At 22.4% G+C, this 66,948-nt stretch overlaps 2 protein-coding genes across 3 annotated transcripts; one reads left to right on the forward strand and one right to left on the reverse strand.

Moving 5' to 3' along the window:
* Nucleotides 1–33,274: 33,274 nt before the first annotated feature.
* Nucleotides 33,275–50,096, reverse strand: LOC114132581 (myosin-VIIa). Of its 2 annotated transcripts, none has more exons than XM_027998080.2 (38): nt 49,579–50,096; nt 47,806–47,877; nt 47,625–47,738; nt 45,747–45,893; nt 45,482–45,666; nt 45,288–45,409; nt 44,971–45,227; nt 44,739–44,904; nt 44,544–44,674; nt 44,281–44,465; nt 44,010–44,220; nt 43,695–43,830; nt 43,388–43,632; nt 43,167–43,322; nt 42,916–43,106; nt 42,558–42,849; nt 42,380–42,490; nt 42,104–42,313; nt 41,315–41,515; nt 41,072–41,248; nt 40,787–41,007; nt 40,482–40,728; nt 40,235–40,408; nt 39,941–40,168; nt 39,702–39,875; nt 37,899–38,016; nt 36,809–36,935; nt 36,581–36,750; nt 36,332–36,522; nt 36,105–36,223; nt 35,787–36,042; nt 35,547–35,684; nt 35,089–35,473; nt 34,869–34,997; nt 34,663–34,759; nt 34,292–34,389; nt 34,058–34,227; nt 33,275–33,980 (listed from the first exon to the last, which is right to left on the reverse strand). In XM_027998080.2, the coding sequence occupies exons 2-38, from the start codon at nt 47,821–47,823 to the stop codon at nt 33,780–33,782; spliced, it is 6,498 nt and encodes a 2,165-aa protein (XP_027853881.2). In that variant the 5' UTR covers nt 47,824–47,877; nt 49,579–50,096; the 3' UTR covers nt 33,275–33,779. The 2 variants fall into 2 exon arrangements, with proteins under 2 accessions (XP_027853881.2, XP_027853882.2); XM_027998081.2 differs by having other exon boundaries at nt 40,787–41,004; nt 49,579–50,095.
* A 225-nt stretch (nt 50,097–50,321) lies between these two features.
* LOC114132582 (protein CDV3 homolog) lies at nt 50,322–58,134 on the forward strand. Its single transcript, XM_027998083.2, has 5 exons — nt 50,322–50,641; nt 50,880–51,094; nt 51,541–51,766; nt 57,341–57,412; nt 57,476–58,134. The coding sequence occupies exons 2-5, from the start codon at nt 50,888–50,890 to the stop codon at nt 57,628–57,630; spliced, it is 660 nt and encodes a 219-aa protein (XP_027853884.1). The 5' UTR covers nt 50,322–50,641; nt 50,880–50,887; the 3' UTR covers nt 57,631–58,134.
* The last annotated feature ends 8,814 nt before the right edge of the window (nt 58,135–66,948 follow it).

Here is a 66,948-nt window from a genome sequence, read left to right on the forward strand (position 1 = left end):
TAAAAAAGAAAATTTAATTTGGTATAAGCAAATATAAAGTGAATTTGGTACTGTTACATCCATATTAATAAGAAGTTTTTCTATTTTTTACATTTAATGATATAATAATGTTGAAATAGTTATAAAATAATTAAACTACATTGAACAATGATCAATTGGGTATAAATTCAACTATTAATAATAAAATTTAATTTGGTATAAACAAATATAAGGTGAATTTTGTACTGTTACATCCATATTAATAAGAAAATTTTACTAATTTTACATTTCATGATATAATAATGCTGAAAAAGTAATATTATAATCAAACTACATTTAAGAATGATTATTTGGTTATAGTTTCATCTGTTAATAATAAACATTTAATTTGGTATTAGCAAATATAAAGTGAATTTGGAACTTTTACATCCATATTAGTTAAAATTTTTTACTATATTTTACATTGAATGATATAATAATGTTAAAAAAGTTATATTATAATCAAACTACATTTAACAATGATCAATTGGGTATATATTCAACTGTTAAAAATGATAACATAACTTAATATGAACAAATTCACAGTGAACTTGGTACTCTTACATCCATATTAATAAGAAGATTTTACTATTTTTTACATTGAATGATCTTATAATGTTGAAAAAGTTATATTATAAATAAACTACATTTAACAATGATCAATTGGTTATATATTCAACATGATAAAAATGATAACATAACTTATTATTAACAAATTCAAAGTGAACTTGGTACTTTGTACATCCATATTAATAAGAAGATTTTACTATTTTTACATTTCATGATATAATAATGTTGAAAAAGTTATATAATAATTAAACTACATTTAACAATCATCAATTGGTTATAATATCAACCGTTATAATGATAATATAACTTATTATATAACAATTCAAAGTGAACTTGTTACTGTTACATCCATATTAATAAGAAGATTTTACTAATTTTACATTTCATGATATAATAATGTTAAAAAAGTTTTATTATAATCAAACTACATTTAACAATGATTATTTGGTTATAGTTTCATCTGTTAATAATAAAAATTTAATTTTTTATAAGCAAATATAAAGTGAATTTAGAACATTTAAATTCACATTAGTTATATATTATTACTATTTTTTACATTGAATGATATAATATAGTTGAAAAAGTTATATTATAATCAAACTACATTTAACAATGATTATTTGGTTATAGTTTCACCTGTTAAAAAAGAAAATTTAATTTGGTATAAGCAAATATAAAGTGAATTTGGTACTGTTACATCCATATTAATAAGAAGATTTTACTATTTTTTACATTTAATGATATAATAATGTTGAAATAGTTATATAATAATTAAACTACATTTAACAATGATCAATTGGGTATAATTTCAACTATTAATAATAAAATTTAATTTGGTATAAACAAATATAAGGTGAATTTTGTACTGTTACATCCATATTAATAAGAAAATTTTACTAATTTTACATTTCATGATATAATAATGCTGAAAAAGTAATATTATATTAAACTACATTTAACAATGGTCAATTGGTTATAATTTCATGTTAAAAATGGTAACATAACTTATTCTTAACAAATTCAAGTGAACTTGTACTGTTACACGTTAAACACATATTATTAATAAGAAGATTTCCTAATTTTACATTTCAATGATATAATAATGTTAAAAAAGTTTTATTATAATCAAACTACATTTAAGAATTATTATTTGGTTATAGTTTCATCTGTTAAAAAAGAAAATTTAATTTGGTATAAGCAAATATAAAGTGAATTTGGTACTGTTACATCCATATTAATAAGAAGATTTTACTATTTTTTACATTTAATGATATAATAATGTTGAAATAGTTATAAAATAATTAAACTACATTGAACAATGATCAATTGGGTATAAATTCAACTATTAATAATAAAATTTAATTTGGTATAAACAAATATAAAGTGAATTTTGTACTGTTATATCCATAATAATAAGAAAATTTTACTAATTTTACATTTCATGATATAATAATGCTGAAAAAGTAATATTATAATTAAACTACATTAACAATGGTCAATTGGTTATAATTTCAACTGTTAAAATGGTAGCATTACTTATTCTTAACAAATTCAAAGTGAACTTGTTACTGTTACATCCATATTAATAAGAAGATTTTACTAATTTTACATTTCATGATATAATAATGTTAAAAAAGTTATATTATAATCAAACTACATTTAACAATGATTATTTGGTTATAGTTTCATCTGTTAATAATAAACATTTAATTTGGTATTAGCAAATATAAAGTGAATTTGGAACTTTTACATCCATATAAGTTAAATTTTTTTACTATATTTTACATTGAATGATATAATAATGTTAAAAAAGTTATATTATAATCAAACTACATTTAACAATGATTATTTGGTTATAGTTTCATCTGTTAAAAAAGAAAATTTAATTTGGTATAAGCAAATATAAAGTGAATTTGGTACTGTTACATCCATATTAATAAGAAGATTTTACTATTTTTTACATTTAATGATATAATAATGTTGAAATAGTTATAAAATAATTAAACTACATTGAACAATGATCAATTGGGTATAAATTCAACTATTAATAATAAAATTTAATTTGGTATAAACAAATATAAGGTGAATTTTGTACTGTTACATCCATATTAATAAGAAAATTTTACTAATTTTACATTTCATGATATAATAATGCTGAAAAAGTAATATTATAATTAAACTACATTAACAATGGTCAATTGGTTATAATTTCAACTGTTAAAATGGTAACATAACTTATTATTAACAAATTCAAAGTGAACTTGGTACTGTTACATCCATATTAATAAGAAGATTTTACTAATTTTACATTTCATGATATAATAATGTTGAAAAAGTTATATAATAATTAAACTACATTTAACAATGATTATTTGGTTATAGTTTCATCTGTTAATAATAGAAATTTAATTTTTTATAAGCAAACATAAAGTGAATTTAGTACATTTAAATTCACATTAGTTATATACTTTTATTATTTTTTACATTGAATGATATAATAATGTTGAAAAAGTTATATAATAATTAAACTACATTTAACAATCATCAATTGGTTATAATATCAACCGTTATAAATGATAATATAACTTATTATTAACAAATTCAAAGTGAACTTGGTACTGTTACATCCATATTAATAAGAAGATTTTACTAATTTTACATTTCATGATATAATAATGTTGAAAAAGTTATATAATAATTAAACTACATTTAACAATCATCAATTGGTTATAATATCAACCGTTATAAATGATAATATAACTTATTATTAACAAATTCAAAGTGAACTTGTTACTGTTACATCCATATTAATAAGAAGATTTTACTAATTTTACATTTCATGATATAATAATGTTAAAAAAGTTTTATTATAATCAAACTACATTTAACAATGATTATTTGGTTATAGTTTCATCTGTTAATAATAAAAATTTAATTTTTTATAAGCAAATATAAAGTGAATTTAGAACATTTAAATTCACATTAGTTATATATTATTACTATTTTTTACATTGAATGATATAATATAGTTGAAAAAGTTATATAATCAAACTACATTTAACATGATTATTTGGTTATAGTTTCACCTGTTAAAAAAGAAAATTTAATTTGGTATAAGCAATATAAAGTGAATTTGGTACTGTTACATCCATATTAATAAGAAGATTTTACTATTTTTTACATTTAATGATATAATAATGTTAAAAAAGTTTTATTATAATCAAACTACATTAACAATGATTATTTGGTTATAGTTTCATCTGTTAAAATAAAAATTTAATTTTTATAAGCAATATAAGTGAATTTAGAACATTTAAATTCACATTAGTTATATATTATTACTATTTTTTACATTGAATGATATAATATAGTTGAAAAAGTTATATTATAATCAAACTACATTTAACAATGATTATTTGGTTATAGTTTCATCTGTTAAAAAAGAAAATTTAATTTGGTATAAGCAAATATAAAGTGAATTTGGTACTGTTACATCCATATTAATAAGAAGATTTTACTATTTTTTACATTTAATGATATAATAATGTTAAAAAAGCTATATTATAATCAAACTACATTTAACAATGATTTTTTGGTTATAGTTTCATCTGTTAATAATAAAAATTTAATTTGGTATAAGCAAATATAAAGTGAATTTGGACTTTTACATCCATATTAGTTAAAATGTTTTACTATATTTTACATTGAATGATATAATAATGTTGAAAGGTTATATAATAATTAAACTACATTTAACAATGATCAATTGGGTATAATTTCAACTATTAATAATAAAATTTAATTTGGTATAAACAAATATAAGGTGAATTTTGTACTGTTACATCCATATTAATAAGAAAATTTTACTAATTTTACATTTCATGATATAATAATGCTGAAAAAGTAATATTATAATTAAACTACATTAACAATGGTCAATTGGTTATAATTTCAACTGTTAAAATGGTAACATAACTTATTCTTAACAAATTCAAAGTGAACTTGTTACTGTTACATCCATATTAATAAGAAGATTTCACTAATTTTACATTTCATGATATAATAATGTTAAAAAAAGTTTTATTATAATCAAACTACATTTAAGAATTATTATTTGGTTATAGTTTATCTGTTAATAATAAAAATTAAATTTTTATAAGCAAATATAAAGTGAATTTGGAACTTTTACATCCATATTAGTTAAAATTTTTTACTATTTTTACATTGAATGAATATAATGTTAAAAAAGTTATATTATAATCAAACTACATTTAACAATGATCAATTGGGTATATATTCAACTGTTAAAAATGATAACATAACTTAATATGAACAAATTCACAGTGAACTTGGTACTCTTAAATCCATATTAATAAGAAGATTTTACTATTTTTTACATTGAATGATCTTATAAAGTTGAAAAAGTTATATTATAAATAAACTACATTTAACAATGATCAATTGGTTATATATTCAACATGATAAAAATGATAACATAACTTATTATTAACAAATTCAAAGTGAACTTGGTACTGTTACATCCATATTAATAAGAAGATTTTACTAATTTTACATTTCATGATATAATAATGTTAAAAAAGTTTTATTATAATCAAACTACATTTAACAATGATTATTTGGTTATAGTTTCATCTGTTAATAATAGAAATTTAATTTTTTATAAGCAAACATAAAGTGAATTTAGTACATTTAAATTCACATTAGTTATATACTTTTACTATTTTTTACATTGAATGATATAATAATGTTGAAAAAGTTATATAATAATTAAACTACATTTAACAATCATCAATTGGTTATAATATCAACCGTTATAAATGATAATATAACTTATTATTAACAAATTCAAAGTGAACTTGGTACTGTTACATCCATATTAATAAGAAGATTTTACTAATTTTGCATTTCATGATATAATAATGTTGAAAAACTTATATAATAATTAAACTACATTTAACAATCATCAATTGGTTATAATATCAACCGTTATAAATGATAATATAACTTATTATTAACAAATTCAAAGTGAACTTGTTACTGTTACATCCATATTAATAAGAAGATTTTACTAATTTTACATTTCATGATATAATAATGTTAAAAAAGTTTTATTATAATCAAACTACATTTAACAATGATTATTTGGTTATAGTTTCATCTGTTAATAATAAAAATTTAATTTTTTATAAGCAAATATAAAGTGAATTAGAACATTTAAATCACATTAGTTAATATTATTACTATTTTTTACATTGAATGATATAATATAGTTGAAAAAGTTATATTATAATCAAATACATTTAACAATGATTATTGGTTATAGTTTCAACTGTTAAAAAAGAAAATTTAATTTGGTATAAGCAAATATAAAGTGAATTTGGTACTGTACATCCATATTAATAAGAAGATTTTACTATTTTTTACATTAATGAATATAATGTTAAAAAGTTTTATTATAATCAAACTACATTTAACAATGATTATTTGGTTATAGTTTCATCTGTTAATAATAAAAATTTAATTTTTTATAAGCAAATGTAAAATGAATTTGGAACTTTTACATCCATATTAGTTAAATTTTTTTACTATTTTTTACATTGAATGATCTAATAATGTTGAAAAAGTTATATTATAATCAAACTACATTTAACAATGATTATTTGGTTATAGTTTCATCTGTTAAAAAAGAAAATTTAATTTGGTATAAGCAAATATAAAGTGAATTTGGTACTGTTACATCCATATTAATAAGAAGATTTTACTATTTTTTACATTTAATGATATAATAATGTTAAAAAAGCTATATTATAATCAAACTACATTTAACAATGATTTTTTGGTTATAGTTTCATCTGTTAATAATAAAAATTTAATTTGGTATAAGCAAATATAAAGTGAATTTGGAACTTTTACATCCATATTAGTTAAAATGTTTTACTATATTTTACATTGAATGATATAATAATGTTGAAATAGTTATATAATAATTTAACTACATTTAACAATGATCAATTGGGTATAATTTCAACTATTAATAATAAAATTTAATTTGGTATAAACAAATATAAGGTGAATTTTGTACTGTTACATCCATATTAATAAGAAAATTTTACTAATTTTACATTTCATGATATAATAATGCTGAAAAGTTAATATTATAATTAAACTACATTAACAATGGTCAATTGGTTATAATTTCAACTGTTAAAATGGTAACATAACTTATTCTTAACAAATTCAAAGTGAATTGTTACTGTTACATCCATATTAATAAGAAGATTTTACTAATTTACATGAATGATATAATAATGTTAAAAAGTTTTTATAATCAAACTACATTTAACAATGATTATTTGGTTATAGTTTCATCTGTTAATAATAAAAATTTAATTTTTTATAAGCAAATATAAAGTGAATTTGGAACTTTTACATCCATATTAGTTAAAATTTTTTACTATATTTTACATTGAATGATATAATAATGTTGAAAAAGTTATATAATAATTAAACTACATTTAACAATCATCAATTGGTTATAATATCAACCGTTATAAATGATATAACTTTATATGAACAAATCAAGTGAACTTGGTACTTTACATCCATATTAATAAGAAGATTTTACTATTTTTTACATTGAATGATCTAATAATGTTGAAAAAGTTATATTATAATTAAACTACATTTAACAATGATCAATTGTTTATAATTTCAACTGTTAAAAATGATAACATAACTTATTATTAACAAATTCAAAGTGAACTTGGTACTGTTACATCCATATTAATAAGAAGATTTTACTATTTTTTACATTTCATGATATAATAATGTTAAAAAAGTTATATTATAATCAAACTACATTTAACAATGATTATTTGGTTATAGTTTCATCTGTTAATAATAGAAAATTAAATTTTTATAAGCAAACATAAAGTGAATTTAGTACATTTAAATCACATTAGTTATATACTTTTACTATTTTTTACATTGAATGATATAATAATGTTGAAAAAGTTATATAATAATTAAACTACATTTAACAATCATCAATTGGTTATAATATCACCGTTATAAATGAATATAAACTTATTATTAACAAATTCAAAGTGAACTTGGTACTGTTACATCCATATTAATAAGAAGATTTTACTAATTTTACATTTCATGATATAATAATGTTGAAAAAGTTATATAATAATAAACTACATTTAACAATCATCAATTGGTTATAATTTCAACGTTATAAATGATAATATAACTTATTATTAACAAATTCCAAGTGAACTTGTTACTGTTACATCCATATTAATAAGAAGATTTTACTAATTTTACATTTCATGATATAAAATGTTAAAAGTTTATTATAATCAAAACATTTAACAATGATTATTGGTTATAGTTTCATCTGTTATAATAAAAATTTAATTTTTATAAGCAAATATAAAGTGAATTTAGAACATTTAAATTCACATTAGTTATATATTATTACTATTTTTTACATTGAATGATATAATATAGTTGAAAAAGTTATATTATAATCAAACTACATTTAACAATGATTATTTGGTTATAGTTTCATCTGTTAAAAAGGAAAATTTAATTTGGTATAAGCAAATATAAAGTGAATTTGGTACTGTTACATCCATATTAATAAGAAGATTTTACTATTTTTTACATTTAATGATATAATAATGTTAAAAAAGCTATATTATAATCAAACTACATTTAACAATGATTTTTTGGTTATAGTTTCATCTGTTAATAATAAAAATTTAATTTGGTATAAGCAAATATAAAGTGAATTTGGAACTTTTACATCCATATTAGTTAAATTTTTTTACTATTTTTTACATTGAATGATATAATAATGTTGAAAAAGTTATATTATAATTAAACTACATTTAACAATGATCAATTGGGTATAATTTCAACTATTAATAATAAAATTTAATTTGGTATAAACAAATATAAGTTGAATTTGGTACTGTTATATCCATATTTATAAGAAAATTTTACTAATTTTACATTTCATGATATAATAATGCTGAAAAAGTTATATTATAATTAAACTACATTTAACAATCATCAATTGGTTATAATATCAACCGTTATAAATGATAATATAACTTATTATTAACAAATACAAAGTGAACTTTTTAACGTTAAAACCTTATTAATAAGAAGATTTTACTAATTTTACATTTCATGATATAATAATGTTGAAAACTATATAATAATTAAACTACATTTAACAATGATCAATGGTTATAATTTCAACCTGTTATAAATGATAAATAACTTATTATTAACAAATTCAAAGTGAACTTGTTACTGTTACATCCATATTAATAAGAAGATTTTACTAATTTTACATTTCATGATATAATAATGTTGAAAAAGTTATATTATAAATAAACTACATTTAACAATGATTATTTGGTTATAGTTTCATCTGTTAATAATAAAAATTTAATTTTTTATAAGCAAATATAAAGTGAATTTGGAACATTTACATTCACATTAGTTAATATTTTACTATTTTTACATTGAATGATATAATATGTTGAAAAAGTTATATATAATCAAAAACTACATTTAACAATGATTATTTGGTTATAGTTTCACCTGTTAAAAAAGAAAATTTAATTTGGTATAAGCAAATATAAAGTGAATTTGGTACTGTTACATCCATATTAATAAGAAGATTTTACTATTTTTTACATTTAATGATATAATAATGTTAAAAAAGTTTTATTATAATCAAACTACATTTAACAATGATTATTTGGTTATAGTTTCATCTGTTAATAATAAAAATTTAATTTTTTATAAGCAAATATAAAGTGAATTTAGTACATTTAAATTCACATTAGTTATATACTTTTACTATTTTTTACATTGAATGATATAATAATGTTGAAAAAGTTATATAATAATTAAACTACATTAACAATGGTCAATTGGTTATAATTTCAACTGTTAAAATGGTAACATAACTTATTCTTAACAAATTCAAAGTGAACTTGCTACTGTTACATCCATATTAATAAGAAGATTTTACTAATTTTACATTTCATGATATAATAATGTTAAAAAAGTTTTATTATAATCAAACTACATTTAACAATGATTATTTGGTTATAGTTTCATCTGTTAATAATAAAAATTTAATTTTTTATAAGCAAATATAAAGTGAATTTAGAACATTTACATTCACATAGTTATATATTATTACTATTTTTTACATTGAATGATATAATAATGTTGAAAAAGTTATATTATAATCAAACTACATTTAACAATGATTATTTGGTTATAGTTTCATCTGTTAAAAAAGAAAATTTAATTTGGTATAAGCAAATATAAAGTGAATTTGGTACTGTTACATCCATATTAATAAGAAGATTTTACTAATTTTACATTTAATGATATAATAATGTTAAAAAAGTTATATTATAATCAAACTACATTTAACAATGATTATTTGGTTATAGTTTCATCTGTTAATAATAAAAATTTAATTTGGTATAAGCAAATATAAAGTGAATTTGGAACTTTTACATCCATATTAGTTAAAATTTTTTACTATATTTTACATTGAATGATATAATAATGTTGAAAAAGTTATATAATAATTAAACTACATTTAACAATGATCAATTGGGTATAATTTCAACTATTAATAATAAAATTTAATTTGGTATAAACAAATATAAGGTGAATTTTGTACTGTTACATCCATATTAATAAGAAAATTTTACTAATTTTACATTTCATGATATAATAATGTTAAAAAAGTTTTATTATAATCAAACTACATTTAACAATGATTATTTGGTTATAGTTTCACCTGTTAAAAAAGAAAATTTAATTTGGTATAAGCAAATATAAAGTGAATTTGGTACTGTTACATCCATATTAATAAGAAGATTTTACTATTTTTTACATTTAATGATATAATAATGTTAAAAAAGTTATATTATAATCAAACTACATTTAACAATGATTATTTGGTTATAGTTTCATCTGTTAATAATAGAAATTTAATTTTTTATAAGCAAACATAAAGTGAATTTAGAACATTTAAATTCACATTAGTTATATACTTTTACTATTTTTTACATTGAATGATAATATAATGTTGAAAAAGTTATATAATAATTAAACTACATTTAACAATCATCAATTGGTTATAATATCAACCATGATAAATGATAATATAACTTATTATTAACAAATTCAAAGTGAACTTGGTACTGTTACATCCATATTAATAAGAAGATTTTACTAATTTTACATTGAATGATATAATAATGTTGAAAAAGTTATATAATAATTAAACTACATTTAACAATCATCAATTGGTTATAATATCAACCGTTATAAATGATAATATAACTTATTATTAACAAATTCAAAGTGAACTTGTTACTGTTACATCCATATTAATAAGAAGATTTTACTATTTTTTACATTTAATGATATAATAATGTTAAAAAAGTTATATTATAATCAAACTACATTTAACAATGATTATTTGGTTATAGTTTCATCTGTTAAAAAAGAAAATTTAATTTGGTATAAGCAAATATAAAGTGAATTTGGTACTGTTACATCCATATTAATAAGAAGATTTTACTATTTTTTACATTTAATGATATAATAATGTTAAAAAAGCTATATTATAATCAAACTACATTTAACAATGATTTTTTGGTTATAGTTTCATCTGTTAATAATAAAAATTTAATTTGGTATAAGCAAATATAAAGTGAATTTGGAACTTTTACATCCATATTAGTTAAAATGTTTTACTATATTTTACATTGAATGATATAATAATGTTGAAATAGTTATATAATAATTAAACTACATTTAACAATGATCAATTGGGTATAATTTCAACTATTAATAATAAAATTTAATTTGGTATAAACAAATATAAGGTGAATTTTGTACTGTTACATCCATATTAATAAGAAAATTTTACTAATTTTACATTTCATGATATAATAATGCTGAAAAAGTAATATTATAATTAAACTACATTAACAATGGTCAATTGGTTATAATTTCAACTGTTAAAATGGTAACATAACTTATTCTTAACAAATTCAAAGTGAACTTGTTACTGTTACATCCATATTAATAAGAAGATTTCACTAATTTTACATTTCATGATATAATAATGTTAAAAAAGTTTTATTATAATCAAACTACATTTAAGAATGATTATTTGGTTATAGTTTCATCTGTTAATAATAAAAATTTAATTTTTTATAAGCAAATATAAAGTGAATTTGGAACTTTTACATCCATATTAGTTAAAATTTTTTACTATATTTTACATTGAATGATATAATAATGTTAAAAAAGTTATATTATAATCAAACTACATTTAACAATGATCAATTGGGTATATATTCAACTGTTAAAAATGATAACATAACTTAATATGAACAAATTCACAGTGAACTTGGTACTCTTACATCCATATTAATAAGAAGATTTTACTATTTTTTACATTGAATGATATTATGTGTGAAAAAGTTATATTATAAATAACTACATTTAACAATGATCAATTGGTTAATATTCAACATGTTAAAATGATAACATAAATTATTATTAACAAATTCAAAGTGAATTTGGACTGTTACATCCATATTAATAAGAAGATTTTACTAATTTTACATTTCATGATATAATAATGTTAAAAAAGTTTTATTATAATCAAACTACATTTAACAATGATTATTGGTTATAGTTTCATCTGTTAATAATAGAAATTTAATTTTTATAAGCAAATATAAAGTGAATTTAGTACATTAATTCACATTAGTATATACTTTTACTATTTTTACATTGAATGATATAATAAGTTGAAAAAGTTATATAATAATAAACTACATTTAACAATCATCAATTGGTTATAATATCACCGTTATAAATGATAATATACTTATTATTAACAAATCAAAGTGAACTTGGTACTGTTACATCCATATTAATAAGAAGATTTTACTAATTTTACATTTCATGATATAATAATGTTGAAAAAGTTATATAATAATTAAACTACATTTAACAATCATCAATTGGTTATAATATCAACGTTTAAATGATAATATAACTTATTATTAACAATTCAAAGTGAACTTGTTACTGTTACATCCATATAATAAGAAGATTTTACTAATTTTACATTCATGATATAATAATGTAAAAAAGTTTTATTATAATCAAACTACATTTAACAATGATTATTTGGTTATAGTTTCATCTGTTAAAAAAGAAAATTTAATTTGGTATAAGCAAATATAAAGTGAATTTGGTACTGTTACATCCATATTAATAAGAAGATTTTACTATTTTTTACATTTAATGATATAATAATGTTAAAAAAGTTATATTATAATCAAACTACATTTAACAATGATTATTTGGTTATAGTTTCATCTGTTAAAAAAGAAAATTTAATTTGGTATAAGCAAATATAAAGTGAATTTGGTACTGTTACATCCATATTAATAAGAAGATTTTACTATTTTTTACATTTAATGATATAATAATGTTGAAATAGTTATATAATAATTAAACTACATTTAACAATGATCAATTGGGTATAATTTCAACTATTAATAATAAAATTTAATTTGGTATAAACAAATATAAGGTGATTTGTACTGTTACATCCATATTAATAAGAAATTTTACTATTTTTACATTCATGATATAATATGCTGAGTTGAAAAAGTAATATTATAATTAAACTACATTAACAATGGTCAATTGGTTATATTTCAAGTTAAAATGGTAACAATTATTCTTAACAAATCAAAGTGAAGTTGTTACTGTTACATCCATATTAATAAGAAGATTTTACTAATTTTACATTTCATGATATAATAATGTTAAAAAAGTTTTATTATAATCAAACTACATTTAACAATGATCAATTGGGTATATATTCAACTGTTAAAAATAATAACATTACTTAATATGAACAAATTCAAAGTGAACTTGGTACTGTTACATCCATATTAATAAGAAGATTTTACTATTTTTTACATTGAATGATCTTATAATGTTGAAAAAGTTATAATATAAATAAACTACATTTAACAATGATCAATTGGTTATATATTCAACATGATAAAAATGATAACATAACTTATTATTAACAAATTCAAAGTGAACTTGGTACTGTTACATCCATATTAATAAGAAGATTTTACTAATTTTACATTTCATGATATAATAATGTTGAAAAAGTTATATAATAATTAAACTACATTTAACAATCATCAATTGGTTATAATATCAACCGTTATAAATGATAATATAACTTATTATTAACAAATTCAAAGTGAACTTGTTACTGTTACATCCATATTAATAAGAAGATTTTACTAATTTTACATTTCATGATATAATAATGTTAAAAAAGTTTTATTATAATCAAACTACATTTAACAATGATTATTTGGTTATAGTTTCATCTGTTAATAATAAAAATTTAATTTTTTATAAGCAAATATAAAGTGAATTTAGAACATTTAAATTCACATTAGTTATATATTTTTACTATTTTTTACATTGAATGATATAATATAGTTAAAAAAGTTATATTATAATTAAACTAAATTTAACAATGATCAATTGGTTATAATTTCAACTGTTAAAAAAGAAAATTTAATTTGGTATAAGCAAATATAAAGTGAATTTGGTACTTTTACATCCATATTAATAAGAAGATTTTACTATTATTTACATTTAATGATATAATAATGTTAAAAAAGTTATATTATAATCAAACTACATTTAACAATGATTATTTGGTTATAGTTTCATCTGTTAATAATAAAAATTTAATTTGGTATAAGCAAATATAAAGTGAATTTGGAACTTTTACATCCATATTAGTTAAATTTTTTTACTATTTTTTACATTGAATGATATAATAATGTTAAAAAAGTTATATTATAATCAAACTACATTTAACAATGATCAATTGGTTATATATTCAACTGTTAAAAATGATAACATAACTCAATATGAACAAATTCACAGTGAACTTGGTACTCTTACATCCATATTAATAAGAAGATTTTACTATTTTTTACATTGAATGATATAATATAGTTGAAAAAGTTATATTATAATCAAACTACATTTAACAATGATTATTTGGTTATAGTTTCACCTGTTAAAAAAGAAAATTTAATTTGGTATAAGCAAATATAAAGTGAATTTGGTACTGTTACATCCATATTAATAAGAAGATTTTACTAATTTTATATTTCATGATATGATAATGTTAAAAAAGTTATATTATAATCAAACTACATTTAACAATGATTATTTGGTTATAGTTTCATCTGTTAATTATAAAAGTTTAATTTGGTATAAGCAAATATAAAGTGAATTTGGAACTTTTACATCCATATTAGTTAAATTTCTTTACTATTTCTTACATTGAATGATATAATTATGTTGAAAAAGTTATATTATAATTAAACTACATTTAACAATCATCTATTGTTTATAATTTCAACTGTTAAAAATGATAACATAACTTATTATGAACAAATTCACAGTGTATTCGGTACTGTTACATCCATATTAATAAGAAGATTTTACTAATTTTACATTTCATGATATAATAATGTTAAAAAAGTTATATTATAATCAAACTACATTTAACAATGATTATTTGGTTAGAGTTTCATCCGTTAAAAAAAAAAATTTAATTTAGTATAAGCAAATATAAAGTGAATTTGGTACTGTTACATCCATATTAGTTAAAATTTTTTACAATTTTTTAAATTGAATGATATAATAATGTTGAAAAAGTTATATTATAATTAAACTACATTTAACAATCATCAATGGTTATAAGTTAAACTGTTATAAATGATTATATAACTTATTATTAACAAATTCAAAGTGAATTTGTTACTGTTACATCCATATTAATAAGAAGATTTTACTAATTTTGATTTCATGATATAATAATGTTGAAAAGGTTATATTATATTAAACTACATTTAATAATGATCATTGGGTATAATTTCAACTATTAATAATAAAAATTAATTTGGTATAAGCATATATAAAGTGAATTTGGTACTGTTACATCCATATTACTTAAAATTTTTTACAATTTTTTAAACTGAATGATAAAAAATGTTGAAAAAGTTATATTATAATTAAACTACATTTAACAATGATCAATTAGTTATAATTTCAACTGTTAAAAATGATATCATAATTTATTATAAACAAATTCACAGTGAATTTGGTACTGTTACATCCATATTAATAAGATTTTATTTTTTTTATTGAACGATATATAATGTTGAAAAAGTTATATAATAATAAACTACATTTAACAATCATCAATTGTTTATAATTCATTCGTTATAAATGATAATATAACTTATTATTAACAAATTCAAAGTGAATTGGTACTGTTACATCCATATTAATAAGAAGATTTTACTAATTTTACATTTCATGATATAATAATGTTAAAAAAAATATATTATAATCAAACTACATTTAACAATGATTATTTGGTTATAGTTTCATCTGTTAATTATAAAAAATTTAATTTGGTATAAGTAAATATAAAGTGAATTTGGAACTGTTACATCCATATTAGTTAAATTTTTTTACTACTTATTACATTGAATGATATAATAATGTTGAAAGAGTTATATTATAATTAAACTACATTTAACAATGATCCAATGGTTATAATTTCAACTGTTATAAATGATAATATAACTTATTATTAACAAATGCAAAGTGAACTTGGTAATGTTAAAACCATATTAATAAGAAGATTTTACTAATTTTACATTTCATGATATAATAATGTTAAAAAAGTTATATTATAATCAAACTACATTTAACAATGATTATTTGGTTAGAGTTTCATCCGTTAAAAAAAAAAATTTAATTTAGTATAAGCAAATATAAAGTGAATTTGGTACTGTTACATCCATATTAGTTAAAATTTTTTACAATTTTTTAAATTGAATGATATAATAATGTTGAAAAAGTTATATTATAATTAAACTACATTTAACAATCATCAATTGGTTATAAGTTAAACTGTTATAAATGATTATATAACTTATTATTAACAAATTCAAAGTGAATTTGTTACTGTTACATCCATATTAATAAGAAGATTTTACTAATTTTACTTTTCATGATATAATAATGTTGAAAAGGTTATATTATAATTAAACTACATTTAATAATGATCAATTGGGTATAATTTCAACTATTAATAATAAAAATTAATTTGGTATAAGCATATATAAAGTGAATTTGGTACTGTTACATCCATATTACTTAAAATTTTTTACAATTTTTTAAACTGAATGATAAAATAATGTTGAAAAAGTTATATTATAATGAAACTACATTTAACAATGATCAATTAGTTATAATTTCAACTGTTAAAAATGATATCATAATTTATTATAAACAATTCACAGTGAATTTGTACTGTTATCCATATTACACACATAAGTTAATAAGTTTTTTTTTTTTTTTTATTGAACGATATAATAATGTTGAAAAAGTTATATAATAAATAAACTACATTTAACAATCATCAATTGTTTATAATTTCATTCGTTATAAATGATAATATAACTTATTATTAACAAATTCAAAGTGAACTTGTTACTGTTACATCCATATTAATAAGAAGATTTTACTAATTTTACATTTCATGATATAATAATGTTAAAAAAGTTTTATTATATCAAACTACATTTAACAATGATTATTTGGTTATATTTTCATCTGTTAATAATAAAAATTAATTTTTTATAAGCAAATATAAGTGAATTTAGAACATTTAAATTCACATTAGTTAATATTATTTACGTTTTACTTTGAATGATATAATATAGTTGAAAAAGTTATATTATAATCAAACTACATTTAACAATGATTATTTGGTTATAGTTTCACCTGTTAAAAAAGAGAATTTAATTTGGTATAAGCAAATATAAAGTGAATTTGGTACTGTTACATCCATATTAATAAGAAGATTTTACTAATTTTATATTTCATGATATAATAATGTTAAAAAAGTTATATTATAATCAAACTACATTTAACAATGATTATTTGGTTATAGTTTCATCTGTTAATTATAAAAGTTTAATTTGGTATAAGCAAATATAAAGTGAATTTGGTACTGTTACATCCATATTAGTTAAAATTTTTTACAATTTTTTAAATTGAATGATATAATAATGTTGAAAAAGTTATATTATAATTAAACTACATTTAACAATCATCAATTGGTTATAAGTTAAACTGTTATAAATGATTATATAACTTATTATTAACAAATTCAAAGTGAATTTGTTACTGTTACATCCATATTAATAAGAAGATTTTACTAATTTTACTTTTCATGATATAATAATGTTGAAAAGGTTATATTATAATTAAACTACATTTAACAATCATCAATTGGTTTTAATTGCAACTGTTATAAATGATAACATAACTTATTATTAACAAATTCAAAGTGAATTTGGTACTGTTACATCCATATTAATAATAAGATTTTACTAATTTTACATTTCAAGATATAACAATGTTGAAAAAGTTATATTATAATTAAACTACATTTAACAATGATCAATTGGGTATAATTTTAACTGTTAGAAATGATAACATAACTTATTATTAACAAATTCAAAGTGAACTTGGTACCGTTAAAACCATATTAATAAGAAGATTTTATTATTTTTTACATTGAATGATATAAAAATGTTGAAAAAGTTATATTTTAATTAAACTACATTTAACAATGATCAATTGGTAACAGTTTCAACTGTTAAAAATGATAACATAACTTATTATTAACAAATTTAAATATCTTGGTACCACTACATAAAAATTAATAAGAAGATTTTACTAATTTTCCATTTCATGATATAATAATGTTAAAAAAGTTATATTATAATTAAACAACATTGAACAATAAAAATTTGGTTATAGTTTCAACTGTTAATAATAAAAATGTAATTTGGTATAAGCAAATATAAAGTGAATTTGGAACTTTTACATCCATATTAGTTATAATATTTTGCTATTTTTTACATTTTATGATATAATTATGTTAAAAAAGTTATATTATAATTAAACTACATTGAACAATAAAAATTTGGTTATAGTTTCAACTGTTAATAATAAAAATGTATTTGGTATAAGCAAATATAAAGTGAATTTGGAACTTTTACATACACGATATATGATAATATGATATTCCTTTTTTTACTTTTTATATTATACTTATATTGAAAAAGTTATATTATAATTAAACTTTATTTAACAATGATCAATGGGTATAATTTCAACTATTAATAATAAAAATTTAATTAGGTGTAAGTAAATATAAAGTGAATTTGGAACACTTACATCCATAATAGTTATAATATTTCACTATTTTTTACACTAAATGATTTATTAATGATGAAAAAGTAACATTATAATTAAACTACATTTAACAATGGTCAATAGGTTATAATTTCAACTGGTAAAAATGATAACATAACTTATTATTAACACATCAAAGTGAACTTGTTACTGTTACATCCATATTAATAAGAAGATTTTACTAATTTTACATTTCATGATATAATAATGTTGAAAAGGTTATATTATAATTAAACTACATTTAACAATGATCAATTGGGTATAATTTCAACTATTAATAATAAAAATTAATTTGGTATAAGCATATATAAAGTGAATTTGGTACTGTTACATCCATATTACTTAAAATTTTTTACAATTTTTTAAACTGAATGATAAAATAATGTTGAAAAAGTTATATTATAATTAAACTACATTTAACAATGATCAATTAGTTATAATTTCAACTGTTAAAAATGATATCATAATTTATTATAAACAAATTCACAGTGAATTTGGTACTGTTACATCCATATTAATAAGATTTTATTTTTTTTTTATTGAACGATATAAAAATGTTGAAAAAGTTATATAATAAATAAACTACATTTAACAATCATCAATTGTTTATAATTTCAACTGTTATAAATGATATCATAATTTATTATAAACAAATTCACAGTGAATTTGGTACTGTTACATCCATATTAATAAGAAGATTTTACTAATTTTACATTTCATGATAAAATAATGTTGAAAAAGTTATATTATAATTAAACTACATTTAACAATCATCAATTGGTTATAATTGCAACTGTTATAAATGATAACATAACTTATTATTAACAAATTCAAAGTGAATTTGGTACTGTTACATCCATATTAATAATAAGATTTTACTAATTTTACATTTCAAGATATAACAATGTTGAAAAAGTTATATTATAATTAAACTACATTTAACAATGATCAATTGGTTATAGTTTAACTGTTAATAATTAAAATTTAATTTGGTATAATCAAATATAAATTGAATTAGGAATGTTTACATACACGATATATGATATGATATTACTTTTTTTTACATTTTATATTATACTAATATTGAAAAAGTTATATTATAATTAAACTACAATTAACAATGATCAATTGGGTATAATTTTAACTGTTAGAAATGATAACATAACTTATTATTAACAAATTCAAAGTGAACTTGGTACCGTTAAAACCATATTAATAAGAAGATTTTATTATTTTTTACATTGAATGATATAAAAATGTTGAAAAAGTTATATTTTAATTAAACTACATTTAACAATGATCAATTGGTAATAGTTTCAACTGTTAAAAATGATAACATAACTTATTATTAACAAATTTAAATATCTTGGTACCACTACATAAATATTAATAAGAAGATTTTACTAATTTTCCATTTCATGATATAATAATGTTAAAAAAGTTATATTATAATTAAACAACATTGAACAATAAAAATTTGGTTATAGTTTCAACTGTTAATAATAAAAATGTAATTTGTTATAAGCAAATATAAAGTGAATTTGGAACTTTTACATCCATATTAGTTATAATATTTTGCTTTTTTTTACATTTTATGATATAATTATGTTAAAAAAGTTATATTATAATTAAACTACATTGAACAATAAAAGTTTGGTTATAGTTTCAACTGTTAATAATAAAAATGTAATTTGGTATAAGCAAATATAAAGTGAATTTGGAACTTTTACATACACGATATATGATAATATGATATTCCTTTTTTTACTTTTTATATTATACTAATATTGAAAAAGTTATATTATAATTAAACTTTATTTAACAATGATCAATTGGTTATAGTTTCAACTGTTAATAATAAAAATTTAATTAGGTGTAAGTAAATATAAAGTGAATTTGGAACACTTACATCCATAATAGTTATAATATTTCACTATTTTTTTACACTAAATGATTTATTAATGATGAAAAAGTAACATTATAATTAAACTACATTTAACAATGGTCAATAGGTTATAATTTCAACTGGTAAAAATGATAACATAACTTATTATTAACACATCAAAGTGAACTTGGTATTGTTACATTCATAATAGTTATAATATTTTACTAATTTTACATTTCATGATATAATAATGTTAAAAAAGTTATATTATAATTAAACTACATTTAACAATGATCAATTGGTTATAGTTTCAACTGTTAATAATAAAAATTAAATTGGGTATAAGTAAATGTAAAGTGAATTTGGAACACTTAAATCCATAATATTTATAATATTTTGCTATTTTTTACATTTTATGATATAATCATGTTGAAAAAGTTATATTATAATTAAACTACATTGAACAATAAAAATTTGGTTATAGTTTCAACTGTTAATAATAAAAATTTAATTTGGTATAATCAAATATAAATTGAATTAGGAATGTTTACATACACGATATATGATATGATATTACTTTTTTTTACATTTTATATATACTAATATTGAAAAAGTTATATTATAATTAAACTACAATTAACAATGAGCAATTGGTATAATTTTAACTGTTAGAAATGATAACATAACTTATTATTAACAAATTCAAAGTGAACTTGGTACCGTTAAAACCATATTAATAAGGAGATTTTATTATTTTTTACATTGAATGATATAAAAATGTTGAAAAAGTTATATTATAATTAAACTACATTTAACAATGATCAATTGGTTATAGTTTCAACTGTTAATTATAAAAATTAAATTGGGTATAAGTAAATGTAAAGTGAATTTGGAACACTTAAATCCATAATATTTATAATATTTTGCTATTTTTTACATTTTATGATATAATCATGTTGAAAAAGTTATATTATAATTAAACTACATTGAACAATAAAAATTGGTTATAGTTTCAACTGTTAATAATAAAAATTTAATTTGGTATAAGCAAATATAAGTGAATTTGGAACTTTTACATCCATATTAGTTATAATTTTTTACTATTTTTTACATTTAATGATATAATAATGATGAAAAAGTAACATTATAATTAAACTACATTTAACAATGGTTAATAGGTTAGAATTTCAACTGGTAAAAATGATAACATAAATTATTATTAACACATTCAAAGTGAACTTGGTACTGTTACATCCAAATTAGTTATAATATTTTTCTAATTTTACATTTCATGTTATAATAATGTTAAAAAAGTTATATTATAATTAAACTACATTGAACAATGATTATTTGGTTATAGTTTCAACTGTTAATAATAATAATTTAATTGGGTATAAGTAAATGTAAAGTGAATTTGGAACACTTACATCCATAATAGTTATAATATTTTGCTATTTTTTACATTTTATGATATAAATATGATGAAAAAGTTATATTATAATTAAACTAAATTTAACAATGATTAATTGGTTATTGTTTAACTGTTAATAATAAAAATTTAATTTGGTATAATCAAATATAAATTGAATTAGGAATGTTTACATACACGATATATGATATGATATTACTTTTTTTTACATTTTATATTATACTAATATTGAAAAAGTTATATTATAATTAAACTACAATTAACAATGATCAATTGGGTATAATTTTAACTGTTAGAAATGATAACATAACTTATTATTAACAAATTCAAAGTGTACTTTGTACCGTTAAAACCATATTAATAAGAAGATTTTATTATTTTTTACATTGAATGATATAAAAATGTTGAAAAAGTTATATTCTAATTAAACTACATTTAACAATGATCAATTGGTAATAGTTTCAACTGTTAATAATAAAAATTAAATTGGGTATAAGTAAATGTAAAGTGAATTTGGAACATTTAAATCCATAATATTTATATTATTTTGCTATTTTTTACATTTTATGATATAATCATGTTGAAAAAGTTATATTATAATTAAACTACATTTAACAATGTTAAATAGGTTATAATTTCAACTGGCAAAAATGATAACATAACTTATTATTAACACATTCAAAGTGAACTTGGTACTGTTACATCCATAGTAGTTATAATATTTTACTTATTTTACATTTCATGATATAACATTGTTAAAAAAGTTATATTATAATTAAACTGCATTTAACAATGATTAATTGGTTATAGTTTAACTGTTAATAATAAAAATTTAATTTGGTATAATCAAATATAAATTGAATTAGGAATGTTTACATACACGATATATGATATGATATTACTTTTTTTTACATTTTATATTATACTAATATTGAAAAAGTTATATTATAATTAAACTACAATGAACAATGATCAATTGGGTATAATTTTAACTGTTAGAAATGATAACATAACTTTTTATTAACAAATTCAAAGTGAACTTGGTACCGTTAAAACCATATTAATAAGAAGATTTTATTATTTTTTACATTGAATGATATAAAAATGTTGAAAAAGTTATATTTTAATTAAACTACATTTAACAATGATCAATTGGTAATAGTTTCAACTGTTAATAATAAAAATTAAATTGGGTATAAGTAAATGTAAAGTGAATTTTTAACACTTAAATCCATAATATTTATAATATTTTGCTATTTTTTACATTTTATGATATAATCATGTTGAAAAAGTTATATTATAATTAAACTACATTGAACAATGATTATTTGGTTATAGTGTCAACTGTTAAAAATGATAACATAACTTATTATTAACAAATTTAAATATCTTGGTACCACTACATAAATAATAATAAGAAGATTTTACTAATTTTACATTTCATGATATAATAATGTTAAAAAAGTTATATATAATTAAACTACATTTAACAATAAAAATTGGTTATAGTTTCAACTATTAATAATAAAAATGTAATTTGGTATAAGCAAATATAAAGTGAATTTGGAACTTTTACATCCATATTAGTTATAATATTTTGCTATTTTTTACATTTTATGATATAATTATGTTAAAAAAGTTATATTATAATTAAACTACATTGAACAATAAAAATTTGGTTATAGTTTCAACTGTTAATAATAAAAATGTAATTTGGTATAAGCAAATATAAAGTGAATTTGGAACTTTTACATACACGATATATGATAATATGATATTCCTTTTTTTACTTTTTATATTATACTAATATTGAAAAAGTTATATTATAATTAAACTTTATTTAACAATGATCAATTGGTTATAGTTTCAACTGTTAATAATAAAAATTTAATTAGGTGTAAGTAAATATAAAGGAATTTGGAACACTTACATCCATAATAGTTATAATATTTCACTATTTTTTTACACTAAATGATTTATTAATGATGAAAAAGTAACATTATAATTAAACTACATTTAACAATGGTCAATAGGTTATAATTTCAACTGGTAAAAATGATAACATAATTATTATTAACACATCAAAGTGAACTTGGTATTGTTACATTCATAATAGTTATAATATTTTACTAATTTTACATTTCATGATATAATAATGTTAAAAAAGTTATATTATAATTAAACTACATTTAACAATGATCAATTGGTTATAGTTTCAACTGTTAATTATAAAAATTTAATTTGGTATAAGCAAATATAAAGTGAATTTGGAACTTTTACATCCATATTAGTTAAAAATTTTTACAATTTTTTACATTGAATGATATAAAAATGATGAAAAAGTTATATTTTAATTAAACTACATTTAACAATGATCAATTGGTAATAGTTTCAACTATTAATAATAAAAATTAAATTGGGTATAAGTAAATGTAAAGTGATTTGGAACACTTAAATCCATAATATTTATAATATTTTGCTATTTTTTACATTTTATGATATAATCATGTTGAAAAAGTTATATTATAATAAACTACATTGAACAATAAAAATTTGGTTATAGTTTCAACTATTAATAATAAAAATGTAATTTGGTATAAGCAAATATAAGTGAATTTGGAACTTTTACATACACGATATATGATAATATGATATTCCTTTTTTTACTTTTTATATTACACTAATATTGAAAAAGTTATATTATAATTAAACTTTATTTAACAATGATCAATTGGTTATAGTTTCAACTGTTAATAATAATAATTTAATTTGGTATAAGCAAATATAAAGTGAATTTGGAACTTTTACATCCATATTAGTTATAATTTTTTACTATTTTTTACATTTAATGATATAATAATGATGAAAAAGTAACATTATAATTAAACTACATTTAACAATGGTTAATAGGTTAGAATTTCAACTGGTAAAAATGATAACATAAATTATTATTAACACATTCAATGTGAACTTGGTACTGTTACATCCATAATAGTTATAATATTTTTCTAATTTTACATTTCATGTTATAATAATGTTAAAAAAGTTATATTATAATTAAACTGCATTTAACAATGATTAATTGGTTATAGTTTAACTGTTAATAATAAAAATTTAATTCGGTATAATCAAATATAAATTGAATTAGGAATGTTTACATACACGATAAATGATATGATATTACTTTTTTTTACATTTTATATTATACTAATATTGAAAAAGTTATATTATAATTAAACTACAATTAACAATGATCAATTGGGTATAATTTTAACTGTTAGAAATGATAACATAACTTATTATTAACAAATTCAAAGTGAACTTGGTACCGTTAAAACCATATTAATAATAAGATTTTATTATTTTTTACATTTTATGATATAATCATGTTGAAAAAGTTATATTATAATTAAACTACATTGAACAATGATTATTTGGTTATAGTGTCAACTGTTAAAAATGATAACATAACTTATTATTAACAAATTTAAATATCTTGGTACCACTACATAAATAATAATAAGAAGATTTTACTGATTTTACATTTCATGATATAATAATGTTAAAAAAGTTATATTATAATTAAACTACATTTAACAATAAAAATTTGGTTATAGTTTCAACTGTTAATAATAAAAATGTAATTTGGTATAAGCAAATATAAAGTGAATTTGGAACTTTTACATCCATATTAGTTATAATATTTTGCTATTTTTTACAATTTATGATATAATTATGTTAAAAAAGTTATATTATAATTAAACTACATTGAACAATAAAAATTTGGTTATAGTTTCAACTGTTAATAATAAAAATGTAATTTGGTATAAGCAAATATAAAGTGAATTTGGAACTTTTACATACACGATATATGATAATATGATATTCCTTTTTTTACTTTTTATATTATACTAATATTGAAAAAGTTATATTATAATTAAACTTTATTTAACAATGATCAATTGGTTATAGTTTCAACTGTTAATAATAAAAATTTAATTAGGTGTAAGTAAATATAAAGTGAATTTGGAACACTTACATCCATAATAGTTATAACATTTCACTATTTTTTTACACTAAATGATTTATTAATGATGAAAAAGTAACATTATAATTAAACTACATTTAACAATGGTCAATAGGTTATAATTTCAACTGGTAAAAATGATAACATAACTTATTATTAACACATCAAAGTGAACTTGGTATTGTTACATTCATAATAGTTATAATATTTTACTAATTTTACATTTCATGATATAATAATGTTAAAAAAGTTATATTATAATTAAACTACATTTAACAATATTCAATAGGTTAATATTTCAACACTTAAAAAGGATAGCATAACTTATTATGAACAAATTCAAAGTGAACTTGGTACCACTACATACATATTAATAAAAAGATTTTACAAATTTTACATTTCATGATATAATAATGTTAAAAAGTTATATTATAATTAAACTACATTTCACAATAAAAATTTGGTTATAGTTTCAATTGTTAATAATAAAAATGTAATTTGGTATAAGCAAATATAAAGTGAAATTGGAACTTTTACATCCATATTAGTTATAATATTTTGCTATTTTTTACAATTTATGATATAATTATGTTAAAAAAGTTATATTATAATTAAACTACATTGAACAATAAAAATTTGGTTATAGTTTCAACTGTTAATAATAAAAATTTAATTAGGTGTAAGTAAATATAAAGTGAATTTGGAACACTTACATCCATAATAGTTATAATATTTCACTATTTTTTTACACTAAATGATTTATTAATGATGAAAAAGTAACATTATAATTAAACTACATTTAACAATGGTCAATAGGTTATAATTTCAACTGGTAAAAATGATAACATAACTTATTATTAACACATCAAAGTGAACTTGGTATTGTTACATTCATAATAGTTATAATATTTTACTAATTTTACAATTTATGATATAATAATGTTAAAAAAGTTATATTATAATTAAACTACATTTAACAATGATCAATTGGTTATAGTTTCAACTGTTAATTATAAAAATTTAATTTGGTATAAGCAAATATAAAGTGAATTTGGAACTTTTACATCCATATTAGTTAAAAATTTTTACAATATTTTACATTGAATGATATAAAAATGATGAAAAAGTTATATTTTAATTAAACTACATTTAACAATGATCAATTGGTAATAGTTTCAACTATTAATAATAAAAATTAAATTGGGTATAAGTAAATGTAAAGTGAATTTGGAACACTTAAATCCATAATATTTATAATATTTTGCTATTTTTTACATTTTATGATATAATCATGTTGAAAAAGTTATATTATAATTAAACTACATTGAACAATAAAAATTTGGTTATAGTTTCAACTGTTAATAATAAAAATTTAATTTGGTATAAGCAAATATAAAGTGAATTTGGAACTTTTACATCCATATTAGTTATAATTTTTTACTATTTTTTACATTTAATGATATAATAATGATGAAAAAGTAACATTATAATTAAACTACATTTAACAATGGTTAATAGGTTAGAATTTCAACTGGTAAAAATGATAACATAAATTATTATTAACACATTCAATGTGAACTTGGTACTGTTACATCCATAATAGTTATAATATTTTTCTAATTTTACATTTTATGTTATAATAATGTTAAAAAAGTTATATTATAATTAAACTAAATTTAACAATGATTAATTGGTTATAGTTTAACTGTTAATAATAAAAATTTAATTTGGTATAATCAAATATAAATTGAATTAGGAATGTTTACATACACGATATATGATAATATGATATTACTTTTTTTACATTTTATATTATACTAATATTGAAAAAGTTATATTATAATTAAACTTTATTTAACAATGATCAATTGGGTATAATTTCAACTATTAATAATAAAATTTAATTTGGTATAAGCAAACATAAAGTGAATTTGGAACTTTTACATCCATATTAGTTAAAAATTTTTACAATTTTTTACATTGAATGATATAAAAATGATGAAAAAGTTATATTTTAATTAAACTACATTTAACAATGATCAATTGGTAATAGTTTCAACTATTAATAATAAAAATTAATTGGGTATAAGTAAATGTAAAGTGAATTTGGAACACTTAAATCCATAATATTTATAATATTTTGCTATTTTTTACATTTTATGATATAATCATGTTGAAAAAGTTATATTATAATTAAACTAAATTTAACAATGATTATTTGGTTATAGTTTCAACTGTTAATAATAAAAATTTAATTGGTATAAGCAAATATAAAGTGAATTTGGAACTTTTACATCCATATTAGTTATAATTTTTTACTATTTTTTACATTTAATGATATAATAATGATGAAAAAGTAACATTATAATTAAACTACATTTAACAATGGTTAATAGGTTAGAATTTCAACTGGTAAAAATGATAACATAAATTATTATTAACACATTCAATGTGAACTTGGTACTGTTACATCCATAATAGTTATAATATTTTTCTAATTTTACATTTTATGTTATAATAATGTTAAAAAAGTATATTATAATTAAACTACATTTAACAATGATTAATTGGTTATAGTTTTAACTGTTAATAATAAAAATTTAATTTGGTATAATCAAATATAAATTGAATTAGGAATGTTTACATACACGATATATGATAATATGATATTACTTTTTTTACATTTTATATTATACTAATATTGAAAAAGTTATATTATAATTAAACTTTATTTAACAATGATCAATTGGGTATAATTTCAACTATTAATAATAAAAATTTAATTTGGTATAAGCAAACATAAAGTGAATTTGGAACTTTTACATCCATATTAGTTAAAAATTTTTACAATTTTTTACATTGAATGATATAAAAATGATGAAAAAGTTATATTTTAATTAAACTACATTTAACAATGATCAATTGGTAATAGTTTCAACTGTTAATAATAAAAATTAAATTGGGTATAAGTAAATGTAAAGTGAATTTGGAACACTTAAATCCATAATATTTATAATATTTTGCTATTTTTTACATTTTATGATATAATCATGTTGAAAAAGTTATATTATAATTAAACTACATTGAACAATAAAAATTTGGTTATAATTTCACCCGTTAAAAATGACAACATAACTTATGATTAACAACTTCACAGTGAACTTGGTACTGTTACATCCATATTAATAAGAAGATTTTACAAATTTTACATTTCATGATATAATAATGTTAAAAAAGTTATATTATAATTAAACTACATTTAACAATGATTATTTGGTTATAGTTTTAACTGTTAATAATAAAAATTTAATTTGGTATAAGCAAATATAAAATGAATTTGGAATTTTTACATCCATATTAGTTATAATATTTTACTATTTTTTACATTAAATGATATAATAATGATGAAAAAGTTATATTATATGTAAACTACAATTAACAATGATCAATTGGTTATAGTTTCAACTGTTAATAATAAATATTTAATTTGGTATAAGCAAATATAATGTGAATTTGGAATGTTTACATACATGATATATGATATGATATTACTTTTTTTATATTTAATATTATAATAATGTTCAAAAAGTTATATTATAATTACACTACATTTAAAAATGATCAACTTTTTGTAGTTTGAACTGTTAGAAATGAGAATTGAATAATAATTATATATGAGGTTATAGATACAAGAAATGTTTAAAAATTCAAATAAAAATTTGGAATTAATGAAGATTTGATTTAATATAATATATAAATTAGAATATAATATTTGCATGATTTCTCGCAAAAATCCCGAAAATTATAGAATATATGGAGATTTTATTAAATATAATACATATTTGAGGTTACAAATGTAGGATTGTTGGAAAATTCCAGAAAATTTGGAATTCATGGAGATTTCATTTGATATAATACATATATCAGGTTATAAACCCAAGGATTCTTGGAAAATTCCAGAAAAAAAAGGAATAAATGGAGATTTGATTTAAAATAATAGAAAAGTGAGGTTAAATATACAAGGATTCTTGGGTAATTCCACAAGAAAAGAAATTAAGGAATTAATGGAGATTTTATTGGATATAATGCATATTCGAGGTTAAAAATATAAGGACCCTTTAAAATTCCAGAAAAAACTGTAAGAAATAAAGATTTTATTGAATATATTACATATTGAAGGTTATAAATAAAAGGATTAGAAAAATATTGGAATTAATGAAGATTCTATTTGATATAATACATATTTGTTGTTAAAAATATTAGGATCCTTGGAAAATTCCAGAAAAAATGGAATTCAAGGAGATTTTATTTGATATAATACATATATCAGGTTATAAATACAAGGATTAATGAAAAATCCAGGAAAATATTAAAATTAATGAAGATTTGATTTAATGTAATATGTAAATTAGAATATAAATGCATGATTTCTTGCAAAAATCCCGAAAATTACAGAATATATAGAGATTTTATTAATTATAATACATATTTGAGGTTACAAATACAAGGATTATTGGAAAAATCCACAAAAGAATGGAAGAAATGGAATTTTTATTTGATACAAATAATATTTAAGGTGAAAAATAAAAAGATTATTGGGATATTCAAAAAAAAAAAGTTGGCAAGTGGGTACCGTTCTGCTGTACATTAGGGGGTGGGGTTGACCTCGGACTAGGGTAGGTTAAATTTGAATGCAATGATAGGTATCATTGTATACGAAAAACGATTCTGAACGAAGATGATTTGTCAGCCTAGGATATAATTTCCAGTGGTTGGTGAAAAAGGTGGGTTTATATTTATGGCCTGAATACACCAAAATTTAAGTTCTTTTATAATTATTGTAAGCTAAACTTATGAAAAATCTTGTATTAAATTTTCTACTCTTAGCTACCTATACAAACATTTTTATGAATTATACCTACAAAATAATTTGCAAATATTCATAATTTTAACGAATTTTCGTCAAAATTTGAACTTCAAATGCTAATAAAAAAAAATTGTGCCTATGTATTCTTATAATTTTTTAATCACTATAAGAATAACATATGAGGAACTTTGTATAAAATTTTCAAGTATTTTGATAGGACCAAAAAAATTTTATCGACCCTTCAAAAAAAATTTTTCAGAAAAATTGAAAATTTCAGTTGTCTATAAATAGCTCAAAAAAACTCAAAATATTTTTAAAATTAAATCAAGTAAATAAAATACCAATCTAAATAACTGGTAAAATTTTCAAGTATCTACGACTTATACTTTTTGAATTATAACAAATATCAAAAATCGTTTGAGGCTAAACCGTTATTTAACGTGGTTTTGTAAAAATTTAAATTTCAAACACTCATAAAAATTTTTTGTCTGAATCCGGTAGAGTTTTTTTTACAGATATTTGAAGAAAAATGTATGGAGAACCTTGTACCAAATTTTCAAAACTTAGTTATAAAAGAAAAAAATTTTATGATATTTCAACTTTCCAAATTACTTGCAAATTTTCGCGTTTTCGACAGATTTCGTAAAAATTTGAATTATAAACTCTTATAAAAAAAAATTGTGACTAACGATTTTTAATTTTTTTTAGCTACAATAAAAACAAATCATAAGGAACCTTGTATTAAAATTTCAAAACTTTTTGGTCTTCCAAAATTTTTTTATCAACACTTTAAAAAAAATTTCTCAAAAAAATCGAAAATTTCAGTGGTCTATAAATAACTCAAAAAAAGTCAAAATTTTTTTGAAAATTTAACTATATATAGATACTACTGACATTAACATTTGGGGAAAATTTCAAGTATTTTCAGTCATTAGTTTTTGAATTACAACCATAAAAAAAAATCGATTTGGTCGAAAACTGGTTTTGCGTAAAAATTGCCGTTTTTCCGCCGTCAATTTTTTTTTGTTTTTCTCGATTTTTTTGAAAACTGTTGGAAAATGTTTACTTTTTACCTCTATAATGCACCAAAGATATTCACTTTTCCATCGGAAACCACCCCCGAAGTTTGAAATTGAAGCATTATTTCGACTAGTTATGCTGTACAGACACAAAAAAAAAACATACATCATTGTAAAATCAATACATTCATCACTTCGTTCAGAATCTAATATTTGAATTAATGCAGATTCTATTTGATATAATACATATTTGAGGTTATAAACCCAAGGATTCTTGGAAAATTCCAGAATAAAAAAAGAAGGAATAAATGAAGATTTGTTTTAAAATAATAGACAAATGAGGTTAAAAATACATGGATCCATGGAAAATTCTAGAAAAAAAATGGAATAAATGGAAATTTGTTTTAATATAATATTATATAAATGAGGTTAAAAATACAAGGAATGATTTAAAATTCCAGAAAAAGTTGGAATAAATGGAAATTCGATATAATATAATATAAAAATTAGGTTATAAATACAAGGAATCTTTTAAAATTTCAGAAAAGAATGGAATAAATGAAGATTCTATTTGATATAATACATATTTGAGGTTAAAAATACAAGTAATCTTTGAAAATTCCAGAAAAAATTGGATTAAATGGATAGTTTATATGAGAGAATATAGAGATACGGTTATAAATGCAAGGAATAATTTTAAATTTCAGAAAAAAATGGAATAAATGTAGATTTGATTTAATATAATATAAAATTGAGGTTATAAATACAAGGAATTATTTAAAAAATTTTAAAATAGTGATTGTTTATAACAATCAGTTATTACAATGTTGTTATTATGGTTATAATAAAATAAATAGAACACAAAAAAATACTATAAACACAAGACTTTTTTAAAAAGATGTATATATATATATAATATATTTATTTATGTTTGATATAGTAAAATAAATAATTGTAGAACACAGCTGCTATATCAAAACAAAACATTCAATAATGATAAGCTAAAAAAAAATCCCTCCCAATAATAATAGATATAATTGATTGCACTAGTGTTAATAAATTTGCACATGGTTATATCTAACCTAATATACGATTTGATCATTGCCATAAAGTGTATAAATCTAACAAAAATATGCGTACAAAATAGAAAATAAAAATAACACAAGTCAATATGTCATAACAAACTTGAGCATAGTAGCCATTATTGAACAATATAATAAATTTAATTGCATAACTGTAATTAATTTCATAATACTTAGGTTTCATACTATACTAAACAATAATAGGCACATAAAACATAATGTTAAACTTAAATATTATTTAAATAAATAAATAAACAACCATATAGTTTTGACGTTTGCATTCATGAACTATAACTAACACAATACAATATTCATAACGTATTACAAGTAAAATAATAAAACTTTGTTTTTCTGTGAAAGTACTTTGGTCATATTTGATCATCATTTTATTGTTCGCTGTTTGTTCATGTTGGACAACATCAATGATATGTATGATGTTAACAAATCATCCATTTTGTATCCCAAAGAAGTTTCACACAGTAATTTTGATCCTCTAACCAAATTACCAATTGTCATATGGAAGTAAGTGTTTCCAGATGACCAATTTGATATCCTTGTAAATGGATGTGTAACCAAAATCTCCTAAAACAAACACAGTATGAATAACCAACAAATAGTTACTACTATAGAAAACTTCTAAAGAAATCACAAAAGCATACCTTAGTCTGTGGGTGTATAAGACTAATCCCATGCTTATTAATAGCTATCAATAAAAGTTCTGGATAATTAGGTTCTGTAGTCTGCTTCACTTCAAAGAAAGCTGATCCAAATGTAGGCCAGCGATAAATTATTTTCAGGAATGTAATTTTTGCATCTTCAGCACTCATACCTAGAAAATAGAAATAAAAACCATCAATAGTTGCATGATAACTATATTAAAAAAATGGACAAACCTATATCTTGGTTATAAGTAGCAACAATCACTCGTTTCCATTCTGCTGTATTTTGACCTTTTATCAGGTCTCCAGGAATTAATTCCCGTAACATTTGACTATAAAAAAAATACATACAAATTATTAAATCTGCAGGCTTATTGTAAAAAAATTGGAAAAATTGGGCATTTCTTTGGTCATCATTGATTTTTTTCAAAATACAATTTAAATGGTGAAATTATTTTATGAAATAAATTGTACATAATATTATATTTAAGTTTTTTTCATTTATATTATCTTTAATATATCTTTATATGTCTTATCTTTTCATAATATCATTAAATTTTTACAACCAGTATGAATTAATAATTAAATATATTAATATATATTACGGTATTGCCTGAAGTTCTTGTTTGCTTTCACCAAAACGAACCCTATAGATCAATGCAGCCAACCTAGTAGCCTCTTCTTTTGAACACTTGTGATATCCTAAAATGTTGATAACAATATGTTTAAATAATTAACTATTGAGTATAATTGAATTATGAAAATTATTGATTTCTAGTTCCTAGTCCATTAATATTATCAGAGTACATACCCCGTAAGAGTTTTGGGAGTTCCTGGTGGAAGTGAAATATTAAATCTGCATTTCTGTCCTTACCAGGTACAGTATTTGTCCATAATTTCTTCATAAAAAATACTTGATAAGTAAACTGCGGAGTAGTACCTATTTATCAAAAACCATTATATTTTTTGTTTCAATCATTTATAGCAAACATCATTATAGTATATCAATAAAAAAAATTTAAAATACAAACCATCTCTAGTAGGTCTGGCTTTTTTTATCCAATCAGTAAGGTGACGAACGAAGTCAAAGAAAAAATCACCTTCAGGAACAGATATTACTTTATCAGCGATTTTCACAAATAAACTAAAACCTTCACTAGACCGTAATGTTAATCGTTGTGAAATATTAGTACAGAAATCTTTTGCCCTTGTCGATGAGTCAACTTCAAATGCTTCATCGGTGTCATCAGGGAAAAATACTTTGTGAAATATTTGTGTAGTCTTATGCTGAATAGCTTCAACTTCTACTTGGTGTGGTGGGTATTTTCTCTGACCATTTCTAATAGTCTTTTGTAGTCTCTGTAAGGAGTCTTGAGATATAGGATGACGTCTTGTGCGCAGAAATAGATTCAATTCCTAATCAAATAGTATAATTGTTAAAAAATAATTGTATGATTCATTTTAAAATAAGATATATAAGTAATATTACTTTTAATAAATTTTGACTGCATGCAAATAAACCAGTTGACAGCCACATTAATTCCCACGCTCGTTCTTCACTCAATCTATTCCTATTATCTGTTAACTGTCTCATCAGTTGACAATATATTTCATCTCTTAATATTTCCTAAAATTGGAAAAAATAAATTATATTTATTGTTAAAAAAAATTATTTTTATTATTATAAAAATTTTCAATTAATCATTTTTAGGTATAAAATTTATTTTACATGTTTCAAAGGTCCATCGAATATTTGATCTGTATATTCATTAGGTAATCGTCTCTTTGCAGGTAAATCACCAGTATATTTCAACATTGCTGCAAATGCAAAACATGCTTCTTCAGCTAATTCCTCTTTACCAGCGAGTTTCCTCAATAATGGCTGTTTCATTGGTTCTCTTGTATGCCTCCACAAATCATCGTTGTTAGCACGTCTTGCTGAACTCAAAGTTAATGCTTTAGATACTGTACGTTTCGCAGGAGCTCTAAACATAAATTAATAGAAAATCAAGCAAAACATAAAGCTATGAGTATTGATCTTACTTACCGGAAATGATCAATAGCGTACTCCATTAAATTGTGAGGCTTTTCTCTGGGTTCAGTGCCATTTAATGGTTGTGAGTACAACTTACGACTTTGATCTGCAGCTTCTAAGCTAAATAGTGCCTAAAAAACATAATGTTATTATTCAAATAACATACATTTTTATTTGCAATAACGTTTAAAAATGATTTTTGAAATATAATAATATATAAATTAAGTTGAAATACTTGCCAGTATATCTACTGGCGGTTTTGATAATGTCGGTAGCACATAAACTGTTTCTGCAGGGAAATCTCCTCTATCACCAGTTCTTTCACAGTATCCTACACACCAACCAGATGTCATAACAGTTTCTCCAGTACTTTCATCTTCCAAAATAATTAAGTCGCCCTTTTGGAAATTTAAAAACGTAGTTCCTTCACCTAAGAAAATATACCAACATTTAGTACAATTCAATTACATAATATAATTCGATTTTACCAGGAGCCTTGTAATCCTGAACTGCAATAACAAACGTTGATCGTTTTTTCAGCCCTTCTAAGAAATAAACCACCAAGTCCCTTATATCTTCAGCATTTGGACTCTGAAATGTGAATTCTTCTCCCCGCACTGTGGAAAGTGTAAACGTTTGAGTAAACACTTTGGTAGTTCTGGAATAAAAATTCCTTATCATTAATATTATATCAAATAAAATAACATTTAACATACTTTTGACTAGAGACAGTAGTAATTTCAGGAAATGACAACTCTAACAAAACTTGTTCCTGATCGTCAACTACATAAACACCAGTCCAGTTTACAGCAATAATTACATCATTTTTAGGTAAATTTGGACCTATTAATTATTAATTAGATTAGTAATTAAATAAAACACACCAAACATAAATTTTAAAAATTAAACGAAAAAATAAAATAAACATTTTTAATTGAATTAAAATATAAAAATTACAATTACAATTACAATGACAATGAATGTATACTCTACAAATATTATTTTTATTTTGTACTCAATGAAATAAATTTAAGAAACAATATTTATAGTATATAATACTTAAAATGATTTAATTAATTTTGATTCTCTTTAATATCTTTGTATCTAGTATCATTGATAACTAGATTATACATTTGTAAAAAAAAAAACTCTTGAGTTCTTCTTTGACCACTAAACAAACGTAAATCAAAACAATGTTGCTCTAATTACCAACTACCTTGGCTTCAATAAAAAATGCCACAATCTTAGAACAAAACTTGCTAACTTTAACTCTAACAAACTACCTATAACCATTTGTTTATAATTATCATTGAAACTCGGCTTAACAATTACTTCTTCTCTAATAAACTAGGTCTTATTAATTATAATATTTTTAAATGTGATAATTATCCTATAACAAAAAGTTATGTACAAGGTGGTGATCACAATGTGCAAAGAAATAAGATTTTCTCTTCTACCTATCACTAATAATTTTATTGAACAATAATTCATCTGGTTCTCCTACAACACTTTCAACATTATTATTATCATTATTAACTACCCCAGAATTACTGAACTGATACACACAAAGCCACATAACCACAGTAGATTAAATAATAATTCAAACATTAATTTGTTATTTATGGGGACTAGAACCATCTACAAATACACTATTTGATGATTCTAATAGTCTCTTTTTCCGTTTAACAATATATCTAATTGCCTAAGAACTAAGACTTTATCTTTTTTTGAGTTTCTTTCATAAAAAGAGACAATTATCCTTAATGTAATATTATACAATATTCAATTTTAATTGATTTACAATACCTGAATTTCTATAAGCTTCATAAAATCTGGAGAATAATAATGGCCATTTAAATTTTGCATAGCTCACAACATCTTCTTTTACTCTTAACTGAGCAACATTCTCTTTCAAATAATAGCTCTAAAATTTATAAACGTGCATATAAAAATTTATAATAAAAAAAAAACACAAAACAATTAAATTCTAAAACTCATTTTTTTATAAATAATGATATCAAAATATATAAAAAATTTCATGCCAAATAAATTATTAACTATAAACATTAAGAATAAAAAAAATATATATAAATATAAATATAAGTTTATGCCTTAATAATACACTCAAAGAACATTTGAAAATCAATAATAACTCAGCAATAAATTATACCTTATTTAAATTCACAAGAATAACATTTTATCATGTCTAGCTAATATCTTTGCTGGCCCCAGAAACCCACTTAGTACATAAGTTAAAAAAATATTTAACTGTGATTTATATTATAAATAATAAACTATCAATAAATTTATTACCCCTTCAATATTTAAATTATTTGTATGACAGTTAACACAAAAGAATAGTTTATTGAAAACGAACAAATTATAAAATTTAATCAAACACTTAAATTGTAAATTTGTATGTCTTACATTTTAACTGATTTTGCAATACCATTAATAATTTATTAAGTAATAGAAATTATTCTAGAGGTGTATAATGGTTTCAATTGTAAACATAACTTTAAACTTTTCAATTTAATTACAACTTGTAATTCCTATCATGCAATACCAAACAATTGTATGTATAAAAATATTTAGCAGGTTAATTAATCACAGTGACATAAAACAAATTTCTATTATAACAAATTTTAATGAATTGTATGCAGTCATGAAACATTATAGTATAGTAAAGCTTTGTATGACACGTGAAATTTTTTTACACTATTTTTTGAATAATTAATTATTTGATATAATCAAAATCATGCAAGTAAATTTATAATCAAATAATAATTTTTAAACTTAATCTGCTTTTGCAAATAAAACACTAATAGAAACAATCATGCAATGTTTCTCATCCTTCAATAATTATTATACTATGCTATAAATTAGATCTACTAAAATGAATTGTCTATAAACCAAACCAGATACAAATTTAACAAAACAACATTAAAATTATTAATTAGTTGTGGTTAATGGTTATTTTTTCATTTTAACTGTGTTTCGTACAAAATATACATTAATACACTTTAGGAAACCATAATTTTCATTTAATTCTAATTAATAATTTTAAAATGATTCTATTACAAGAGCATCAAGTATTGTTTTTGATAAAAGCAGTAATGCATAGATAGAAATATAAAATTAATATATGATCTTAGTAAGAATGAAAATACGAGTACAATAAAATGCTTAAATTATTTACATTATTTTAAAACAAACAGTAATTATTTAATAAAATAAATGTTGAAAAATAGAATGGTTTTTAAAAGAACAATTGTTATTTTTACACATGGTTAATTTTGCATGCAGAAAAATAGATACTATTGAAGAAATTTTGGCTATATACACATTAGCCTACCTTACCTCAGTTGTTAACTGTTCCTGAAGCAAACACATCCATCGACCTTAAACTTATAAAAAAAAAAAAAAAACATAGTTCTAAGTTTGTAGAAAATTCATTCAGCCCACAACCATAGTGAAATACTAAATTAAACTGAAAAACCACAACCTTATCAGAAGTTTCATTAAACTAATTTCAGTTTAATTTAAAATTTAAAAAAAAAATGTATTGCTATTGGTGTTTTTATTTTATTAAAAAAATTTCATTTTTACCTTCTTGTAAGCTTGAATTATCAATATATTCCATCTTTCTATAGATTTCTCAGCATTTGTTAAACAGTAATCGGGAATATAATTTGGTAAGAGATTTAATAACCTCTCATTATTAAGATCAGTGTTATGTTCAATGTAATACTGTTGAGCTGCAATCATGGCTAAATCCTCTTCCTTTAAATGTAATAAATTTGAATCACATGTCTATTATTTAAAAAATATATAAATAATCTACAAACCTTATCACATCGGTATTCACCAAATTTAACTCCACGAACAACTTGTTGATATATCAAATTAGTTGCTACTTGATCTTCAGTAGGTTCATGCCAAGGAGCAAAGATTTCTTTTCTAAAAAATAATCTCCAAGGTGCATTGCGTTCTTGAGCTCCTTGTTCCTTAGCATACTGTTCACATTGAGAAATAGCATCCATAACATGATCGCCACCACTTCCTAATGATGATACCTAAACAAATAATTAATCATCATTTTTATTTTAACATATTTAACATATTATATTAATATTACACACTTTATCAAATAATGCTATATAAAGGGAAAATCCAAATTGATCTTTTAGTCCAATTTTATCAGAAAGCTGATTACAGAGTTCACGAGCAGTAGTTGCAGAATCAGCCAACAGTGTCTTTGTATTTCCATCCATGAAAGTGATAGGAAGCATTATAGGTTTTTTAGATTTAGTAGCCTACAATAAATTCGAAATTATTTATATAATGGTATTAATTGTACTATTTTTACTAATATTTTGTTGCACAAACCTGTAATTCTAACCAACTAGGAGGTTGATTTCGTGTACCATTATTAAAAGTTCGTTTTAAACGATCTTCACAATAAGGAGCATACCCAGGAGGACCTTCTCTTATAAACGCTCTGAGATAGTTTACAAATCTTTCAGAGGGAGCAAAACATCCAACACAAAGTGATAATAGAATCCATCCTCTAGCATGAGACGATTTTGATGGATTCGCAGATAATTGTTTGCAAATTTGACAATATATTTCATCCCTAACAAAAAGTATAAAACTATAAAATAACTATTGGAAAACATATTATATTTTATTACCTTAATTCTGCTCTTAAAATACCATGGCCGATAATAAAATGTAATTTTTCTAAATTAGACGTAGGACGTGCATCTAACCAAGACTGATAACTATCAGCTGCATATTCATCATCTTGTAATCTTTTACGTACATCTTCTCCTAATTTATTCTTCCGTTTTAAAGTAAGTGATACCAACTTATGACGAATTGATCTAGGTTTAGTTTTTAAAAAGCTTTCCTGCTTTCATATCAAGTGAAAAAATCAATAAGATACTTTCAATTATTTACAAATAAAATATACATACTGGATCCATTCCAATCATTTGAGCTTCGTAAAATTCTTTACTTCGAATGAAGTTACGACCCAAAGTTGCGGTTACTTTTGACATAACTGATGTATTATCTCTTTCCATTGTATGATACCTAGGCTCAGATAAATCCCCACAAAATCGTAAAATTGTAATCCAAAGTGCTTGAGCAGCCTAACAAATTGTTTTTATAAAATTAACATTTTTTAATTAATGTGAAATAGCAAAAAATTTTCAAACCAATTGATCTCCTTGAGCGTGTAATGGTAGGAGAGGATGCTTGAGCGGTTTTCTTGAACATTGATGAGTAATATTTCCTTGAAAATATGTTGCAGCAAACTTTTGAAATTTAAATTCACTCAGGTCTTCTGTATCATCAACTATTGGTTGCATATCACTAATAATATCTTGTTGATCATCAGTTTTTGATGTAGGAAGGTCCTAGATTAAAAAAATATAATTCAATAAGTACTATTGAAATTGTATTTAAATACATTTATAAATAGCACACATTTTAAAAAACTTGGAAATCTCCAACAAAAAATACTATTAAGTAATATATCTATATAATCTAGAACCAGGGTTGGCAAAAACCCGGGCAAGATAAAAAAAACCCAGCCCAGTTTCCAATAAAACCCTAAAAAATCCAAAAACCTAACAGGTTTTATTGTTAAATAGTGGACAGTTTTATTGGGTTTTTTTCTTAAGAGATTATATATTAAGGTAAGTGAGCTTAATCTCAGAAAAACAAGCGGTTTGTTTCAAAATATAGAGCGGGTTTAATCCAGAAAAGTAGGTCAGGTTTTATAAAATATTGAATGGGTTATCAGCCCGGGTTTTTTTTTGGGTTAGGCTTTTTTATGCCAACCCTATCTAGAACCCAATTATTTAAATAAATTATTTTAATACTCTTCTGGTGAAATTATTTTGTATGTGATCAAATAATTAAAAATAATTTATAAATTTAGGTTGTTTACACATGCATATTAAAAAGTTACATATGAATTAATTAAAATAACAAAATCATACCATAAACACAGACGTTCCTCTGGTTTGCATAGGTGCTTCACTGCTAGAATCTGGGAGGAAATCAAACATAGCTTCAACAAGTTTACTGTCATCTACAGGTTCATCTTGCTTCCTTGCTGCATTACTAATAAGATTTTTTTTAATTTCCATTTGTCTTTTTTCTTCTTCTTCAATTTCATGTTCTTTTCTTTCTAGTTCTTCCATACGTTCCTATATATATTTTAGAATAGTATTTTATTCTTAATACAAAAATAAATACCTTTTTTAAATACTAACCCTATAATTTTGTTCAGCAATTTCTTTAGCTCTTTTATTTCCAGCTTCCTTCAGTTCTCGTTCTTCTTTTTTTTTTAATTTTAAAGCTTCAATCTGTATTCTAAATTCAAACTAAAATAAAAAATAATTATTGATTAACAACATAGTTCAATAATATTAAATTAATAGCAAACTTTACCTTTATTTTATTAAAACGCCGTTGAGCAATGATTCTTCTAACATGAGCTTGAATTTTAACTATAGCCCACATTTTATGAGCACACATTCTTCTGACTAGATAACCCCGAGATTGTGCTTGTAATCCTACAATATGACCACGTAAATGTTTAAATCTATGAGATAAAACACGCGACCTGATAACTGCTTGCAATCTAAGATAACCAACAAGCATATGTCGATATTTTTTCTTTTGAGAGTACCCTCTGAAATGTTTTTGAATCAATACTGCGGCTGATCTCATTTGTAAATATCTAAAATTCAATTATTAAATTATTAAAATAATATTGATTTTTTTATTTTTTATAAAAAATGTTTACCTTCTTCTATACACCCAACCCTTTATTGACTTTTGAATGATAATAATCTTTTTAGTTAAAACTCTATCTCGTTCTTGTTCTAAAAATAAATCATGGGCATCTTTCAGGAATATTTTAGAATTTCCCAATTGATAGTCAGAACGCCCTAAGACAGCTTGGCAAATATGAGCTGTCATTTTTTTACAATCAGTCTATAAATAAAAATAACAATTATTTCATTATGATAATTTTTAATGAAAAATTGTTTTAACCTTATGTGCTGGAGGTATTCCAGGTATCAAAAAACGATAACGTTCAATAAATTCACTAAAACCATGCCGTATAGGATATCCAGCTCGTCGAATTCGTATGGTTTCCATCATACCAGAATATCGTAGTTGACGGCAACACAGGCCTCTATCAAACATCTAAATAATACAAAATGTATACAATTTTATATCTCTTGTAATAAGAAAAAAAAATAAATAAATACCATTGGTTTTTTTAACTCATTTGGCTTAATACATCGAATAAAAAATGGTTGACAAGTACACAGAGTTTTCATAAGAAGATCTAAAGATTTTTTAAACTGTGTAGATAGTGTAGGAGCTCTTTTTCTAGTTTCTGAACCCATTCCAATATCTTCCGCAAATAAGACTTTTAAATACTTATTAGTTGAAATATGTATTAACTGTAAAAGGTCAGCACTAAACGTATCACGATTTTTTTCCAGAAAACCTGTTTAATTAAAAATAATTAATCAATTACATTAATTTAAAATTACTATCACATCATATTACCTCTAGTATCGTAAAAAACTACACCAGCAAAATGATTTAATCCAAATGACGCATTCATATCAGATTTTGGTTTTAAATAATTTCGATGATTTCCATGAGTTTTATGCATTTTAGCCAACATAGTTTGATCAGTGCCCTATACAAAAAAAAACATTTCACATAAAATAAAACAGTATATATTATATATATATATCACATCCACTTGATAAAATTGCCCATTTCATGAAATAGTAACTTATTTTTCCACTTATAAAATAATTTAAAATGTCATTTTTTTATGTAACAAGTTAAAATTAAGTTTAAAAAAGGTCTTACTTTAGGAAATTTGGACTCTTCGTCAATAAGAGCCATAATATTTAGTTGTTTAGTTGCAATGAGGTCTAAAGCATCTTGGTTATCAACAAATTCTATATGTTGCCAACTAATATGTTCATGATTGTATTCTTGTTGTTCCAGTTTAAAAATATGTTGAACGAAAAATTGTTGTAAATTTTCATTAGCAAAATTTATACAAAATTGTTCAAAACTAAATAATAAAAAAATTAATTAACCAACTTAGATATAACTTAAATGTATTTTTAATTACCTATTTGTTTGAAAATTTTCAAACCCAAATATATCTAAAACACCTATAGCACTTCTAGTAGTACTTTTTGGTTTATAAATAGCATTATTGATTTTGCTAACAATATGTACAAATAACCGACCATAAATTCCTTTTACAAATGCATCTCTGACATCTACAGACTGTTCTCTTGATAATGTTGAAATCTTGTAACAATAAAGTAGGCATAATAAGCCAAAAGCAATTATTAACAAACATAAAATTTAACGAAGTTCAATACATACCACAGTTTCACCGTGAGCAAAAATGGTTTTTCTAGTCAAGGCATCAATTAATGACTGAACAGGAACTCCGACTAAATTTGCTACTCGAGTAACGTTAATACGCTCAGGAATTTCAGTGGCATCCAAATTATCTACAGTTAAAGTTCATATCAATAAATATTAATCAGATGTAAACAAGAATAGAATAATATTAACCAATTATTGCCGCTTTATATTTAATATTTCCAATATGAAGTAATGCAGCTAATAATCTTAATATTTCCCAAATTTCTTGATCAGAAAATAATAATACTTTCATAGCTGATCTAATATCAGAAAATTCGGCAGCATCATCGCGCCCTTCACAAGTAATACTTCCACCCTATAAGATGAAAAATAAAAAACATAATATAACAGTGTTTAAAACCATTTGTAATAATTCACTTACACCAGTTAAATATTTATACTGAGATGCATCAGAAAGTTCTAATTTTTCTTTATCTTCGGCAGAGAGGCCAGCTAATACACAATAAAATATATGATAATTTCTTTCATCAAGGGATTGAGAAACAATACGAGATTTTTCAAGAAGATATTGTTCAATTTTCGCCCCTTCAATAACACCATTGTTATTAAAATGTATATCAATGTATTTACCAAACCTTGAAGAATTATCGTTTCTTATAGTTTTGGCATTACCAAAAGCTAAAACAACAATATTAGTGATAATAATATGATTTCCAGTTGTTAATATTTATAACTAACCTTCAAGTATAGGATTTGCTTCTAATATTTGTTGTTCAATCCAAGAATGTTTACCACTAATAGCTGCTAAGTATTGCAAAATTAACTTTGTACTTTCAGTTTTACCAGCTCCACTTTCACCACTAAAAATAAATAAAAAGTTGAAACTAGTCAATGAAAAATTACTAAACATTTTTTTTTTTTTTTTAACATACCTGATAACTATACACTGATCTTGACCAAATCTTTTCATATGAGTATAACTATTATCACCAATAGCAAAAATATGAGGAGGTAATTCACCAATTTTTCTATCTTTGTACAATTTTACTTGCTCAGCTGTGTATATGGGTAAAATTTGGTAAGGGTTAACCGCAACCAAAATTGATCCAGTATAAGTCTAAAATTAAAGAATATTGACAATAATATTTGCATAATGAGCTCAACAAATACTTTAATAATAAAATTACATTTACTTACATATATTAAATTTTCATTGTATCTAATAAGTAAATTTCTCAATATTCCTGCTTCATGTAAGTCACCCAATGATATCATATCCTCTACACCATGAATTGAAGTGGGGTGCATTGCTTTAATTCGCCTCTCTGGCGTAAGCCATAATTCCTTGAAATTAAGAAAATAAACTTAACAAATTTTACATACAATACAACAAATTATTGTCCTATTTTTTATCAGATTGTAAAAATAAAATATAAATTATACATGATTATTCAATCTAAAACTTGAGTTAATTTAAATAGAATATTTCAATAAATTAGAGAAATGTTCAAATATTAAGTTTCTAACTAAAACAATTTTAAAAACTACAGATTTTGATAGTATTCATTGAGATTATAGAATAGACTACAATATAATAATAATAATAAATTTACAATTATAATACTAATATTTGATAATAAAAAATAAATTAACTGTGATCAAATATCACTTTATTCAGAGTATATCTAGCATTACTCTATTACTACCTAACTCAACTTTTTAATTCTTATACATTGAACAATTTATAAAAGAAAATTTTAAAAGTTTTAACTTATAAAATTTTCAGATTTAAAATTGAAAAACTCAGAAATTAACTTTACAAAATAATAAAATACTAACAGTTATTCTCATACCATATAAACCTTTGGTTAGCACGTTCATCTATAATTAATTTTTATACTAGATTTTATAATTCAAAAAGGGTTATAATAATATCAATGATTAGTATTATGCATCACGTTTTAAAATTATTAGCATAACTAATATTTAATACTCAGAAAAACTAGTTAGTTAGTATATTTTGTTATATAATATATGAAACAAAAAATTAAATAAATAATAAATCAATATTGTTCCTTTTTTATAAGTCCCTATCTTTTTCAAAGGAAAAAATTTTTAATTTTGATACATTAAAAATAAAATTTGAAATGTATATTTTTATAAACATAACAATAGTTTTAAAAATAAAATATTGTATTTTTATAATTGAAAGTATCACTTTACAAAAAATATTTATAGCAAGACCTCACTATAACAACACTTTTTGTAATACAACCAATACTTAATAATGATTAATTTGATTAATAGCAAAATATTTTCTATAACATATTGATCACTCAATAATAATACAAAACAATATATTCTAAACTTTAATATTTTATATAATTTATTGCACAATTTCCCCAAAACTATAAGAATTACTCCTTTTTTTTAGTTATTGCAAATATTATTTGTTAAATTATTTGGTTATCATAAATAACTACTTTTATATTTTTTTAATTTGGAAATATATATATTTGCTGTTAATTTTTATATTATGATGTTGCAATTAATAAAAGTAATAATAATAATTGTATAGGTATTTTAAATATTTTTTTTTTATCTAAGACAGAAACAATAATTATAGTCTACAAATCAAGTTTAAAGCACATATTTATTTAAAATATTGATAAATAAAATAAACAATTAATTTAAAAGTTTTTGTTTTCCAAAAAAATCAGTTAAGAATAACATTTCTAGAACCCTTAAATTTCATTATTGAGTGTACGCTGAAGTTTTTTAATTTAAGATGTCTCAGTACTTATGGCTAAATAATATCCAAAAATTAAAACTAAACTAAAATGAACAAATACTCTTGGGTTATTATAATAGGTATAATTTAATAAAGATTTTAATTTATAAGCATTAGATTATGATATTATCTATATTATAAATAAAAACTTAAAACAATGAATATAGAAAAAATATTTATAGTATATGAATATTATTATCACTTACATATCTAGCAAATATTTATTTTTTTTAATAATGCAAATTAATTTATTACAATTTAATACATAAAATATTTTTACATACCCTTCCATCGTCATCTTTAACTTGAATACGCTTTCCTTCAGCTGAAATAACTCTAGCGCCAATTGCAACATCAAATTCTCTTCCAGAAATTGGCTCTATCCAAATATAATCTCCCTAAAATATTTATAAATTAATGGTGAATTTATTTAAAATAAATGGGAAAAAAATGATTTAAACGTACTCTAGTTACTATAACCATAGCGGATGTAGGATGGCAACTTGCAGTGTAATGTCATACCATCAAAACATTCATCTAATAATAATAATAAAAATATTCAATATTTAAATAATAATTTTATAAGATTATAAATAATAAATAAAGGCCAGAATTATATACATTCGAAAGATCAAAAGATGTATAAAATTGTATATAAATAAGCATAGCAAAAAAAAAGATAATTAAGCACTAAAAAATAAATAATATGTACCAACATAATACAGTAAACTATTATTAATTGAATAATTATGTAATAAATATTATATTTTTTAATTAATTTAATAGATTTATATTTATATATAGAAATTTTAAGTTTTGAACAAAATAATAATACATGTAAATTAATAATATAGGTAAGTATATTTCTTTTTTACTCTAAAATATTAGGTAATTAAAGAACACTAGATTCTTTTAATTCTATAATCTGTTAATAAAAACAATTTTTAACTTTAAAAAAATGAATTGATGATTTGATAATCATATTTATAGATAACTTATCAAAAATATTGGATATATTATGTAATACTATACTATATTCCTACGTAGACTAGTAAATTACTATTAGTGAATTATAATCAAATAATCTTTTATTAGTAAAGTGTTATAAATAATTTAAAATCAGAGTTAAATATAAAAACACAATTATTTATTAAAATTATAAGAAAAATCCAAAGTACCTATATTCAATTTTAAACAAAATAGCATAACCCTTTAGGCTTCAACTATGCAATCATAACATTCAAATTAAATTTCCATGATATCGGTTCAATTTACTAACATTTCCTTCTCAAATCCAACTATCATACATGTAAATACATAACAATGCATATTTTTCAAGAGCACACAAAAATTCATGTAATTTTTGTAGCTACCTATCAATAATAAAAAGTATAAGGTAAGAGTACCTATTTCATGTTAATTATAAGTTATATTATAGGTATATTAATTAATAATATAATATATCAAAGTCTGTGTGTATAATAAACCAATAAACATAATACTGAATACACTCTCATATCAACAGGCATAGGTACCAGATAAGAGTAACAATAATTTATCATACCTACCTAATTAAGGAAGAACATATATCAACAAATATTTATATCTAATAATTTAATATATTTTAGCACAGTTGCTCATGAATTAATTTCAAAATTAATATGGATACTTAACACATGATGCTAAACAATGAAATACCAAATAATACTCTTTATCCATCTACTTAAAGTAAAGCTATGTATAAAAAATCTAAAAATGATTTTAATGTATTCGCAGAATATCAGCTAATATAATATAACTCGTATGTAATTGAAATTAAGTATATTTAAGATTCATAAAATAATAATATATGCACCTTTCTATTTGAAACATTAAAAACACAATACAATACAAAATTCAACCAACCAGAACAATAATTAAAATCAGTGCATTATGTACATGGTACATCCTATTCATTGACATGGTATACGAATGAGACTTAAATGATGGGTTTACAGCATGAAACGTGTAAGTAAACCAACACATTTGTATTGTCAATAGATCATCATGTATAATATAGCGGATTCGTCATATATTGTGTAGCAAGTGCATTTTCGCACCACATCGCCAATACCCGCGTATTTCAAACAAAAACAAAAAATACTAAAAAATAGATAGGTGGGTTTAATCGTCACGGTGCAATGCGTAGTGCTCGGACAGTAATAATTCCGTATATAGGTATAATAGCTGAGTACTCACTGCGATTATAATATTATTGTCGACGGACCAACGCGACAAGTGACCGAGTCGGATAGTGTTTTCGTTAACGCGTATATTTCCAACCGGTTCGCTCCACGACGACCCCCTTAGTGTTTTTGGAAAAATATATACGCACTGACACACTCGCGTTAAAAGTGATAATAGAAATTTGTATTGCGGATATATTATAATGCTAATATATTATTTTCCAAAAATCCGTCGGTGGCAAATCTGATGTCATGCACGCACTGCCAAGTGCTAACAAGTGTGCTAACTCGACGAGTGTTATCTATTATAGTGCGTGAAAATATGATACAAGCACAATATAATTTTCGAGTACGCACACACACACACACACACACACACACTACTTTCCTACGTAAGTTTTACGTATTTTATCGTACCACACATAGAATGAAAACATAATATCAAATATCGTCCGTCGTTCGTGCGCGTGCGTGTGCGAATGCGTTTATCCAGACAGCAATAATACATGTATTACAGTCAATGCTACCACTTGGCACTTGCTACTGCTGTCGCCGCCGCAGCTGCTGCAGCTGCTAACACGACTACCGCCGCTACCACTACCAGTGTTGACCGATCGGGTTTCCGAGAAATCACCGCCGCCTGGAGAATCGAAACAGAATTAAAAAATATGTACCGCCCGTCCGGAATCGTTACTACGTTCATGCCGACGGTGCGGCGAATCCGTTTCGGAATCGTCACGATAACGGGATCGGCCGATGATAACCAATCGGACACGGCGGTCGGGTCGCTGTTCGCAAGTGGTAGTACATGTGATTTGTCGCGTTTCCACGTTAACAACCGAGGTGGCGAGATATTACATTATCGTCTGCCGAATACCGTTGTCGCGCCCGCCGCTTGCACAGTAATTAATAATAATAATATATATTATATTATATATACACATATATTGCTACGCACACACACGCGCGCACGCATCGAGACCACGTAATTAATTAATAATATTTAATAGTATTTTACCGTTGTCGGTGTGCCCGAGCCCGTTGTCCACACAGTCGTCCGACCTCCAACGAATTTGGTAAATTTATTTTTATTTCTCTCTTCGATTTTTCACACGATAAACTAAACTAAAATATCGTCTACTACGTCCGCAACGTTCTCCTAGTCTCTTAGACCAGTGACGGCCTTGCCGTTGATATCGATCCCCATACAGTCGGGACCGGCGAAGACGATATTTTATTCTTTATTAGTAAAAGTTTTTTTTTTTTGTTTGCTAGACACTAATTTTTTATGTTCGTTTTTTCTTGGTGTCTCAGAAGCAATCATGGCCGATTTAGATAATTTTTTTGCAAAGAAAGACCGTAAGAAAACCAAAGGCCAGAAATTCGCGACCTCCTCGGATAATATGGCTACCGGACAAGAAGAATTACAAAAAAAACAAGACAAACAGAAAAAAGAAAGATCTGAAAGGTCGCTCACGATTCAAAGTAATTACGCGACTGAAAACGACAACAAAAGTTCTTCCAAAATGGTATTTATCAATTTAACTTTTATCATTTAAACCATATACAATATATACAAAACATATTGCATACCTAATATTTAGTCAAATAAATATGTGTTCCTACTATCATTGACGTTTGTTAAAAATGTTTTATGTTAGGTAAGTGTAATGCGATCTAAGTATATAATAATTTAGGGGAATTTAAACAACAATAAGATTAAATTGAATATGACGGTAGGTGCCTACTTCTATTATTATCAACAATAAACATTATATTGTTAAGTATAGGTCATTTCTTTTCCCCTTTAATTAAATATTTAAGCACAATAAATGATGACATTTTAAGCAAGTATTTCAATTTTACTAGTCTACTTGTTATATATTAAGTAGGTAGTTAATGAAAATAGATTAATATTTGAATATTAGAATACTATAAATATTTAAATTAACATTGCTGAATTTTTTTCTAACAGTTGGAAGAAGAATGGAATGAATACCAAGAAGAAATAAAAGACTATACAACACTTAAGATGCAAACTTTGACAGCTGATTGTCCATCTAGCTTTACGGATAACAACGATAAAGATGATGAAATAGAATTTGAAGAAAATGAAGCAGGAGAAATGGTACCAAAACGAAAAAATGCAGGACCTTGGAAATTAACTGAACCTGAACAACCTCCTCCTCCACCACCAAAAGGTAACTTTTATTTTTTACTTACTGAAAATATTATCATTGTCTCATATTTTGTGTTAAAAAATAAACTTAGAATAAACTCATTTTTAAAGTTGATAGTTGTAAAATTAAATAACATATATTATTCTCAAGCTTTACAGCTAAAACATTTATTTAGGTTATGAGATTCTTATGTTTAGAATTTTAGATACATTCAGGTATTTAAACACAAGTGTTAAGTATTTCATGAAACATTAAATTTGAAAATTACTTAGATCTTTGAGGGTACAACATATTTAGATCATAACATAATCTAAAAAATATTGTTTAATTTCTTAAAATATTACTGATAGACTGGCCTGGATAGGCCCTGTGAGTTACTGAGTTGAACTCGGTGGGCCGCTTAAAATTTAATCTGACTTAGTAATATATGGCCGAAAATATTTGAACACCCCAACTCTGTTACTCTTGACAGCTCAAAAATGTTTATAAATATGAATTAATGACATTATTTTATTGAAAAATGGGCCGCTAACATTTTTGGAGCCGGTTAAAATTCTAAAATTCGGTGGGCCGATACCTTGTCTATCCAGCGCTGCCGATAGACTATTATACTGAATAATTGTTATTTATTTTCATTTTAATTAAATATTATCACATTAAATTTGGAAAATAAAAGTATTTGAGTTTCAATTTAATAGTTTGGGTGTTTTAAAAAAAAAAATTAATTGCATGCAAAACTACATCATTTTAGATTCTAAATGAAGTGATGTATTGATTTTACAATAATGTGTGTTTTTATTTTTATTTTTTGTCTTTTTACATCATAATTTATTAAAATAATGCTTTAATTTCAAACTTCAGGGGTGTTTTCTAATGGCAAAGTGAATATCTTTGAGGCATTTAGAGGTCAAAAGTAAAAATTTTCAGAAAAACCGAGAAAAACAAAAAAAAGTGACGAAAAAACTGGAATTCTTACACATAACCAGTTTTTGACCAAATCGATTTTTTTATATGGTTGTAACTCGAAAACCAATCACTGTAAATACTCAAATTTTTCACCAATTGTTTATATGAGTGTTATACAGTTATATTTTCGATTATTTTAATTTTTTTTTTTTTTTTGAAGTGTCGATAAAGAAATATTGGGTGTTTTGGTTAAATTTAATATAAGGTTTCTTATATGTCATTTTTATTGAAATTAAAAAAAAAAAAACCAAAAATTGTTAGCCACAATTTTTTTTATTGGCATTTATAGTCCAAATTTTTACGAAATATGTCAAATTCACGAAAATTTGAAAGAAATTTTGTAGTTGAAAAATCAAAAAATATTGTGTTTATATCTAAAGTTAAAAAATGTAACACCAAGTTTTCCTTCAAAAAGCTATAGAGAAAACTTGAAACATCATAATAAGAAACATTTTAGGTGCGTTTGAATTTTAAATTTTTACGAAAAAGCATAACAATAACGATTTGTCATAGATACTTGAAAATTTCACCAGTTATTTACAATCTAAATTTTAGATTGACATTTTCTTTACATAATTTAATTTTCAAAACCTTTTTTCTTATTATTATGCTATTTAAAGGCATTTGAAATATTTGTTTTCATTTATTTTAGATTCTGAATGATCAATAAAGTGATGAATGTATTGATTTTACAATGATGTGTTTTTTTTTGTTTTTGTGTCTGTGTAAACTCATTGGTGTAAAGCATAATTAGTCGAAATAATGCTTCAATTTCAAACTTCGGGAGTGGTTTCCGATGGAAAAGTGAATATCCTTGGTGCATTATAGAGGTAAAAAGTTAACATTTTCCAACAATTTTCAAAAAAATCGAGAAAAACAAAAAAAAAATGATGGAAAAACGGGAATTTTTACGCAAAACCAGTTTTCGACCGAATCGATTTTTTTATATGGTTGTAAATAAAAAAATAATCACTGTAAATACTTGAAATTTTCACCAAATGTTTATGTTAGTGTTTTTATATATACAGTTAAATTTTCAAAAATTTTTGACTTTTTGTGAATTATTTATAGACCACTGAAATTTTCGATTTGTATGCGAATTTTTTTTTGAAGTGTCGGTAAAAAAGTTTTGGATGACCAAAAAAACTTGAAAATTTAATATAAGGTTCCTTATAAGTTGTTCTTGTTGTAGCTAAAAAAAATTAAAAATCGTTAGTCACAATTTTTTTTTATAAGCGTTTATATTTCAAATTTTTACGAAATCTGTCGAAAACGCCAAAATTTGCAAGTAATTTTGAAGTTGAAAAATCATAAATTGTTTTGTGTTTATAACTAAGGATTAAAAATATAACATTAAGTTTTCCATAGGTTTTTCTTCGAGTAGCTATAGATAGAACTCAAAGCATCATTATTGGAAAAATTTTAAATGCGTTTGAATTTTAAATTTTTACGAAATCGCGTAACGATAACGATTTATCCTCAAACGATTTTAAATATTTGTTATTATTCAAAAAGGATAAGTCGTAGATACTTGAAAATTTTACCAGTTATTTAAATTAGCATTTTTTTTACATGATTTAATTTTCAAAATATTTTGACTTTTTTAAAGCTATTTAATGAAAACTGAAATTTTCAATTTTTCTGAAAAAATGTTTTCAGAATTTTTTTTGTCGATAAAATTTTTTTAGCACAAAAAAATACTTGAAAATTTAATACAAAATTTTTCATAAGTTACTCTATAGTTTCTTTATAGTGATTTAAAAATTATAAGAATACATAGGCACAATTTTTTTTATTAGCATTTGAATTTCAAATATTTACAAAAATTCCTCAAAATCATGAATACTTGCAAATTATTTTGTAAGTATAATTCATAAAAATATTTGTATAGGTAGCTAAGAGTTGAAAATTTAATACAAGATTTTTCATAAGTTTAGCTTACAATAATTATAAAAGAACTTAAATTTTGGTGTATTCAGGCCATTAAAACATAAACCACCTTTTTCACCAACCACTGGAAATTATATCCTAGGCTGACAAATCATCTTCTTTCAGAATCGTTTTTCGTATACAATGATACCTATCATTGCATTCAAATTTAACCTACCCTAGTCCGAGTTCCACCCCACCCCCTAATATACAGCAGAACGGTATCCACTTACCCACTTTTTTTTAGTTTTTTTCTATAAAATAACTCACTGACTAGAAATGCATAAAAGGTTAATTTAACTCCCAAGTTTTTAATTTCTCAATACAAAAATATCAAAATTCTATATTTACAATATTTTTTTATAAGCATTTAGAGTTAAAATTTTGATTAAATTCGTCATAATTACAAACTATTTTTTAAGCATAACTTCATAAAAACTTTTCATTATATCAATCGTCATATCAAAGTTATGAAAATTTAATACAAGATTTCTAATTAGTAGTTCTTATTAGAACAATAAAATCTAAACAATATATAGACAATTATTTTACCAGAAATATTTATTTGAAAAAAATTTGTATTTTAACAATGAGTAGCGTTGTAAATTATTTTGTTATAATTAAAAAACATTGTTCATGGGGACTTGAAATTTTTACGTACCTATATTATATTATTTTGAATTTTACTATACGTATTGACATTTTTGATTTATTTTAAGATATTATTCATTTATTTTATGAACCTATTTTTACTCTTTTACAGTATTTACAGAAAGATGTTATTACATTTTGAGTTATATAAATTTATATAATTACCTAAGATTATAAGAACCTTATCTAAATACTTTGGTAGTTTTAATAGCATCTATTTTATTTTTTCTGAATTTTACATGTAATAAAACTTTGAAGACATTTGCATAATATTGTTTCTTTTTAAAGAGTTACTGATTTCTTGTTTATAAAATACTTGATCAGATAATAGTGCATGATTATTATGGTTTAACTTACTTTATACAGTTCCACCGTTCACTGTTGAAGACTAGCTTCTTTTTAAAATTAAATTTAAAGCCTTTTATTATTTTAACACATTTGCCCTTTTCACTATTAATGTTTTGCACTTTATATTAATTCATTTTTAAAACTAGTTCAAAACTTTTAAATCTCTTAGGAATTTAAATAAAATTAATAAATAAATAAATAAAATTGTACTATAGAATGAGTGTTGGAAATCAATTAAATAATATTGTATATTTTTTATTATAATCTGGCTCAGGTATCTGGCTTGGATTATATATTTTACCATATAAAAGAATTAATATAAGTATAATGGTGTATAATATCTAATGTAACTTAAGTCATAAATTATGACTTTGAAATTACAAACTTATTTTGATACATGGTATTTGAAAATGTATGGATCCACTTATACATTTATTACCTGTCTATTATAAAAGGCAATAATAGTACTAAACTATTTTCGTTTACCATAAAATTAAGAGTACAAGAAAGCAAATTCACATATAGTTGGGAGACAATTCATATAAAAATGATTGACTTTTTAACTTTGAAAATGATAAGTGTATAGTTTTTACTGCAGTGTCATGATACCATGCTGTTCCAATGTTTAGCGCTATAGGGAAACTGTACATTTAAAAATCAATAACATTGTTGACTTGCATTCACCAAGTCCAATTTTGTGTTGTTTTAGCTTTAAATTTAGAGCAAATCGAATGATTTAAATTTTTTTTTAACTTTATAAATTAGAAATTAAATCTTGTTTAACTAATTTTCAATTTGAAGTGTTTTTTGAAAAAGATGATTTGTTATTACTTTTGAATGTCATATAATTACATACCACTTTTCTAAGATATTGGATGTTGTAGAAATGTTCAACACTTAATCTCTATTTATTGCCAACTTTGTTTTTAACTCAATTTTCAAAGTTCACAAAATGAAAAAAAAATTCTCGAGGCTCAAAAAAACATTTAAAATTATTTATTTTTATAATATTTAGCCTAACTGATTTAAAATTATGTTCTTTCATATTTTTTATTTTAAATTTACTGTGGTGTTTATTAAAAGTTGTACTGTGAAATTTCTATACATACTTGTATACAACTATATTTAAGTAAAGCGTGTTTATAATTTATGAAGTAAAATCTACACATACCTATATTATATATATCATATTATTTTATAAAATTATTCTTAGTATAAACTAACTTTGAATACCGTGTATCATTAACTAGTATTTGTGAGTTATACACTTTTATGTATTATTTAATATAATTACCATACTATAAAAAGACAAAATATAATACATCTTATCGAGCATTATTAAATTATACAACTATTATTACAATAAATTTCAATGTTTTAAGATAAACATTTTATAATATATTATACTGTGTCCAGTAGCAGAACGCTCTTATTCTGTTCATCCCGATGTGATATTGCATCATAGTTAATCTGGCCTCGATGGCAAGATGTCGTGTGAGGATATACAGAAAACCCCATTTTCATCAGGCTGTAGTGTGTTCTTTTATTAGACAAAGTAATAGTTATTCATACTACTTGAATGATGCTTTTTAGAATATAAATCATTTTTCAACTAATATATTCTTTGCCACTCAAAATTATTTTAAATATCAAACAATTTGAACAAAATGTGTATTCATGATACCATCTAATTTTTTTTAGCCGCTCCTCCAGTAGTAGCTGAAGTACAGAAAAAAGTATATGTTCCACCAGCTCAACGTAACAATTTTCAAGGTAAACTGTTGATTTAATTTTCTATTGCAAATATAGTAATCTTTTAATTAATTTGTCATTTAGGTGGACATAGAAGCGCACCAAGAAGTAAAGCAACTAGCTTAGATGTTAAAGATGAAGAAATGTTTCCAACACTTCAAGGCAATAATAGTACTAAAAAAAGTGTAGCTCCTGCTGCTAGAAAAGTTGAAACTCCAGCATGGGCCAAGTATCAATAATTAATAATTATGATGAATATGCACATAAATATTATCTTTTAAAAAAATTTCTAAAAAAAAAAACGCATCATTAAATTATTTTTTAGTAAATGTTCATAAAATATTTTCTACAATGATTATCACAATTCATAATAGAATTATGTTTTTCATTCATTAGTCTTATCGAAAATTAAAACTGTGATCAAATTTCTATAAATATCATAATATTTTTAAGTGATGTACTTTTTTGTTAATTTCATTTATTATAATTATGAGCTGTAGATTTGTATACAAATTGATATCAACCAAAACTATTCCTATAATTTTGAGAACATATTAACATGCAATTTATTTATATCATATTTATAATTGCATTATAAAAATTATGCAGGCACAACTCATTAGATATCTTAATATATTATACACATGTTATATTACGTAATGCTATGTTAATTATGTTGAAATTGTCTAATTCAAGTGCCTAAATTGTTTTGAGTTGTGTATCATTAAAAACTTACAAAAATATATCATAGTATAAGTATTAAATTTATTTTGTTGATATAATGTAACATAAAATTATCAAGGTAATTACTAATTACATTATGTCCTGATTAATATATTTTTTGAAAAAACTTTTCATTTTAAAAACCCAAGAATTAATACTAATATAATGCATGTTTGATAAAATGTTCATTGCCTTGTTTTTCAAATGTATTATTTAATATAACTCTTTTATATCTATATTATTTAATATTTTTTGCTTAATAATACTATGCATCCTCAGTTATTTTAATTTCTAATACTTAAGTAAATTACTGTTTTTAGCCATCTAATAATTTAAAAGAGTATGTTAAAAAATAAGTATTTAGTCCAATTATTAAATATATTTGTCTGAAAAATTTTTAAACAGTATTAATTGTGTCTATATTTCAATTAACTAAGAACTATGCCTTTAATAATTTTCTTTATCTTATGACTATCATTACTAATATTATATTATGATTACTGTAACTCTTAACCCACTAGTGACAGCAATGCAGCATGACAAATAACAACCATATTATGGTTTAATGAGACTGATGCATGTGCAGATAAAGTTACCAGGAAACTGATAAATCCAATTGATTATGTATAGTTTTGTGTATAGATCATAAATTAGTAATTATAGTATAGAAACATGATTAATACTATAGGAAATAAATTCAATTTAGTGTTGTTAATTATTAAAATACTTTTCAAAATGTTTATTTCAAAAAATTAAACACTTATTTTTATTTTGCTGCTATACTACCAATATTTTTATATTTTATTATTTTCAAAATTTTTTTCTTAAATAATATTTTATTATAAGATTTCACCAAACAAGCAGATAACAGATTACATAATTGTGTTTGCAACGAATATGAAATTCTCAAACTTATTATAGTATGTATGCGAAACGTATGTATTAACTATTTAATTTAAATATTTATAAATATTAATTATTTATTTTCGATTAACATACTAGTATTTCAAATAAAAATAATACTCGACCACAACTCGGTCATAATTACAAAAAATATACTAAGACAACTAACATGATACTATAAAAGAAATGATTGAATTTTTAACATTTCATTACTTACGTCTCATTTATTATATGCATCAACATTAATGTTCATCATTCCTCCATCTACCTAACCACCCACCCATGATAATTTCAATTTAATTAAATAGGTTACCATATAATATACAGATATGCACTGTGTTATTACTCTTAAAGGCTATAAATAAATCAATTAATATATTTTTGTATATATATATAATATTATGTAAATATACATAGTCATATACTTATGTATTATGTAATATGTACTTATATACATGGATATGGAAGTATACATCTAATGAATTTATCCCATTCCTTACTCCTTAGTGTAAATCACTTATTTGTACAGCTTCAAGCATTTAAGTGTCTAATATCTTGTGAGTTATCAAGAAGTTGTTTAGCAGTAGCATTTGTATGCAACTTAAGTTTATTTGCATTTCTGTTGACAAATCATTTGATTTCATCCTGAACGTTATGATATCTTCAGATTACGATGGATGATATCACTCTTAATAAACTTATATGCTGCAATAATTGTTTGAACAATATTGAACACAATGTCTTTGTATAAGATTTTAACTAAAAATAATTTGCTAATTTTCTCAGTTTTGACAAAACTTGATCAAATTTCAACTTCAAGCCCTTATTGAAATTGTTAATTTAATCATTTTTGCTGCTTCAAAAGGTGACAGAAGTGAACTGGCCTGGTGGGACTTATAGAAGTTCTTTTTTAAGTACTAGCTTCTTAGCCTTTAGAATGGAGTTACTCGAATGTTGGTCTCAACTCTCAATTACTTAATATTATTAGTGCATGGAAAACTACAAATTATTTACATTTTAAGTACATAATATATCTACTTTAATAATGTACTACATATATTGATTTTATGTTTTCAACAAAAATTAATTAGATTCATATTTTTTCTTTTTTGGTAGGGGTGTTAATAATTTTGAGTGTGCTAAACCTGCTCCTGTCCACCACTGGTCGGGCCTATCAACTATACACCCCTTTCCCATTAGGGAACCATTCTCTATAAGATTATGACAAACAAAAAAACGCTTCATTGTAAAATCAATACGTACCTACATTCATATTACTTCAATTAAAATCTAAAATAATACATATGGTATATAATATATATCATAATGCTAAGCAGCTAAGCATACGTATACGAGTATACTATATACGAGTCAATTACGTTCCATATCATTATCACCAAATTATTTTTTATAGTATTACTCATATACTTGGTAAAAATATAATTAATTTGCTCACAATATATTCACATATCGCATTTTATGTTCGACAATAATATTTTAATGTGAACACGTGCTGAAGTGTGATTGTCATTTTCGTCGTAAAGCGTAGATATGTAATGATAATTCCAAAGCCTAACCGCTTATAATATTATAATTAAGTACAATGAATTATAGAATCTATAGTGATTAAATATAATTTAAAAGGTTAACAGTAGACATTGCTATAAATTGTAAAACTATAATATAAAACTAGATTTGTGCATGTCGATAATGTAAGTAATAAATATACTAATACACCATTATTCTATCAGTGTTATTAACAAATATATAATATTTATTAATAATTATTTTTTATTATATTTGGAAAGATGGAATTAATATTAATCTAAGCCTACCCACTAGTGTTTAGGTAGGTATATTACAATCTTCAAATATTAATTTTGTTTTGTAGTTTTTTTATTCTGGGCAAAACAAATAATATAAAATAGGTAATAATATAAACTTTATGTCTTAACATCGTAAACTGGGGTGGATCTAGAAATATGAAATGAGGGGTAGCTTATTTGTATTAGGCACAAAAAGACAAAATATATAATTTTATTAAATACATACGTATATGTATATTCATTATGTATAGTAAATAACACGTTCAAAGGGGAGGCTAAAGCCCCCTTAGCTCTCCCTTCATTGAATCTGCGACTGATTTACGATGATATTTTTTTCTAATTAAAGAGATGCGATGAATGTTTAATATACCTATATTTATATATTGTTTATTTTTTTATGTATCTCAGGCGCGGATCCAGAACATATTTAGGGGGGAGGGGCATCTTGAATACAATTTCGCTAAAAACGCTGTCGACAAACAATGTGTTTTATCAGCTGCTGAAGATATAGACATTGGTACTAAAAAATTCACCGAGTCTACTGAGATCTGCGCCTGATGTGTCATTTATTACCTTTTGAAGCAGTATAATACAAATTCTTCAATCTTTAACTCTCGTATATTTTCTCAAGCAATGGCATAAATTGGGTAGTGAAAATGTAGCGATTGCACTACTACATTTGAAATATGATAGTGAAGTTTATTTTATTGCACCACCAGAAAATCATAAAAAGTTATATACCTACCTATAATTTCTATTTTCAAAAGTATACATATGTTTTAAAAATTACAAGTATGTATAAAATTTCATTTTTGTGCAAGTGTCATTTTGTATCTATATCTTAAATCCTATTTCAACGATACAATTTGGTAAAAAAATTTTCGGCGATAAAATTAATTTTCTATTAGTAATTGAAAAATTTGATGCAATATGTTTTAAAATAAGACGTCGACTAGGTTAAAAATAAAAAAACTTTTGTAATGCATTTTTATGCTATAGATATCGTAGTAAAATAATCCAATACTTATAAGGTATTATTAATTTAACATGCAAAAAATAAAAATATAATGTTTATTGGGTGGGGATTTTCAAACGAAATTAGTGGTGGGTTAAAAATTAAAATATTTCTATACACCACCAGAAGTTGAAGCCAATTTACGTCACTGTTCTTAAGTGTATTGGAATTGGTTCCTATAATATGGCTATATAGGTTATTAACGAGGTGGATGTATATGTTCAAACTGTATCTTAGATTATTTCAAAAGTTTTTAAGTTTTCTTTCCTATTTTATACATAATTAAAAGAATTTTTATTTTTTATTTCAAAATAGGTAAAAAAATAATGCACTTACGATTTGTTTTATATATGTAATTTAGGTATATAGTATTTATTTGATTATTATAGGTACTGATTTAATTTTTTTGAAATTTGTCCATTACTTTTCTTATTTCTCTTTTTATATAATATATTTTTTTGTTTTTTGAAATAAGATTCTGTAGTTCTGGTGTTTTTCCGTATTATAACGTAGGTAATTTCACAGATGTTTCAATTTCAACTTTTTTTAAAAATATTTAGGTACCTAGACCAACTGGATCTAGTGGTACATAGTAAACATTATGCACTTTTGCAGTCCCTACTTTTCTTAATAGTTAAAAATAACAGACATTTTTACGTAACATCAGTTTTTAACAAAATCGATCTTTTTATTTTGAATATCTTAAATGAATCCGCATCATAAGTGATGAGTATACTTACATTTTTTTTAATAAAAGTTTAAATAGGCATTTTCTATACATGATTTTATGCTCTTAAAAATTATTGAGTATTAATTTAACTGGCTATTAATAGACTAAAATTTTTATTTATTTTTTTCAAATAAAGATCAAAAAATAAATGCTCCGTCATAAAACTTAAAAATGTAATTGGTATAAGGTTACATTTTATAAGTTTTTATTGTTGGGATTCAAAAAAAAAGATTAGCATGAAGCCGTATAGATTTCTCAAGAGTGATTAAAGTTAAGACTTAACGATATTAGATAGGTAGGTATTATTATACATTAAGGATATGATCAGGATTTCTTCGGTGGGCTCCTGTCCGTACCAAATTATGGGGCTCCCAATAAAAACAAGGTATTTTATGTTCTAAATGTTATTATACCTATTAATAAATAATAATATAATTATAATATCAAACTATATACAATTTGGAAACAGTTTATTTTATTGGTATTTGATATATTTTATATGAAATAAAATGTTTAATAAAATAAATACTTACTACGGCTATTATACGTTAATATAGGCAATATGTAGCATTGTAGTACGTTTTCTATATAGTATTATGTATATTATGGATAATGAATATAATAATATATTATCTATATTATCATTATAATAAAGATATCGTAATACGAGTATCATCTATTTTTAGAGTATGATCGTGATTCGTGGTAATTGGTAAGGATTAAGGAAGTGAGAATACCGTCGATTACGAAAACTTAAGTACTTAGGTACGTAAAAAATTCTTCAATTCTTCAATTGAAATTCTATTAACAATTCATTGTCACAGGACCATTTAGGAAGCTTAATTATGTTAATGAGTATTGAAAAATAAAAGTTAGCTAAAATTAACAATAATGATATTATTGACAAAGTTGCTGCACAAAGTGATTTATAAAAAAAAATTAATGTATTTATTATGAGAGTAAGAATATGCACTTGTTAGTTGTTTGCAGTGTGAGCGAAACAAGCAAAAAAAAATTTTGGACTTTTAAATTTAATTCCCGGTAACATAATAAATAGCCCTATTCGCTCTTGTATGTTCATACAATCATACATATTATAATAGCTAATTAATAGGTAATATCGTAACGGTTTTTGTTACTACTTATTACTTATAATAGTTATAAGTTATAACTTGAAAAATTCAAATTCCAATAATAATTAATTATAGTTTAAAATAAATTTAAAAATTTAGAAAATAGCTTTGTGTGTATAGTAGGAACGGTGTAGTCTTTTTTTCTATGAAGCAACTATTTAAAATAAGTACTTAAGTATCCACTCATTATTATTGATTACCGTGTTAATGTGGAGAGTTAACCCCCCATAATCGCAACTTATAATAGTAAGTAGGTATACATAAATTGTTTGTAAATTATTATTAACGAGTCTGGGATCATTATAACTTGTAAGATACGTTAACGTTTGTACGTAACCTACGTAACTATTACAATAAAATTCAAAATACGTTAGGTATATAATAATATATTATATACTTTTTCGTACATTATTAATATACGTAAAAGCTTTAAATCTCCATTCCCCACAAATAATATGTTTGCATGAAAACAAAATAATTTACGTTATTCTCGTCATTAAAATGCGTAGAAAAATAATTGTCTACCTGTATTTTAATTTTTTAGATGTTATTGTTATAATATGAACTACACTAATGAATAATGATAAATCTTGAACTAAATTTTCAAGAATTTTGATACAGAAAATACCTACATTTTTGTAAACAACATAATATTATATAAGATAGGTAGGTACACTAAAAAAAAAAGAGTGGTCAAGTAAGTAACGCTCTGCTGTATAGTAACCAGTATATCACTATAATTTAATAGTCAATGGATGTACTAAATTTAAATCCAATGATGTAAGTACCATTATGACATTGTATACGAAAAATGATTTTGAACGGAGATGATTTGTATTAGCCTAGAATTTACTTTCCAATTCTCAGTAAGTGGTAAAAAAGGTGGTTTATGTTTTAATGACCTGAATACCCCAAAATTTAAGTTCTTTTATAATTATTGTAATTTGTAAACCAAATTTATGGAAAATCTTGTAATAAATTTTCAACTCTTAGCTACTTATACAAAAATTTTTAGAAATTTTTAACTACAAAATTATTTGCAAATATTCATGTACTTGACGAATTTTTGTCAGTATTTGAACTTCAAATACCATTAAAAAAAATGTTGAATCATTACATACAAATGACTTATCAGAAACTTTGTATTAAATTTCCAAGTATTTTGACTCAGCCAAAAAAAATTTTTCGATACTTATAAAAAAAAAAAAAACTAAACAATATCGAATACTTCAAATAATTGAAATATTTTGAAAATTAAATCATGTATACCTATAGGTGAAGAAAATGCCAATCTAAATAACTGGTGAATTTCTCAAGTATCCACTACTTCTATTTTTTTAATAATAACAAACATTTTAAATCATTTGTGGATAAATTGTTATCGTTAGGTAGGTACACAATTTCGTAAAAATTTAAAATTCAAACAATAACATTTTTCCTATAATGACGCTTCGTGTTTTCTCTATAGCTATTTGAAAGAAAACTTAGTGTTGAATTTTTTAACCTTAGATAGTTAGATATAAATAAAATTTTTTTTATGAATTTTCAACTACAAAATAACTTGCAAATTTTCGCGATGTTGACATATTTCGTAAAAATTTGAAGTTTAAATGCTTGTAACAAAAAATTTAAGGATTTTTGATTTTTTTTAACTACAATTTTCAAACTTTTATATTCAATAACTTATATTTTAAATATAAGTCGATTAATTATTTTAAATATTCAAATGTGAGTAATAATAATGTTGTCTAATAATATTAGCCAAAATGTTTTGAAAATTGTACATCAGACTTCGAAAATTTCAAGTCGTTAGTTATTCATTTTTAAATAACAATAAAACAATAATATTTTGTTAAATATATTAGTTAGTAAATTATGTACTACTCGTACCCATTTCTGACTCAGATACGATTTTTTTTTATTATTATAATCCCCTCCTCTTAAATATTAAAAAACTTTTATTCGAAGGATTATTACTTTGTATATTTTTAAGTTTTATGTTCTAAATGTTTTCTAATGTTCTAAATTGAAACTTATTTGACCTTATTTATTAACCATTAATCAACTATTATTTATGGTATTCAAATTTAAAACAATTATAAAAAATTAACATATTTTATTAACAAGTTTAATTATTTAAGATAAATTAATATGAATAATATCATTACACCTATACGACTTTTATTATATTATTATAAGTAATTAGTAATTAATAAAACATTATTAGCTATGAATCAAAATCAGTTATTCATATTAACAGCAACATAATGTCATGTAAATCGAGATACCCAAGATTTGAGTGGTAACAATTTCAAATATCTACAGCTGAGTACAGGTAAGTGGTATCTATTTTAAACAGAGTTGGAAAAAAGTGTTAAATTGTACCATTTGTACCTATACCTATCAAGGGCGTATTTCTGGGGGGGGCGATGGGGCGATCGCCCCCCCCAGAGCCTCTGTTTTTATTTCTATTTAATAGTACCTACTTTAATATTTTCGTAATTATATGTAATTATGATACAAAAAGTGTACACCGAATAAAGTAAAATAATTAAACATTTTAGAATAGCACTCCTAGTTGTTTAAATAGGTTAACATATACATTATAATACGGCCTTTTACGGTTTTTTTTTTTAAATTGTATCAATAAGTCGCCCCCCCTTGAAAATAGGGCCAGAGACGCCCTTGATACCTATACTATGATATTATATATTATAATACTATACAGTCATTATATTATAGTCATTACTCCAGTATTGAGTACCATAAAATGCTGTGTTTATAAATTATAATTATTATATTTAAATAATTTTCAACAATGTTTGTGTGGTATTGGCGTTAAATGGTATCTCATAATAAGTAATATTACCCATCTAATAATAATTAACTATCGTAATAATAGGTACCGTACACAATATAACGTATCAATAACGTGACACGATAATATTATATATTATTATACGAGTATAGTGCGACAATAATATGACAATATTAAATTTATTACCTACTTTATTATCGTTTATTACCGCAGTCGCGGCCATCACTTCGTTATATTATTATTATTAACAAGACGTATTATGTAATAACGTCCATTACTCGTTACTTATTAAGTTATTACTTAGCGTTATACATTATATTATTTATTATTATTATTATTATTTCGCCGTCGTCGTCGGGTCACGGACGGTTAACGCGTCGGCGGTTCGCGGGCACCGCAAAATAGCAGC

The sequence above is a fragment of the Aphis gossypii genome, chromosome X, assembly GCF_020184175.1.
Source record: "Aphis gossypii isolate Hap1 chromosome X, ASM2018417v2, whole genome shotgun sequence".
Lineage (NCBI taxonomy): Eukaryota > Metazoa > Arthropoda > Insecta > Hemiptera > Aphididae > Aphis > Aphis gossypii.

Coding starts and splice junctions, on each gene's coding strand:
- LOC114132581 (XM_027998080.2), bottom strand. Junction 44,466..44,543: donor TTGCTCACGGTGAAACTGTG/GTATGTATTGAA, acceptor TATTGTTACAAG/ATTTCAACATTATCAAGAGA. Junction 41,249..41,314: donor ACGCTCAAGGAGATCAATTG/GTTTGAAAATTT, acceptor ACAATTTGTTAG/GCTGCTCAAGCACTTTGGAT.
- LOC114132582 (XM_027998083.2), top strand. CDS start 50,888: ATGGCCGATTTAGATAATTTTTTTGCAAAGAAAGACCGTAAGAAAACC. Junction 51,095..51,540: donor ACAAAAGTTCTTCCAAAATG/GTATTTATCAAT, acceptor TTTTTCTAACAG/TTGGAAGAAGAATGGAATGA. Junction 51,767..57,340: donor TCCTCCTCCACCACCAAAAG/GTAACTTTTATT, acceptor AATTTTTTTTAG/CCGCTCCTCCAGTAGTAGCT.